General features: G+C 45.7%; 2 protein-coding genes and 1 pseudogene across 3 annotated transcripts; 2 read left to right on the top strand and 1 right to left on the bottom strand.

Moving 5' to 3' along the window:
• Positions 1 to 15834: 15834 nt before the first annotated feature.
• On the top strand, positions 15835 to 17817 carry LOC149339523 (uncharacterized). Of its 2 annotated transcripts, XM_089550499.1 has the most exons (3): positions 15835 to 16036; positions 16703 to 16858; positions 17504 to 17817. In XM_089550499.1, exons 1-3 carry the CDS (start codon positions 15835 to 15837, stop codon positions 17683 to 17685), a joined length of 540 nt encoding a protein of 179 aa, XP_089406625.1. In that variant the 3' UTR covers positions 17686 to 17817. The 2 variants fall into 2 exon arrangements, 1 of the variants encoding a protein (XP_089406625.1); XR_016283810.1 differs by lacking the exons at positions 16703 to 16858; positions 17504 to 17817 and adding an exon at positions 16097 to 16197 and having other exon boundaries at positions 15898 to 16036.
• Positions 17732 to 18593, top strand: LOC149339524 (uncharacterized). Its single transcript, XM_089550498.1, has one exon. The coding sequence runs from the start codon at positions 17865 to 17867 to the stop codon at positions 18591 to 18593; it is 729 nt and encodes a 242-aa protein (XP_089406624.1). The 5' UTR covers positions 17732 to 17864.
• A 614-nt stretch (positions 18594 to 19207) lies between these two features.
• On the bottom strand, positions 19208 to 22342 carry LOC149339525 (uncharacterized; annotated as a pseudogene).
• Positions 22343 to 72089: the final 49747 nt, after the last annotated feature.

Consider the following 72089-nt stretch of genomic DNA (forward strand, 5'->3'; position numbering starts at 1 on the left):
GGCTTGGAAGAGACGGCTGTCTTTCGACCAATATAATGAAGGCCTTTCTCTCGAGGTTCTTATCAAGATTCAAACGCATAGTCGTGAGCGGTACAACAAAACATCAGCAGGTGCGGAGCGCTTTGTCTTAGCTCTGACCGGGTGTTCTCGTTGATGGCTGAAATCGCCGAAGCAAGGGGTGCACTGTGCTTTAGTAGGCGGACGGCCGCATGCAAATCAACCATGTGTTAGGCGTTACAAGGCGCCACATCGAACGCCGCGTTGGAGCCGCCATTGCAGAATTGCGTGCTAGTAGAGGGAAACCTCTGCTACTCTAGGTACAACTCTCACCTTCTCATGGCTTTGTGCGCTAGACCTTGAAACCCTACCAAGGTCAAACCAAGCGCACCTCTGAGACTAACAATGTGCGACTATATACGTCTTGCTGCGTATATTAATGGTATGCCTGCATGGTATAGCCTTAGTAAAAAGGCGAGATGTATAGCCTTTGCTAATGTCCAGCAACCACATGACCGATAAGCAGTGGTCACTTCACGCTTGGCCTTTACCTCTCTGCTATGAAATTTAACCTTGACTTGAGAGGTTGACCTCTAGAGATGGTATTCTCATCGCCTGAGGTTACGTCATGCATCGACGTAGCAATGAGGTCATATTATTCTTCGCTATAAACACCACCGGCTTTGTATTCGCTCGTCTGCTAGGTTCAGCCGGGTTGTCCATACCTCGGCGAAGTTTTTCTTTTCAGTGAACTTCTTGCCATTCATCGGTTATGACGTGCGAGGCGTGCGTGCTTGAGTTGGTTGCTTGTTCTTAGCACTCTGACTGACGATACCACTGCCTAAACTAGGTCTACAAATGTGCTTTTCCTGATCCCTCGTCAAAGAAGAAGCACTAGTGGTCTGTCTACAATTGACAGAAATGGTTTCAGCGCTGGCAGTTCTTTATTTTAGGGACGTTCCAGGCAGCAATAAAAAAAATAACTGTCCGTATTTTCCGCGGGTGAGGAAAATGTGACTACCGCAAACCGGAATAAAACAATGGGCACTTGCTCAGACAATGTGATGCGAACAGCGGAGCGCAAGCAGTTATAATTTTGCCTGAGTGCTTTGTGATGAAAGCACTTTCGAATGACGCTTGTCGTTGACACTGGCGTCGAATAGGTAGTTTGGCTTGCCGACCTCATATTACTGCATCATCTCTCGCTAGCCCTCTCTTGTCATGAGCCAGACGACATCGTCGCCTCCGGTGTCTTCGCGGTCCGAGCAACGACGACGAGCTCGCTGATGCGCGTCTTTGTCTTCGCTGGCGGCTCACATTGTTTCTGGTTTGAATCATTGGGCTCGCCCCGGGTGGCAGAAGCTAAGAGCCGGTAGCGATCTGGCACACTTCCAGTTCGCTTTTCCCAGGAACATGCCTAACACTTCCCCAATGTTGTCCCTGATAGCACGTTAAGGATCGCGTTAGTTCCAGATCTGCCCTTGTTTGCGCAAACATGTCGTTTCCAAACGGTATATTTAAGCTACGTTATCGTTGCATTGTAAATGCACCCCCGGCGTGTGTAATTAGATCAGCGGATAAGACGCAAACCACCCTAACCTGCAGTGAGACAAGCCATCGGAGAACAACTGCCGATCATCCGCAAACAAACGAATTGACAGAGCGTCCGAACGAAACATTCGCAGACATGCACTCCGTGTACATCGGCACCGAACACAAGACTTGGGACACCATTCTGCCCTACGTGATCTTCGCCTATAAGTGTTCCGTCCATGGGAAAAACAAGGTTTACCCCATTCCAGCTTGTATACGGCAGGAAGCCCGCCACAATACTCGTCGATATGCTCCCGAACGTTTCAGACGAATACATCCTCGACGTCGTCGCGTACCTTCATCGCGCCGAGGAAGCCCGAAGATTTGCGCGGCTTCACATTAAAGACCAGCAGCACACCGACGCCCGACGCTACAATCTGCGCCGACGAGACATGCATTACAAACCGTGTGATCGTGTTTGGATATGGACACCAATTCGCCGCCATGGATTGAGTAAACAGGTGCCATGGATTGAGTAAACTTTGGCTCGTACAGGGTTCTCGGTCGCATCGGTGACCTCGACCAAAAAGTCATCCCCGACAGCACGACAGCATCTCAGCGACGACGCAGACGCCCGGAAGTCGTACATGTCGTATTCCTTAAATCATATTATGAACCCTAAAGGATGCGAAGTTTGCATTCTCCATGTTTATTTTCATTTTTGAAGCATAGAGGCGACGCTTCTTTGGAAGGCGGGGGGGAGGGGGGGGGGTGATGCCACGTATCATTGTAGTGTCCATTCCAGCTCAAGGGCGCAGGAAAGGAGAGTTATCATTTTTGTTCGTGACGCGAGAAGCGACTGGACCAATCTCGATTGATCGCAGGCATGAAGAGCTGCATTTACGTTTTTCAAGAGTACTTTAGATAAATTTGACTGGTTATCTCGAAGTTTCCTTGCCGGCTTTAAATTGAGCGATGCCGGGAGCGGCGGGCATTCGTAGTTAGACGACTGATGAGCATATTTGTTGCTTACGCCGCCGTCGAGTGATTCCGTTCTTTTGCGGGTGCAAGACCGCCCAAATAAAGAGATTCGTTTGCAAGCCTTGTTACTGTCTTCCTGAGCGCTGGACTGCCGTCAATACAGCGCTACAATATACAGCTAGAAACTGTTGAATCGAGCGTTTTGCGAACCGTTCTACAACTCTCTGTTCGGAATTTCCTTGCTTAACATTTCCTCGCTTAACGAAGACGGTTCTCTGGTACCGGTAGAGCAGCGCTCCAATGTAATGAATTCATACTTCTCATACATTTTCACTCATGAACCTGCTCAAAGCACGCCGGTCTTACCTCGCTCACACCTCAGCCAGATGCCGCCCATTCATATTTCTGCAGAAGGAATCGAGAAACTTATTGACAGCCTTAAGTTCTCTACCAGCCCCGGCCCTGACAACCTCCCCGCGAAGATTCTGAAGTCCACTAAAATAATTTCTAGCCTGATCTTGCAAATCATATTCACCCAGTCATTAACCGACAGCTCGCTTCCGGAAGACTGGAAACTAAGCAAGGTAGTGCCAGTATTCAAATCAGGAAACCGCTCAAATCCGTCCAACTATCGCCCAATTTCATTAACGTGCATTGCATGTAAGCTCATGGAACACATTATATACTCTCAAGTCGCCAGCCACCTTCACAATAACTCATTTTTCTTTTCTAAGCAGCATGGCTTCCGCCCCGGTCTTTCATGCGAGACACAACTTTTTGAATTCACTACTGACCTTCATTTGCATTTGGAATCATTATTTCAAACCGATGTCATATTTTTAGACTTTTCAAAAGCGTTCGATCGCGTCCCGCACCGACGTCTTATATCAAAACTTTTTTGCCTCAATATTGATCCCCTCACACTATCATGGATTAACTGTTTCCTCACTAACCGGTTTCAATATACCGTCATCGGCGGTTATCATTCAGCAACTCATGAAGTGATTTCAGGCGTGCCGCAGGGTTCTGTGCTTGGGCCCCTGCTCTTTCTCATATTTATCAATGATCTCCCATCCGGCATATCTTCGTCCATTCGTCTTTTCGCTGACGACTGTGTGTTATATCGTCGCATTTCCTCTCACGACGACCAGGTTATCCTACAAAATGACCTACAAAAAATAGATAATTGGTGTTCCGAATGGTTGATGGAGCTGAACATCACTAGATGCAAATTTATGCAAATTTCACGCAAGCATTCCAATATTACGTATCCTTATTCTCTTCAATCAACTATCCTTTCGCAGGTTGAATCATATAAGCACTTAGGTGTCACAATCAGCAGCAAACTGACGTGGGAAAAACACATCACTCAACTCGTTGCTGATACATCAAAAACACTGGTTTTTTTTAGAAGGTCACTTTCACTGTCTCCGCAATCAATCCGTAAACTAGCATACGAGACTTTCATTCGCACTAAACTTGAGTACGCATCAGCAATTTGGTCTCCTCACCAGGCTTACTTAATTAACACCATTGAATCCATTCAGAATCGTGCGGCACGCTTCATTATTTCAGATTACGATTTTCACCACAGCATTACCGCTATCAAGTCATCCATCGCTATCAGCCCCCTAGCCCTTAGACGCAAAGTTTCTCGCTTATGTTTATTGCACAAATTATATCACAATTTTCCTAACCTACGCGAGTCCGTTCTAGTCCCTCCTGTGCGCACGTCATCCCGTTTATTCAACTCCATGAGCATCCAACGTTTACACGGATCAACTAATGCCTTTAACAAACCTTTTTTGCCAGCCGCTATTCAAGACTGGAATCGGCTTCCAGAATCGGTTGTCATTGAAAGCGAGCCAGAAAGGTTTAAAGAACGTCTGATGTGTTATCTTGCTGTATAAATGGTTTCATTTCCCTTTCGTGACTTTATTTCTCTTTATGCTTTTGTTGTGTGTGTGTTTTCTTGTTTGTTCTTTTTTTAATTCTTTTTTTCCCCACCAATGTGAGTCATGATGAATGTACTACTCCCCCCCCTTATGTAATACCCCCTCCCAGGGGCCTTTAAGGGTCTAATAAATGATGATGATGATGATGATGATGAATTTCCTGCCCAACTTCGTTGCTTGCGAAATTAAAATGCTGAAAAGTTCATTTATTCATATTTACAATATACCCCCCAGGACAGGCAAGAGAAGGCAGGCAAAGCATGCCTACTGACGCAGCCTACACCCCGGTTTACACATCAGGACCCTCGCGACAAAACGACAAATGAAATGCACAGTAAAAAATTATTTTAACGAAAACAACAGCAAATTTTAGGGTAGGAACCGCAACCTCATATATAAAAGATGAAGGCATTCCAAAAATGTAAAAAAAAAAATTGCCACTGCTATGGCCGAAGTGTCCTACCAAAAGAATACACACACAGCTGTAAATTAGCAAAACGAAAATCTTTTGCAAAACTGAAAACATACACTGGAGTAGAAATATACCGGCAATAGAAAAAAAGTTCACAACTTTCATAAAAAAGAAGCAATGCCAACATAACTGAAATAATAAAAAAATTAAGAAGCATGAAAGAGCAGCATCACTTTCAGTTTAAAGAACTTGTAGCTCCTTGAGCTATTTGTTGGTTACGCCTCGCCGCGGAGGCTCAGTGGTTACGGCGCACGGCTGCTGACCCAAAAGACGCGGGTTCGATCCCGGCTGCGGCGGCACAATTTCGATGAAGGAGAAATCCTAGAGGCCCGTGCGCTCTGCGATGTCAGTGCACGTTAAAGAACCCCAGGTGGTCATAATTTCCGGAGCCCTTCAACACGACGTCCCTCATACGCCGAGTTTCTTTGGGGCGTTAAACCCCAGTATACCAATACAAACTATGTGCTGGATATTAATATCGACAAGTTATGCAGTTAAGCAGAATATAAAAAATAATGAATTGCGCCCCACCGTAACCGGCCACATGCGTTTGCTCGCGATGTCTCAGAGTGCCTCGGCAATTTTTTAAGTTTAACAGCACGCTTTACTCTTGAAGCCCTGCGCTAAAATGACACAGAACCAATCAAAGAGAAGACGACATGGGCGCTGACTAACAACTGAAGGCTTAATGGAAAAATAAGAGAATAAATAGGTTGAAAACAGGCGAAAAACGAAACAAAACACAGAAAAACATCAAGGGTTACACTGCAAAGCAAACGCACTTGTCAAGGAACGCTATCTCATGTCCCCGTAGAGCAACAGACGGTTCTGCCACGCGCGTGTGCGATTTCATAGCGATACAATATGCCCCGAAAATTTCTCTGCCTATCTGGTTACTACTATTCTGTGCTATCAACATATTAGACATGTCTGGCATTCAAGGATAATAATGCTTTTGCATTCGCGGCAGTTAAGCATGAGATTAGAAGAAGGCGTTTTTTTTCTTGTCCCCGCGTTGTGACTGTCTCGATGCTGTGAATGACGCTGCCTACTAAGGTTTCAACTGCGTTCATTGACTGTAGCGCTTGAGTAGGCTCAGGGAGTCAGTATTGATCATATTTTTTTCGATATGCTCCTTTACTATTTTGTCCAGAGCAATAAACACTGCATAACATTCGGCTGTAAAAATTGATTAATAACTTGGAAATCTTACTATTTTTTCCAATTTGCCTGGTACTACTGCACTTCCAACCTGTGTTGTTGTTTTAGAGCCATCCGTGTAAAATTCCATGTAGGTTGCATATTTCTCTTTCAAAGCCAGGTGTTCTTTTAGTAGGTGTTCATGTGGTGTTTGTTTTTTATGAAACTGTCAGTGTGAAGTCGCACGCAGCGGGAAAGCAGTACCACGGCGGGAGTGGATTGTGTCTCAGGGCAATTTCAGGTACAGCATCTAGTATTCCTTGTTCATCACGTGCATCTTCAAGGCGTAATAACAAAGGTCTGATTGATTGTCGTTTATTACTGAACAGTGTTCTGGGTGTACACTAAGTAAATATGTGGTAACAAAGGTGTTTTGTTAAGGATCTGATTTTCAGTAGCTTTGCACAGCTAAGCATTGCTCTTCTGTTTGCGAGGCACGCTTTATTTGTTTCTACATATATACTCCTTATGGGAGATGTTCTGTATGCACCAGTTGATAGACGCAGACCCGGGTTTTGAACAGGATCTAGTGTTTGGAGGTATGATGGCCTTGCAGACCCATACACAATACATCCATAGTCCAAAGTGGACCGTACTAAGAAGCGGTAGATCTGTAAAAGGCATAACCTATCGGACCCCCAGTGTTTCCGTGAGAATACCTTCAATATATTAAGAGATCGGGAAGCTTTCTTTTTGAGGATGTTTATGTGGGATAAGAATGTGAGCTTTGAGGGTAGGATCGATCGGCCCACCTCTTTTCAGTGAGAAAAGGACGGAAACTGTTTTTGTGGAGAGAACTTAAATACATTTTGGTTTGCCCAAGTTGCAATTCTGTTCGGTGTAAGCTGTTTCCGTCTTTCACATGTTGATAAGGTGGAAGATGTGCATGGATTTTGAAGGTGGTCAACATATATGGAGTACGTGATGGACTTTGGAATTATTTGCGATATTGAATTTATTGTTTCAATAAATAGTGTGGTACTCAGAATACACCCCTTCAGTACGCCATTTTCTTGAAGGAAATTTTTCGAAAGCGTGCAACCTAGACGTACATGAAATGAATGGTCAGAAAGAAAGTCTTTCAAACAGTTTGCATCCTGCCACAGATACCTAGATCTGCGAGGTCACGAAGAATCCCAAACCTCTAGCTGGTATCATAGGCCTTTTGCAAGTCAAAAATACTCCCATACAGTTCTGTTTGTGTATGAATGCTTTACGGACTGTGTTTTCAAGACGTACGAGGTGGCCATTTGTAAAACATGCTTTTTTAAATCCACATTGAAGGATGAACATTAACCTAATCTTAAGCACACTTTCAAAGCATTTAGCAAGACAACTCGTAAGTAGTATTAGCCTGTAACTGCCAGTCGAGGATGGCGGTTTTCCTGATTTCAGAAATGGCACAATCACGGCCTTTTTATATGCCTCTGGCATTTTTCCACAAAGCCATATTTTACTGAAGAATTTAAGAAGAGCTTCTACAGCATCTTCAGAGAGGTGAGCAAGCATTTCATAATGGATTTCACCTGGGCCTGGTGCCATCTTTTTGCCGGCCGACAGCACTCTACGAATTTCCTGCAGTGTAATTAAATTAATATAATGTTCATTTGTACTGCAACTTGTCAGCAGTCTTTGTTTTTCAGCTGTGTTCTTATATTTCAAAAATGACTGTCTGTGATGTGAGGAACTGGAAATAGTAGAGAAATCTTCTATTATGTCTGCCTGTTCCTCAATACCGGTTTGGCTACTAGGGGTAGCAGAGAAAGGAATTGTGAATGGGGAGAAGCTGCCATTGGGATTACCTACTTGATCCTACATTGTTTTGATATAGTTGAACTATTTATGGACGACACATAGGTTTTCCAGGAAGTTTTTTCTGCATTTCGACGCATGTGCCATGTTTCTGCCCCCGCTTTTTAAAATCTATGATATTTGCGCATGTAGAATACCTTCGAAAAATTCTCCAGGCTTTGTTTTCTTTCCTTTTTGCTTCTCTGCAATTTTGGTTATACAATTCCTGGTGATTTTAGAATAGCTAGACGTGCAGCCGTAATGATACATGTTGTAAAAATTTCATTTAGTTCGGTAATACTATGATTATCCGAAAATATTTTCTCCAGACTGGCCTTTCCGCGAAACAGTGGCCAGTCCGCTAAGTGCAGCTTCCGACAGCGTGCTTTAGTTGGAATGATGGATGCTGGTAATGAAATGTTAATCACAGCAGAAAGGTGATCACTTCCGTACAGGTTGTCAAGAACATCCCACTTAAGATCGGTAAAAACGGATGGAAAGGTGAAAAAAAAATTTATGGAGCTCATTTTTCCTGATGATGGACAGCAATATGTGGGTTTGCCTCTATTGAGCAGGCAAACGTTGTTGCATAGCAAAAAACGTTGTTTCACGACCTCTAGTGCCAGTCTGTTTGCTTCCCCAAAACAAAGAGTGGGCATTAAAATCGCCTATTGCCAGATGTGCCTCTAGTAGTTGATTAAGAAGTGTTTTTTAGGTTATGGAGTGTTACTGTGAGGTGTGGTTGAATATATACTGTGCATATTGTAATTGTTTTAAAAGTAAGCACAGTGACTGCGACTGGTTCGTATTTTGTTTGGAGCTCAATTTCGTGGGTTGCGACACCGTTCTGGACTACGATAGCAACACCATCAGAGAGCCTAATTGCCTGCTCAAGGTCACAGCGGAAGGCTTTATATTTATTAAATATATTTTTGTGTAAATGTCCCAAGTGGGATTCCTGCAGACAAAGTGCTAAGGGAGATATTGAATTTAGGAGGTCTCTTGCGTCACAATAGTTTTTTAGTATTCCACGGCAGTTCCCGTGGATAAGAAACGCCATGATTATTTTAAAGTGATGTACTCAGAACATTAGGTCCCTCTTTGTTCGGGGCCCGTTAATGGAATTTTATCTTTTTTTTCGTTCCAGCGAGCTCCGCCTCCGCTGTGGCGGAGGCGAGGTCTGTCTTGTGTCCATCGCGTTACTGGAGGCGTTGTAATTACGCAGACCGCCCGCGGGCAGGGCAGTAGCGGGCTTCTCCATAATGAAGGGAAACCTTGCGGGCTGGCGACTTGGTGGCCGGCGGGCCCTTTTTCGGCGGTGGCATAGCAGCTCTCGCTGCAACTGCCGGAGGCGCGAATGCCTTGCTTAAGCCTCACTAGGTGTGAGCTGGGCAGGTGCCGAGGACCACATCGGCGAATTTCGTGTGAGGCGTGAAAAAAAGAAAGTGCCCTGTGCAGTTGCCTACGTCTTTCTTGCTTCTTTGAAAGTTATATTTTCTTTTGTCCTTATGGTTATTATTTGCTTTTCTTTCTTCCAGCCGGGACAAGACCTTGACTAAGCGGTGTGGCAGTTTGCATAGCTTGGCGCGCCCTCGCAGTGGTCGGATTTGTTGTTATTTGAGGCACGTTTGGCACAGGTGTCACGGTTGCGGCAGCTTTGGGAGCCATGGCCAAACTTCTGGCATTTGAAGCAGCGTTTAGGGTTAGGTATATAAGGGCGCACAGAGATTTTTGCGTACCATACCTCGATTGACTCGGGCAGGGTGCTGGTGGCAAAGGTCAAGACTGAGTATTTCGTCGGAACCTCTTTGTTTTACTTTCGGACTTTGATTCTGTGTACATTTGTCACGTTCTGATCGGAAAATCCTTCAAGCATTTCCTAATCTGTTCTCTCGAGAAAGTCGTTGTCAGAGATGACACCACGTACTGTGTTCAAAGACCAGTGTGGTCTTACGGAAAGAGCGATATCACAAAAGGTTTCGATGTATGCAAGCTTTGTGATCTGAATTATATCCATAAATTCTAGCAGGAGGTCGCCGCTGGCCAATTTGGTCACTTTGTACTTATAGCCCAAGGAATCTGTCAGAACTTTTAGCGCTACAAAGGGGGATATCGTTCTAGCCGGCTTTTATTTTTGCTAACTATGAACAATACGGCACTTTGGGAAGTTACTTTCTTTTTATTGATGAATTTGGAGGCCACATCAGTCCGCCCTCTTTTTAGAGGGCGATCACTACAATGGAATGAGTTAGCCATAAAAACATAAGTTATTCGGCCATGGTGCCAGCCACCCACCATGGAGCCCAAAAAGTGGACGAGACAGGAACTTACAAAACAAGTCCTGCCCACGCCAGCTGTACACCACTGCTATAACCAAATATGGGCAAGTAAGGGTAGTTACACCACACAAGGTTAACGCTACACGCTTATGAAAAGTGAAAAAATGTAAGAAGAGAGCCGGAGAAAGGAAAGTTCTCAGAGAGAAGATAGGAAAGTGAAAGATAGATGGGACGATAGGAAAAGGCGAGTGCCGATGTCCCCCGGTGGGGTCAGGCCGGAGGTGCCGTCTACGGGAAGGTGGTGTTAAAGTGGTGCATAGCCTCAACCGAAGGGCCTTAGAGGTCCAAACGCTCAGCATTGGCTCAGCCACCAGGATTTTCTTTTCTCCGGACACGGCCATGCCACGATGCCAGTTTATTTTCAGTGCTAGATGAGAAAACAGTTTGCGAGTAGTCGTTGGGGGCCTGTGCAATTTGCTTGTTTCTCGTTATTGATCTACCATGTGACCTAAGTTCTCTAACATCACCACTGTTTGATGATTTCATATGTTCTACCACAAATTACACGGCTACAGAATGCGTAGTATGGGCAGCACGTCGGCCGCTTTCCAGTTTGTTGCGGTCCCCAGACATTCTGGGGATAACAAGGAGGTGCGCCAGACCGGTTTGATGCGCTCTCTTGTGCACACCACAGCGGTCCGAGCAAGCGTAATCTGTACACCAGACTGGACTCAGACAATCACATGAGCTCTTCCTAAAGCAAGACCCCCTGAATTGTACTTTGCCCATTAAAGCATATTACCAGAGTGTAGCCAGTTGCACTTATGCAGTGCTCAATCTGTGACCATTGTACGCTCCCCGCTGCTCGTTTTTTCTTGGAAGTATGTTTTAGTTGCAACACTGACTGCAGCCGTCGTATTCCAGTTTTAGCGTCCGCTTGATATGCGGACATTGTGTGATTCGTTGGAGAATGCCCGGGGTACTCACCTGCGATATTTTGTGTTCAAGCTTTTCCATGGAGTCGTGTTGGGCTCCCGGCAATGCTCGAGAAAATCTCGCGTGTATGAAAATGTTTCGCTGAACGCACTTTTGCCAAGCTGCCCTTGCGCAACTGAACTGATTTCATCATTATAGAGGCACACAGCAAAGGGAGCTCCTCGAAAGAGGAACTCCAGGAAGCATCGAAAATTATAAGATCGTGCCTCTCGCTCAAAGCATGCCACATACTGCCGCACAGGCTGGAAAGGGATGTAAAGACCAAATTTTGCGTAAAAAACACCACGTCAGCTTTCAAAGAAGCTAAGGTGCTTTTCTTCTGCGCAACAGTTTCTGCGTGTAATGCACTACTCTGTCTAAAAACGCTCCTTTATAAATGTCTAACCTGACATGCTACCATAGAGAGGTCGGAACTTGTAGGCTGCATTTACTAGTCCACACTTTTTTTTTCTTTGTGTGGTAACGTGTTAGTGAAAAAAATTCTTGAATCTGCTCAAAACAAAAATACTTTAATCAAGCAGTACGCGTAATGTTTTCTTTAATCAAGGCAAAACATTTGTGCTTGTACATTTTAAACCTTCTTAACGCGATCAGCATCTCACAGTCCAATATAAATGAAATAAAACATGCATATCACTCGGATACCACTACTCGAATAGCACTACTTTCTCTCAGATTTTTTTTCTATTCTTCGTTGTTTTTGTATTCTTAATTTCAGCTGTTTAAATTTTATGCTTTTCTATTTGCGCTCTAGTGTTGTAGTTGTTGTTTTACTGTACTTCAAGAAATGGTGTCTCCATTTCTTGTTTCTCGCTTTTCTGCACCTTTACTTTTAAGGAAAGTGTTTTCAAAGTGTTTCGTGTGTCCCCCTTATGTAATACCCTCACCGGTGTACTTTTACGATATTTCAATAAATAAATACAGAAATAAATAATCGATATTTGCGCAGTCCATGACTGACCTGAGAAGTCAGCGCTCAAAAGGTGCATTTTTAATGTAATGACTCGGTTGCTTGAAGGTAGGTTTGGTAGAGCTACTTTTCTGCGAATTAGGGCGGGCCAGGCACTAACGCGACCCTCGAATTTTATTAACGTAAAACATTTCGAGCCAAGTGGAATTGAGCCTCTTCGCTTCCGGCTCTTAGCTCCCGCCACGCGGGCCGAGCTAAAGGATTTCAGCGAGAAACGATGTGAGCCGCCAATGAAGACGAAGACGATCATTGGCGTGCTCGTCCCACCGGACGGCAAAGACAACAGAGGTGACGACGTCATCAGGCTCGTTAGAAGATTGGCCGAAGAAGATATGATGCCGCAAATCGAGGTCCCCAAGCGAAGCAACTAGCTGTTCGACGCCAGTTGGGGAACGAGAAGTATCATTTGAAAATGCTTTCATCTCAAAGCAGCCGGGAAAAATTATGATGTTTGCACCCGCTGTACGCATCACATTTTCTCATCATCGGTCCAATTTTTAACTTCGGATCGGTATTGTCGCATTGTCTTCACGCGCGGAAAATGCAAAGAATGGTTCTTTTTTCGAATATGATTCTCGAATATGAACTACTGCCGGCGCTAAAGTGTTTCCTCTACATTAAGAAAAAATGATGATTACTGGTTCTTCCTTGACGCGGAATAAGGCTAAGCACATTTGTTCATTGAGTTTAGGCAGCGTAAATCACACATCTTTCAGCAAGCAACATCGGGCGGGCAGACTTCACCGCGACAAGCGATGCAAGATAAGGACTTAGAAAGAAAAAATTGTCCGAGGTTTAACATGGCAGCACCTAGTAGACATGCGAAAGCAAAGCCAGAGGAATTTATAGCGAAGATTCATTGACGTCATCGCCCCGTCATTGCATGGTGGCACATCAGGCGATGTCAGTGGTCAGTGTCAAAAGTCAATCTGATAGGTGAAGAGAACACTTGTCCTTGGGCACGTGGTTGTTCGTCATTAGCTATGATCTTACAATGCAGGCATTTCATGGCTATACGCAGCAAGACGCATAGTGAAAGATTTTTTATCTTAATCAGAATTCAAGTGGCAACCCGCAAAGCCAGGAGAGCATATTCGTTTATGGCACTTCGGGTACCCTAAAAAGAAAAAAAGAGGCACTTTTGCTTTCCTCTTCGTAAAATCTTCTCCCATGCGGCCTGGAATTGAGCCAACGATAAAGTACTTAATAAAATATGAAATACTGAGCAAAAAAAGTGATTAAAAATCTACAGGTGATACAATTTTATAAGCGCATGTATGCAACTGTGCTCATTTGGCTTTCGCAATTTCGGCAACTGATAGAGAACATCTCAAAATTAGAGATGCTAACGAGGTTAGCTTGCGTCATATCACATTCCTTCCGAGTTTGCTACGCCAGTTATTTCAAACTTTATTTTGATTCCAGGACATTTACAGGCCACTTCCTCAATTGTGTAGCACGATACCACTTTGTGTCATTAAGCAGTTTAGCCCTTGAGCTCTTGTGGGAGCCAAGACTGAGCCCGACTGCGCCTCACGTCGAGCTGAGCGGGCCTGGCCGAGGCTGAGTAGAGGGACACTGCAGGGGGCAGTGCCTGACCCTTGCTTGAGGCGGTGGGCCTGAGCTGCGTCGGGCCAGGGGTTCGTATCTCGGGCTAAGGCAGGGCTTGATTTTGACAATTCGGGCAGATCTGGTGCGGGAGGACATTTTTTTGTATTCATAGCTGACCGGAGAGGGCTTTATATTCATGTCTCCAAGCAGTTAACTCGTGTCAGTATCACACATTCAAGCATAAAGCATAGCTGATGGTTTATGCATAAACCATAAACCATAGCATTCAAGCATAGATGATCATGAAGTTGGGTCCAAGCAGGCACGAAATGCAATTGAAGCCCTGATTAGTGCTCTTTATTGTCTTGTTTATTCCAGTAGCCGTGGCTTCCCACATTCTATCAAAAATGCGCTCTAGCGCCGTGAACAGAATTGCCTTCATGGGTGGCTATCTTTGATTCTCTTCTCTGGGGCGCCACCAAGAATGCTCCGACCAAAACGGATTCCAGGAGGTAGACTCGCATAAGCACCGGTAATAACGGCCGTTGGGAAAAAATATGCAACAGAAGGGAAAGGATTAAACTTTTAAATGGATGATTGTTGCGTGCAGATCGCGATAGCCCACAGCTGGGGCGAGAAAACTATACTGGCTAACGTCAAGTTGATATTTCTGTACATTGACCAGAACCACCTTCTGAAATTTTTGTTCCACTTCAGGGTGACAATATTCTTTCTTTGCAACTGGCTCACAATCCCTCTGCTCTATTTCTGGATCTCATACTCTGATCGGGCTAATACATTCCGTGAAAAAATTAATTCTTTCTATGAAGATTCAGTTAGCACCCACGTAGCAAGTAAAAAAGTACTCCCAGCACATGTCACTGGCGGCATTTTGTTTTTAGTATGTCCTGCCTTCGCTTGACCTAGATGTTCTGCTGTTCGTTCTACTCTCCCTTTCCCGCAGCATAAAACAATTTTCTTGCATACCGTCGAGTTAAAACTGTGAGTAATGCATCCTTAAGAACCCACAGATCGACAGTGAAGGCTTGCTACCTGCGGAGGGACGAATCAATGTTATCTGCTTCCGGGTGTAAACTTTTGCAATATTCTGGTAACCGTCGTTAGCGATCTTTCCGGAGTTGCTCCTTATTGAGGAAATTCTTTCTCTTATGAAAATATTTCGCATGATGATTTGATTTTTAAAACAGTGTAGTGAGGTTGTACTGTCAACTAGAATTCGTACCTATAAAAGCTGCCCCGAAGACGATCAGACTTAATAGGTTGGCCATGTTTCTGGAGCGCTGCAAGCAGTCGACAGGAAACGTTTCAGTATGTTCAGGTCTCTTGGAATGCCAACTGTCATTCAAAATGCAACGTCGGCTGGACAAGGCAAAAAGAAACATATAATCTTCAGTTTTATATTCAGTAACCGCGAAACGTTTAAATTTCTAAAACGATGAAATGATCATCAACACGGCTCAGCGTTAAAAGGGATGAAATAATGCTAGGAGAATGAAGGAACCAATTAAATGCTTCACTCATAAAAGAACTTCCGTGGTATAATCCACACATCAGATTCAAAACTGAATGTATATTTTTCCGTAGTGTTGATGCCCTGCATGATTCACGAAGTGATAGTTGTACGCGGGCACTGGTAAATGAATAATGTATATAATAAGGGCGAAGCATAAGAAACGCCCAATGGCGTCCATGAAAGCAGCTTTTGGGTCAACTTAGACGCCAGAGAGCATTGCGTGCAGAACTCGTAACAAAAATGCCTCCAGGCAATTTGTACTCACCCGGCCCTTATCATGGCGTACCTGATAACCCACAATAAAAGCTCTTCTTTGTCGGCAATCTTTTCGGATTCGTCGTTAATACATCTGACCACGAAGAGAAAAATACAAAACGAGTGAAACGTAAAAGAGGGACACAGTTAACATCAATCATCGCGTGATTCCTCTTCTTAATCTCACTAGCTATTAGCCCCGAGAACGAACACTGGCGCCGCTGCGATCGCCGCAGTGTGACGTCACGGCAAGGACTCCGTCAGCCTGGTTGCTGGCGTGCTGACTGTTTTCGTTCGTTTTCGCGCGCTAATTCGCAGTCATGGTGACTTACTGCTTAGTGCCGCAGTGCAAATCACGTAAAGAAGCCGGTGTTAACTTTCACTTCTACCCGAAGTCGTCAAAAATGAAGAAGGCTTGGATGATTAAATTGAAAATGGGGAAGCAACCGTCAGCGTCGGCTGTTGTGTGCAGCAAGCATTTCAAAGAGGAAGACTTTGTCTACCCTGTTTACAAGATACTAGGTAAGTCCTCTACTAAGCTTTTCCGGGCTGGTTGTCAGCGAGTCTCTTTATAATTATCAGGTTACAAGTACAGGAAGCTGGCGTCGGAAGCTATCCCATCCGTCAATCTTCCCGTGCGTCCAAGTGATGCAAACCGATCGCACCTGGGATTGACGAGGCGGCAGCGTAAGTCAGTCACATCTTCTTCTAACTGTCCTTCGCTCTATTTTTCGTCATTGAATGTTCAGGCGTTTATTTAAACCACGCGAAGTGACAGAACTTGGCTTCTGCGGTAGCCAAACGACTGAGATGGTTCAGCCGTGGCGATTCTTCTAGTCGCGTGTCATACTACTCACGAGCGAGCTGTTCTCGTGCTCAATCATAGAGAAAGATTTGATATAACATGCAAAGCGCCGTTACCTGTCTGTAAAATACGCCAGTTCTACCAGGCACCGCGTAGATAGATATTTCTCGGGATGCGGCGCGCGAGCTTTGGGGCGAGCCCCGTGGGGCCCTGCCTTGGCTGCGCGCCCGACTTGTGCTGCGCTTTAAGAGTACCCCCGAGATGTGCACCTGGTCAGCGCTATTTTCTTCTGAGAGAATGCCCGGAATGTGCTAACTAGATCTTCATTGTTGCAGTGGTGTTTATTTACGCGATTTCCCGTATCACTTTGATTAAAATTCCAGGTGACAGAGGTGCTCCCGCAAGATCGTTTCAGCTCTGCACACGCACTGACACATTGGCAACACACGAAAACGGGACCAGCAGTGAAAGTTCGACCGCCGTTACAATGGAATCTGTTGCACGATCAGACGAGGAGGTGGTACAAATGGAGTGTGACGGTAAGTTTACAATCCATCACACCCATGTGAAGATTCATGTTGCTATGGCTGAGCTTGCTGTAGGGCATATAGAAAATGCAGGAACCTCCTTTTGCTAAAAAAAGAACTGCATTGTGCTTAGCGCTATCCATGAAACAGTACTGCACGAAAATGCCTAGGCGCAAACCATTATAAATGGTCAGCTTTCGCTCCTCACCATTGGTGTTGATCAAAGCAACGCGATGCTGCCCCAAAGTAATCTTACGCCACTGACAGCTGGGATGAGTGACCGCTTGGTACAACATATAAAGTAACAGGTATTATTACCTCAGTAACTACACAAGAAAAATCTTCTCCCCACTCGCATCACCCCACCTAGCAGAAAATGACATCTGATCGAAGCTACCTCAGTTATTACTGAGAACTGCCTTCTGGCCCGAGAAAAAAAGGCACCGAAAGATGTAGCTTGTTTAAAACAAGAGCACTTTCTTTGTCCTCATCACGTTACACTCAATAAGTTCTTTGGAGTATTCAGTATTCTGCAAAAAAAAAATAGTTTTCAATACGTGTGGAAATTTAGTAACATCCCTGTACATCTGTACATGCACAGAGTATATTAGATGACACAAATTAAGTCTGCTGTGTATTTTTCTTTCAATTCTTTAGCAATTCCGACACAGAGTCTGGACCATCACGCAGCAAGTTCAGAAGGTACTGAATACTTTCGTTTTTCACATGCGGCTGGTTTTTTACATTGCTTGTATTTTTTCTTCCAGAGGTTACCGTGGAGGTGCAGAAGCTTTGCAAAGATGCTGGAATCCAAGTTAACACAACAAATGGCAGTTTAAAACGTGAACAGCTCATTACTATTTCGAAAATTTCAGATGAAAATGGCTTGCTTGTGCTCACAGGGATAGGATGCTTTGAGTTGTTTTACAACATCACGGAATTGTTCACAGAAGCACGTGTCTTGCAGACAAACCGCAGCTTCTGTATAAGTAATGATGATGCTGTCCTATTAACATTCATGAAGTTGTATCATGATCTGACTTTTTCACTGCTGGCTGTGCTGTTTCAAGTTCACCGCACAACTGCGTCTAACTTGTTCAGAGAGTCCATTGTGATCCTGGCCAGCATTTTAAAGCACGCAGTATTTTGGCCAGAAAAGGCCTGCGTGGTCAGCTGCCTCACAACTTATTTCAAGGAGTACAAGGACACTAGAATGGTGCTCGACTGTACAGAAATAGAAATTGAGCGGCCAAAAGACCTCACCTCTCGCCTGCTAACATACAGCCATTACAAACGTACCTACACTGCAAAGGTGCTGGTGAGCGGGACTCCAGGGGGTCTAATTAGCTATATAAGCCCAGCATATGGTGGGAAAGCATCGGATACATATATCACAAAACACTGCAAAGTGCTTGACAAGTGTATGCCACATGTTGACAGCGTCATGGTGGATAAAGGATTTCTCATCAGTGAACTCTGCAGAGAAAAAAATGTCAAGATGATCAGACCTCCCTTTCTTAGGGAAAAACAGCTGACAACAGAGGAGGCAAGAAAAAATCAGTCCATCGCAAGTGCTCGTGTACATGTAGAAAGAGCCATTCAAAGATTGAAACTCTTTCGTATTTTGAGAAATCAGTTCGATCTTGATCTTCTGCCATACATAGACAACATTCTCGTCGTAATTTCTGGCACAGTGAACCTATCGAAGCCTTTGTTTAAGGACAACAAGTTCCTCTTGAGGTCGTAGATGACTGAGCTTGAGTGCATGGAGTAAGCAGATGAATGTTGTATGTTTCATGTGTGTTGTAAAAGATGTATTACTATCACATCATCTTCATTTGTAACATTCAGAACAGTATGTAATCAGTAAAACCTTCAACCTCCCCCCTACCCCCCCCCCCCCCCCCCGAGTTTATTACTTCCTCAAAAAAACAGTTATATCACAGATCCACGGTTGATAGAGGGCAGGAAGATGGGACTCTTGACAACACATAACAAAGTGAACAGGAATTGAGGGGGAGCTTCAGTCCGCTAACCAATGATTTCACAAGAGGGCTTGGTTTCGGCAAGTCCCCTTATCGAAACATTGGCTAGCTGACTGATGCTTCCCCTCGACTCTTGTTCACTTTGTTTTGTGTTATATCACAGATGTATCACAATGTGTGTATAACACATGTACAATAAAAAGTGCAGAATAGCAATAAACAGCTGGAAGGCATATTACAGGTACAAAATGCTTGATTTCTACATTTATCAATTGCACATAACACTTTCTGCTAAAAAATATAAAAATAATCATCCCCAAAAGATCTTTTATAAATGCTTAGAGTAGGTGCTACATTGTAGCTACAAGCTTTGTTTTCAAGTGGCAGAATGGGAAGCCTCATCACACAGAATATGTGGGAGCACATACTCTTCGAAAAAATATGAGGACCGCTCAACCACATCCCTGAAATATTCCTCATCGAATGACACAGGTATGCACGTGTTTTCCTCATTCAAAAAGACAAATAGCTCCCTTGCTTCAGTCCTGCCAAGCCCATTTGCACTTGTATTTGGCAAAAGTACGTGCTTGCACGCTTCAACCTTTGTCATTTTTCTCGGTGTTCTCCACCACAAACCTTTCCAATGACTCTGGGCACTTCACTTCAAGCACACGCTTGGGGCAGCACTGACATTGTACTATTCCATCTGGACTTGCACCAATGTAAGGTCGTCCATCCTTGACAAAAAGTCCACACTCCCTTACAATTAATTCCGTGTGTTGCGACTGCTCCTGTTGGGCATAGCACTTTTTGGCGCTTTCTTCCATCATGCTTCCTCTGCGCATTGCTGCTTTGCAGACGTTGGTTTGCCGCATGACCTTTTTTTAGTAAAGGTCTCAGGTCATGTGGGCCCATCTTCGTCCGCAGTGTCTTCACCCTTGTGAAGACACTGTAGGCGATGGAGGCAGTAATCATGCCAGCCCTGTGGTGCCACCAGAGGCCAGATTTCGCTTGGTTTCGTGTTGACTCTTCAATCGCAGCAATATCTTCGCGGCTTCTTGCATTGCTTAAGTGTTCGAGCAGCTTTCTTAGGCCACAGTTCCCAAGGAACCTTCTTAGCTCGTGAATGGTACCCATGAGAGCGATTTCCCTAGCTTCACGCTCACAGGGGTGGGGTTGTGCATCACAGTCTGCTACAGCTGCAGAGAAAGCAGACCACACAAAATTAGAGGTCTACATCACCAGAGGTTTACTGACTCTAAAAGGCCGGACAAGAACGGCTCCAACAGAACAACATAATACAATGAGATCCATATGGACATCCTGGAAAATTGCTGGTATTTTGTGCCTAGTACCCATACCCTAATACATGGCCTTATAGTAAGGCAGACAACTATTGCTGGAAGCTCATAAGTATATAGGTATCCGTTCTGAGAGTGACAGATACCAAAGGCTAAAGCCCTGGACAACCTCACAGTTATATGTATTTAAGGGTGGCCAAGTATCTTCATAGACCACCTACTGAAACTTCAGTGACTCAATATCGCATCATGCTGGATAGCTTGGTTGTTTCCGAAATGTGTCGTCATATCTCAATCAGTACTGCAGTGTCACTACTGCATGCTCCTTGTTGAAAACATTACATGAGCTGTAGCGAACTGCAATGTAGGTAGTCGTACAAAAGAGTACCTTTCTTCCATGCAAAGGTCCCAATTCCATTCATTAGGTGAAGTTCATATTTACTTTAATCGTGTAGGAGACATTCTAGCACTGACAGTGTTGCCCATCAGCAAATATACCATGCAGTGACCTGATCAAGTAGCCTTCTTTTTCACAGCTGTTGCACAACTAACACCAATAAATTTTGATGTAGCAGAGTAACATGGGATTCACCACCATGTACATGAATGAATGCCAGCATAACGGTATTATGTACTGCAACTTTTCACTGCACGGATTCATTTCATAATAATAGGCTCGGCTGCTATGTATACTGCACTGATATGGCCAGCCAATATCTAAAATAAGCTTGTATCAATACCTGTTTCAATGGCGCTCTCCGAATGCATTTTTGCTGCAGACTGATTGCCCAAATTCTTTAGGAGCCTTTCAAGGATGTTACCGCTAGGTTCAGCAGGCTCTTTGATATTTGCCTGGGAAACAAGAAGAAATTGATGTAAAGGTCCAGGGTGAAAAATGTGCACTTGATGAAAACACACAACTTGGCGCCATTAGCCAGCTACATCTCACCATTTCTATTTCACCTCTTTGAGAGTTACCTTGAAGTGATACATAAGGAAGCAACGTTTCAGTAAATACGAGAGTACTAACTTATATTTAGAGTCAAATGCCGTGTATTTGAAGCAGTCTTATAAAACGGAGGTATGACAGCTGATATTCCCGAAACTTATCACATGGTACTTCTGACACTGGTTTTTACTATTGATAAAAAGAAAATAACGTGTGCTTGTCATCGTTTTGGGAACTGAACACAGGAATTAGAGCGCTATGAGGGCTTTTAGTGCAAAAGCATTAAGCAAACTGCTGAAAATTTCACTACTCTAACATAATGCACCAGTCAGCTGCGGCCTTCCTCTCAGGGCCACAGTCTTGCCTTCCATTCTTTGTTTTTTTACTCCAAGTTATGTTGTAAAAGCAGAATTATTCACACACCTTTCTTGCGCATGGAAGGTCAACTATAGCCCTTGGTTCATACTTCTGCTTTATTCGGTCCTTCTGCATCTTGCCCCATTTCTGTGGCTGCTCAGTCAGTGACAGTTTGTCGAATGTTCTTGCTGCATTAATATGTAGCAGACAAGCCACAATATAATTTCATTTCTAGTTCCTGTAAAATAAAATCCAGAACAGCACTTGAAGACATTCGAGTTACTTCAGTCTGAACACCTATTGTGTCAATTAAAAAAGGTGTTTAAATGCGAATGTGATAGGATCATTAACTGAGTTTATCAGCAACTTGAAGGGAAGAAACTCGTAAAGAATGTTTTGAGCATTTTCAACAGCCAAGGTGTATGAATAAAAAAAAATTACTCAGCGCAGGATGCTGTCATCTTTAGCTATTGTCACCCAGATATTAAATTTACTGCACTCCCTGCATCTACAACTTGAGCCGACAGTCAACCGGAAGGAGATCATACCCTGCCTTGCAGGAGCAGCTGGCTCGATAAACCTCGGAGTTGCACAAGGTGATCTTAATTTCGTGTGGGGCACTGTTGAGTGCGGTCGTTTGTAAAACAAACGCCAGCAAACTGACACGACCATTTTCAGCTGCTTCAACGGAGCACTCAACTACATGGCCTGCATAGAACACGTCCTCTGCTTCGATGAGGCAGCGACTGGTCTCGCACGCCTTGTCCACATAGCAGTTGATGCTGCTCAGTGGCAAGGCGACTGGAAAGAGCAACGTTTGCAAGTTAGTATATTATCCCCGAGGCAGCGTTGCGGTTACGTCGCAGCACGCAGAGGCGAAACGAATGCCGGAGAAGCTGATCATTCTACGGCAGCACCGATAAAATTTCCGGCCATCTGCTGGTGAAACACGATCATGCATGTACGTTGCAGTCAGTAAACTAGGCATAATTGTACAGCGTACATGCTTGTGATCACACTAAAAAATGCGCGCCAAGCAAGGCTAATCTTCCAGCTTTAACCAATAGCCTGCTTTCAAAACAAATCCGCGTATCAAGTGCCACCGCGCCAAACACGCTTGTTGTGATCGCTCTCAACAACAATCACGACGCTACAGCAACATCAAAGAATGTTATGTTGCGCCGTAAACCGCCCAACCGCATATCTGCCATATATCCATAACTGGAATAAACAAAAATGCGCATAGAAGAAAACAGGCATTGCTGAAGGCATAGTCATTTCCGAAGCAAGACGGCATAGCAGGAGCCCGTCGCGGCGACCGCTCGAGCGCACGTGTACTCGCCTCGATGTACTCCGTTTTTTAAGCTTTGAACGCGGCAGTGATCGTGATTCAGCGTAGTTTTGCTTACCTAAGATTCTATCACCGCTGTCTCCGTTGTCCATCAGGTCTTCAGTGACGAACAACAAAACGTAGAAGCGAATGCGAACGTACTCCTCGAGCAGTAGTATAGCTGGAGCAGTCGACACAGGCGCACGGGCGTCCTCGCCGTGACGTCACGTTCTGCTGGCCGTGAGAGGGCGCCACTCAAACTTCTCGGGGCTAATAACAGATTAAAGCTGCATGGCTTTGGAGCCTCGCATTTCAAACCGAACGCGTTAATTAGAATTGATAGGTTTGCAAAGATATGTGCCTTTTTAGTAGGGCGTTCATAGCATTCTGATTATTTATCGTTGTACCAAAAGCATATGCGCGACCTAAGCGTGAGAAAATGGAGAAAATAGCTTCCACTAGCGCATTGATACGGCAGGGAACATAAGTCACCTATGTCTACTATAACAAAGCCCTTAAGCTTTTCATAAACATGATAGTTTCAACAGGGCGTTCGCCGAGCAGTTTAATTCAGAAGAAACATACTGTAATGGATGAAATCTGTTGTTTAGCGGTGAAGTGGTATACACACCGTTGCACTGAAGCTAAGGTGACTGCAGGGATGGCTGGGAGGATGTGAACTTGGATGCGAAGCCCCGCTTTTTATTTGCTCGTCGCTAAAGGTGAACGTACGAATCAGCCAAACAAATAGAATACAAAAACATCCATGGGATTTGAATCATAAACTAATCGGGATGATAAAAATAGCTCATCTGCCTTTAGCGACTGGACATGCATATTTGAAACGCTGTGACAGGGTTTAAGTTTATTGAGCTGTATAGAAAGTCTCATTTGTTTGCTGGGATTAAAAAAAAACAAACTTTTTTCAACATGACAGCGTGCATTCTTTCACGTGGAACGAGAACAAGCGTTGTAATTGAAAACTTTCTCTTTTTGCGCCGCGTGAGACATTTCTGATCAATGCAGGGATGGAGCACTGCCTGGACTGGCTCAAAAATTAGAAAAAGATTTCCCTGGATTTATCTGGTCAAATTACCGTTACGCGAGTTATCTATCGTTAAATTTGGATATCCCCTTGATCACATCCCTGCACTTTATTGCTTATTATACATCGCACTCTGCGTAAAGCCATCATGATGCCCTTATCTCTATGGTCGTCCCTTTGTCGTCGTGACGGACCACCATGGGCTTTGCTGGTTATCCTCCCTGAAAGACCCCTCCGGCCGCCTCGCAAGATGGGCTATTCGTACGCAGGAATACGACGCCCGCGTAGTTTATCGCACCAGACTCAAGCACCGAGATGCGGACGCCCTTTCTCGCTGCCCACTTCCGGTTGAGCTCGCCGGCCTCTCAACACTCGACGACTCCCCTCGGTTGCTTCACATCAACGACATGCCTTCAGCGCAGCGCATGGACCCTTGGATTGCGTCTCTGCTTGATTTCCTCTCTAACACTACGGCGGCTTCTCCATCACGCGCTCTCCGTCGCCAAGCTCCTCACTTCGCCATTCGTGACAATATCCTTTACCGCTGCAACTACAGCGCAGATGGTCGCAAGTGGTTATTGGTTGTTCCTCGCCACCTCCGCTCGCAAGTCTGTGACTATTTCCACGCTGACCCACAATGCGGACACGCAGGAGTCTTCAAAACATACAATCGGATCCGGCTGCGTTACTACTGGCGCGGAATGTATAACTTCATCCTTAAGCACATGCGCTCATGCCTGCCCTGCCAACGTCGCAAGCCCCCTGCCCACCCTTCTGCAGGCGAGTTGCAGCCGCTACCTTGTCCACCGCGCCCATTCGACCGCGTAGGCATTGATTTGTATGGACCTCTTCCCTACACTGCAGCCGGTAACCGTTGGGCTATCGTGGCAGTTGACCACTTGACGAGGTATGCAGAAACCGCCGCCCTTCCATCCGCCTCAACGTCTGACGTCGCCTTCTTCATTTTGCGATGGTTCATTCTTCGCCACGGCGCACCGCGCGAACTGCTGAGTGACAGAGGCCGGGTTTTCTTATCGGAAGTTGGGCAAGCCTTGCTCCGCAAGTACAACATCATTCACCGAACCAGCTCTGCCTATCACCCGCAAACTAACGGTCTTACAGAAAGATTTAACCGTACCCTCGGCGATATGCTCTCTATATACGTCTCATCAGACCATTCCAATTGGGATCTCGTCCTTCCGTATGTGACGTGCGCCTACAACACCGCAACGCAGTCGACTACCGGCTTCTCCCCGTTCTATCTTCTTTACGGCCGTCATCCTTCTGCTCCACTCTATACCATTCTCCCATACCAGCCTAACGCATCTCAGTGTACTCCAATTTCGCAAGCTGCACGACACGCAGAAGAGTGTCGCCAAATCGCGCGTTCTCTCACAACTGAGGCCCAATACCGTCGGAAATCCCGCCACGACAGCCATTACACGTCCCCGCACTTTTCTTCTGGTAGCCTCGTGTGGCTCTCGGTTCCATCCAGCACTCTCGGCCTCTCCTCGAAACTTCTTGCGAAGTTTCATGGCCCCTACCGAGTTGTGGAGCGCACCTCGCCTGTTAATTACGTGGTGGAACCGCTGATGCCGTCTCCTGATCTTCGCCGGCGCGGACGCGAGACTGTTCACGTGCAGCGCCTAAAGCCGTATTATGACCCGGCCATCTCACCTACGCCGTAAGTCGCCAGGATGGCTCCTCTCCTTCCCGGGGGAGGGGGGGGGGGGGCAGTTGTATCCACGAAGAAGTTCTTGTACAGGCGAAGACGACGACGAACTTCTGACCGTTGTGTTGAGCGCCATTGCCATCGCTTTGGGTGTGTGCTCTCGGTGCTCGACCTGTGTGTCTACGAGGCCGGTGTCTCTGTGTCTACCGCCGGCGCCCAGCTCCTCTAACCATCCCAGTGCCCATCTTACATTATATTGCCACGCGCCTAACGCGCCACGCGGCCTCCGCGCTGAATCGAAGACGACGACGAAGCGGCGGTGGACTCTCGCGGCGCGCTTGTTCTGTTTGGTGTCGTGGAAGCTGGCTCTAGAATTAAAAGAAGGCTCCCGCTCCCAGTCTTGGGTTCTTGCCGACGCCTACCTTCGCGGCTCCTCTGGTCGTGACAATATATATATACATATATATGCTCGGACAGCGAAGACAACCTAGGCGACGATGTCGTCTATCTCATCACAAGAGAGGGCTATGAAGAGATCAAGCAGTAATGCGAGCTCGGAAGCAAAACTACGAATCCGACGCCAGTGGGAACGAGAAGTATCATTTGCAAGTTCATTCACCAATAAGCACGTATGCAAGATTGTGACAGCTCGCGCGCGCACTTCGCATCAAATTCTCTGATCGAGTGCACATTGTTTTATTGCGGTCTACTATAGTCACATTTTGCTCCCCCGCGCAACATACAGACAATAAATTCTTTTTGGACTGCAGCCTGGAACGTCTCGAAACTAAACAACTGCCGGCGCTAAAATTTCTTCTGTGCATTTTTAATAAACCATTAGTACGACTACTTCTTTGCGCGGAATCAGGAAAACCACATTTGTAGACCTAGTTCAGGGAGCGGCATCGTCAGTCACAGTGCTATGAGCAAGCAATGTACGCGCACGCCTCACCGCGATAAGCGATGAAAGGCAAGAAGTTTACTGAAAGGAAAAAAATCACTGATGTCCAACATGGCTGAACCTAGCAGACGAGTGAATACAAAGCCAGCGGTAACTATAGCGAAGAATGGTGTGACCAGAATGCTGCGTCATTGCATGACGTTGCGTCACGCAATCAGAATCACAGCTCTAGTGGTCAAGCTCAAAAGTCAAGATTAAATTTCATAGCAGAAAGTCAAGGTCAAGGGTCAAGTAACCACTTATTATCCGTCACATAGTTGCTGGCTATTAGCTAAGAGTATACCATACAGGCATACCATTACTATGCGCAGCAAGACGTATATAGTCGCACATTGTTAGCCTCCGGGGTGTGGTTGGTTTGAACTTGGTACGGCGTCAAAGCCTAGCACACAAAGCCAGGAGAAGCTCAGAGTTGTACCTAGCGTAGCAAAGCTTTCACTCTAAAAGCGCAAAGTTCTGCAAGGGCAGCTTCAATGCGGCGTTCGAAGTGGCGCATTGTAAAGCCTCATTCATGGTCGGTTTGCACGAGTCCGTTCGCCTTCTACAGCACAATGCACCGCATGCTTCGGCGATTTCAGCCATCAAAGAGAACACGGGGTCAGATATAAGTGAAAACGCCCCGCACCAGTTGTTTTTTGTTACCGCTCATGGTAGGGCGTTAGAATCTTGACAAAAACATCGAAAGAAAAGCCTTCATTACATTGGTCGGAGGGCAGCCGTCTGTTCCGAGCGAATTCATAACTCTCTCCTTTCGATTCCCGAAAAGACATTTCTGAGCGATGAGAATCGCCAATTAAAGGGACCGTAGTGTTTATAGCACTTCGTGATTTCCGACACACAACATGGAATAAGGAGACAATTTTGCTTCCATTTTGTGTGAGACTGGAGCCTGTGTGATCAGGAATTGAACCCACTGCACCATGCGCATTAGGACAGGAAACACTCAGCAAAAATGTACACTAAAAACCTACAGGTAACACAAAGTTTAGGGCGCAAGAATGCAACTGTACTCATATGTTTCCCGGAACAGGGGCTTCTGAGAGAGATCACTGTTTCACAAGCAGACGGGGTTAGCCCGCGTCACATCACCTTCTTTCTGTGTTCACCAAAACGGTTATTTTAAGTACTGTGGTACCACCGCCTATGCAGGCCACTTCCTTACTTGTGTAACGGAGACCAATTTTGATTCAGAGCTGCTGAGCGACCCGAGACCGAGCCCGGCTGGGCCTCGCGTCGAGCTAAGCGGTACGGGCCTAGGCGTAGAGGGACACTGCTCCGGGGCCGTGCCCGGCCCGGTCTTGAAGACGTGGGACTTAGCTGGGTGGGCCTAAGTTTCGAATCTCGAGCTGAGTCCGGGCTCGGTGTTCAGATTTCGGGCAATGAAGGATCTAGTTCGGGATCACAGTTTTTTTGGGCCGTAGTCGAAGGTTGCGGGATTCATATTTATAATTGCAAGAACTTAACTGATCTCAGACCCGCACATTCAAGAGAAAATCATAGTTGCTGTAGGGAGGTGCATATCACTTGCTCGACTATGCACGAAATGCGTATTCAGCCTTGACCTGTCCACTTTATTTTCTTGTTTCTGCCAATGGCAGTGGCTGTCCACTTTCCATCAAGACATACTTCAGGCGCCGTCAACAGGACTTCCCTCATTCATGGCTGACTTCAATTCTCTCCTCGGGGGCGTCGCCAGCAATGTCCCGGCCAAAAAGTCTGTAGTCTATACCCGCAGCTCCGCTTAGAACAGCCGCTGCGAAATAATGGTAGAGAAATGAACGTTTTTAAATCACAGCTGAATCATTGAAACGTGCTTGTGGAGATATCCGACACTTGGGTCGAGAAAACGATACACAACGCGTGCTAAGTACACAACTGAAAAAAAAAAGCATCGAAGTTGCAGGGCATATTTTAAGACGTGCAGTGTTCAGTAATGGCTAACGTCAAGAACAGGTCTCTCTAACTTTGTGAGAACAATCTTCCTGAATTTTTGTTGAATTTCAGTTTGTGAATATGCTTTCTTTGCAACCGCATCACAATCCTTCTTCTGTATTCGTACATTTTATATGGTTACAGAGCTACTCAAACACTTAAAAAATACCTCGTATCGAAACTCAGTTAAAGCCGACGTAGTAAGTAAAAACTTCTCAGCAAATCTCACTGGCCATATTTTATTTTCAGCATCTCCTGCCTAGGCAGGCACTTGATGCGCAGCGGTTCATCCTGGCCTCCCATACCCGCCACAGAATACGATTTTTTTCATACGAGCATAACAAAACGGGAGGGTAATGCGGACATAAGAACACTGAAATCGGCAAAGAAGGCTTGCTAGCTCCAATATTCTGGTATCTGTCCTTCGTGATCTATGCCGAGTTGCACCTCATGGTGGCCATTCTTCCTTCTATGGCAATATTTCGCACGATCATATGAGTTTTTAAAACACTGTGTGTGCCTTTCTGCGCGCAACTAAGTTCGTACCGATAAAAGCAGCCCCGAAGACGATGAGAGTTGACAGGTTTCCCATGTTTCTCGAGAGCTGTAACAAGTCAACGGAAAGCATTTCAGTAATTTTTCCTGTGTTGAAAAGAAAAATGTCGTTCGAATAGAGACGTCTGCAGGAAAAGGCAGAACGAAAAATATCAGCCGCAATTTTTCTATTCAGTACCCGCGAAGAGTTTAAGTTTTCCCAAGCATGACATAGTCATCAGCACGTTTAACGCTAAAAGTGATGAAATAAGGCTGAGAAAATAAACAAACCTATTTCTTTTTTTCTCTCTGGAAAGACCCATAAACCCAACTGCCCGTTTCGTGCAATAGTTTCAGAGGCAGGGACATGGCAGGACCATGTCGCAAGATACTTGCAACAGAAACTCAACGTTTTAACGATCGATGACCCTTTTAGAATAAAAAATTCTGACGAAAATCACCTTCCTGAAATGATGGGATCACGATGAAAAAACTGCAGAGATTTTCAGTCGACATAAAAGATTTGTATTACAAGATTCCCCAGGCAGAAATGTTGTCAGCTGTGAATAAGCACATCGAAAAGCATGGTGTTATAGCCTTCCAAAACGAGTGCGGAATTTCCGACGATGCTTTCCTAAAATTGTTATAATTTTATCTTAGTGCGCCTTTTGTAGAATGGAATGGGGATATGTATACCCAGAAAGACGGGATATGTTTTGGTGCGTGCCTAGCTCCGATTCTTAGCGATATGTTTTTGGCCTTGCGTGACAAAACACCGCAAGATCGTTTAGAAGGGTTCGGTGGGTGCCGCAGGTTTAGATTTGCTGACGATTACTTTGTATTGGTACAGAACGACAACCTCAGTTTTGAGCAGCAGTTCCTAAAGATTCATTCAGTGTTCACAGAGTGTCTTGAACCACAGGTTTTAACACATGAAACCCCACTTAACGATTCTATCAGGTTCTTAGATCTCGCCCTCCATTTCACTCCGTCCCAAGTTTGTTGGTCGTACGAGCCTCGAGCAAAAAATCCCATCTTGCTATAAGCATCAGCTCATTAGAAATTTGTAAAAAGGGCCATTATTCATTCTGTTTTTAATAATGTTCTAAAGAAGTGTTGCCAGCATAGTATGGGACAAAGCTTTGCGACACAAGTTGATCGCCTTACGATGGCTGGTTATCTGTCCGATGTCCTAGTGTCAGTGGCAGAAAAGCAGCTGAAAAACCTGAGACCGCGCCACACTAGCGAACCGGTTAGTCAAAGGGAAAGAAGAAAGAAAGGTTGTTGTTTTGCCTTATCTCCATCAGGTGTCGCACAACCTCCGGCAAGTTGGAAGTAGGGCAGGCGTTGACGTAATATTTTCAGCGCCGGAAAAACTTTTCAGGTTGTGCGAAAAAAGTTTACTGCACGACCAACGAAACGCGCAGGTGTAGATTTAAACAACGGGGAGCGTTTTGTCCCGTGTCAAGAAGATGTGATGTATTTACTGCCCATGTCCTGTGGGAAAAAACACAGCGGGCAGACTGGCCGCTGTCTCAACAAAAAGGCGAAAAGAGCACAGTCACAATGTCGCACGTTTTGCTACCTCAGGTCACGTAGCCAAACATTGCAGAAACTCCAGCGCAGAAGATGACAGCGACGATAAATGTGAACCTATGTACAGGCAATTCAGTGGCATAGGGAAGCACCGAGACGTATTAGCAAGAGAAATAATACAAGCCTGTATTATTATAAGATTGCAGGACGAGTGAATATGCGCACCATCAGTGGCGTTGTCCCAGAAAGAGATCAAATATCTAGAATGTGAAATCTGACACGTGCCGGTTAACCGCTGTTCTTGTACTCTTGCGCGTGCCTGGAGCTATTCTTGTATGTTTTTCCTGTTCTGATCACCAGGTGGTATAAAAACTCTACTGGATTCGAATAAAATTTAGTTGACAGTACAGCGCTGTGATGTCCCCCTCTGGTTCTGAGCCGTCGTTGCGCTGTAATAATGAATGAATGAACGAAATAAATGCTTTACTTATAGAAAAAGCATCTATGGTATAATCCACTCATCACATTCAAAACTGAATCTATATTTCGTCGTTGAGCTGATACCCTTAATGACTCTCGAATTGATAGCTGTAGGCAGCCGCTGGTAAGTGGAGAAGTATATACTAAGGGCAAAGCGAAGAAACAACCAATGAAGACCAAGAAACAGCTTTTGTATAAACTTAAACGCCAGAAAGCGTTGCGTGGAGAACTCGTAACAAAAATACCGCCAGGAGATGTGAACTCACCCGACCCTCGTTATGGCGTACCTCAAAACCCCTACTAAAAGCTCTGGTTTGTCGGCTATCTTTTCGCATTCGTCGTTATTTTATCTGGCCACAAAGAAAAAAACATCAATGTTCACATGATTGCTGCCCTTAATCCCAATAGCTTTATATTTGAGGAGATAAGCATGGAGGGTTTGGAACCTCGCGTCTAATGTCCAGGGCGTTAATTAGATTTGATAGGTTCTCGAAGATACGAGTATGTGTATTTTAAGTAATGCGTTAATAGCGTTCTGATTATTCATGGCGGTACCAAAAGCTTAAGCAAGGCAGACCGTTAGGACACGGAACTATGGCTATAAATGGCGCTTTGGTACGGCAGAGTACAGGGGTCTTCTTGGACAAATATAATGAAACCCTTTAGATTCTTGGAACGTGAAAGACTTAACAAGGCATGGAGACAGCTGTTTAATCCAGCGGAAACATATTACAATAAATGAAGACTCTAGTTTTGCGATGAAGTGTAATACATACCGGTGCACTGAAGCTTAGGCGACTGCAGGGCGATCCGAGAGGATGTGATCTTGCCTGTGAAGCGCCGCTTTTTATACACTTCATACTGAAGGCGAATGTACGATTCAGACAAATAAAAGCAATGCAAAAACATCCATGAGGTTTTAATCATCGGCAAATTGGAATATAAAAAGAAATCGTCTGCCTTTTACTCACTGGCAATGCACTTTTGAAACGCTGTGACAGGTTTTAAATTGATTCCACCGTTTGAAAAGTCTCCTTTCCTAGCTGTAATTAAAAACGTGTTTCAACATAATTGCGTTTCCTACTTTACCGCATGGCGAAATCAACCATTTTAATTGAAAACTGGTATTCTGCGCCGCTTGACACACGTCAAGTCATTGATGTGATGGAGTCCGGCCCGGGTTGGATCAAAAACCAAAGAAACTGTTCCCTGAATTTATCTCGTGAAATTACTGATAGGCTTCTTATCCATTGTTAAATATGAATATCAACTCGATCACATTCCTGAATGCTTGGTTAATATACATCGCACTCTGTTTAAAGCCACCATGAAGAAAATAATGACAACGTCCAGCTCAACGAAATTTTCAAAACGGTCCGTTATCATTTCATTCTAGAGCTTTTTTTTTAAATATGTCCTGCGGTAAACTATATTTCTCATTTTTTCTGCTAATTTCTTAAACTGAAACACTACTTCTCTAGACGTCGAATTTCAAATGCGGCTGACCCTCGTAGGATTTAAGGCTTCCAATGATTTGATGGTAAAAAGGAAGAACCTGAACAGAATGATTCGAAGGCTCCGACCTTCGGGCTCTGCTATGAAATTTCAGCGTGAGAGGAGAAGCAGATGAGGAAGCTTTACGAACATCAAGACGCGTGTTTTATAGCACAGGCTGTATCAACGAACACACCAAAATCCACACACACACGGAACGAAATTGTCGCAAAAATCCCCAGCCACCAGTGACCAAAATGCCCACTCTAGTCATCCATACATCTCCCCATTGCGTTCTGCATCGGTGTGCTCCAGAAAAGTTGTTTGGCAAGGAACATGGTCGTCACGTTGCAGTGGTTTCTTCAGTCCCATGTGCTATGTCGTATAAAATTCCGTGGATCAGCGGATCCAGTTCAAAGCAGAAAATGCCTTTCCAGCTTTGGCAAAAAGCGCGAACAGCTTCGACAGATTTGTGCGCAGCTGCTCGCGCCTTCTCGCACCCGCTTCACTTAAAGCACATTATCTACTACATTCCAATATCGTTGTCTTGCCAGCCACTCCCTCTGCGGGAGCTAATGACGTCCTAGTTGAAATCAAGAGGAAGAAATGGGCTTGTCCAGAATACGTGGAATGTATGTAATGTGAGGGTGGGATAACCGCTGGTCCTTAAAGCTAACGGATGGAGAGACATGGGAGACGCCTCTGCCCTGGAGTGGACGTAGTCAGGCTATTGATGATGGCGCTTTACTATTAAGAGTGAAATAAGATGAGGGTGGCAATTCGGTGCCTGCACACTCGGTTCCTGTTAATGCAGTATGAATGAAGAGCAGAGCTGCAGTCGCTGCAGTAGACATTCAACATTACTATGATGCCAGTTAGTGTTTTTCCCCTTTTTGCCCTGCATTTTTTTAGCGTAACAAAACATGGCCAATGCAAATGCACCATGCGATATTAATTAGTACCAAAGAATCCACGAAGTCTTGTGGAGGTTTCTTAAGAACGACCGAGGCCAGCATCAGTACTTTGGCTGCTCTGACACCGAAGCGAGGCGTAAGAGTGGAGGGCTCGAAAGTTGTGCTGCTGCAGACTGTTTTGTCGAGAACGAAGTCAAGCATTGATTAACAAGTCTCTATTACGTACCTCCAGTTGTATGATGTAAGTGGGCTAAAAGAACCATGAACGTGTGAACTACTTGGCGGCATTGAAGTGGTGCCGGTAAGTATTCAGGTGTGAAAGTGAGCTTTTTATTTTTGAAAGCGCGAGCCGTTCTTGTGTACTGCGCGGAAGAACTTTATGATTTTCTTTCACATATCGGACGTGTCGCCGATTCCTGTGCGCTAAGCACGTTTTCTGTGCATAGCTCACGTTAGGTTGTCTGGACAAGTATTTCCTCTGAGTCCGAATTCTGGACACGTGAGCAACATGCGACTCCTTCGGATGACGTGTCTAATTTTGTTTGTTGAATTGCTCCAGAGTTGCTCCATAGAAAATACTGCACTTGCCTTCTCTTGGAATCCAATCCGTTACTCTTAACACCCAGCTGTTATCTTGTCTTCGCATTACTTGCGCTGCCCACTTCCATTTATTTCTGATTTCGACTGGGATGTCATTAATCTTCGTTTCTTTTCTCATCCACTCCACCCTCTTCCGGTCTCCTAATGCATATCGTGTTATAAACTCTTAGAAAGTCTCATATCGAGAATAGCCAGACGAACCAGCTTTGTTCTTAACCTTAGAGCAGTCTGCCGCAGCTTAACTTTCGGACCCTCCACTCTTACGCCTTGCTGCGGTGTCAGAGCAGCTAAAATATTGCGGGGGGGCTCGGTCGTTGTTAAGGAACCCCAACAAGACTTAATCGATTCTTTGGTAGTAATTAATGTCGCATAGTGCTTTTGCATTGGCCACGTGTAGTCATGCTAAAAATATGCAAGGTAAAAAGGGCAAAAACACTAACTGGCTTCACAGTAATGTTGAATGTCTACTGCAGCGACTGCAGCTATGGTTTTCATTCATAATGGTTTAACACGAACCGAGTATGCATGCACCGAAATGCGACCCTAATCTTGTTTCACTCTTAATGGTAAAGCGTCATCATCATCAGCCTGACTACGTCCACTGCAGGGCAGAGGCCTCTCCCACGTCTCTCCACTGCGTTACTTTTATGGACCAGCGCTTATCCTGCCTTCGCATTACAGACATTGCACGTGTTCTGAACAAGCCCATCTCTTCCTTTTGATTTCGACTAGGATGTCATTAACTCGAGCAGTGGCAGTGGCTGGCAAGGCAACAAGATCGTAATATAGTAGATAATGTGCTTTAAGTGAAGCGGGCGAGAACAGGCACGACCAGCTGCGCACAAATCTGTAGAAGCCGTTCGCGCTTTTGGCCAAAGCTGGAAAGGCGCATTTTCTGCCTTGCACTGCATGCACGGTCCCCTGGAATTTTATAGGACATGGCACATGAGACTCAAGCAACCACTGCAACGCGATGCCAGGCTCCTTGACAAAAGACTTTTCTGGAGCACATCGATGCGGAACGCATTAGGGAGATGTACCGATGACTAGAGTGGGCATTTTGGCCACTTGTGGCTTTTGATTTTTTCCGACAATTGCGTTATGCGTGTGTGTTTATTTTGCTGTGCTCGTGCTATAAATAACGCGTTATCTGTTCGTAATGCTTCTCCGTCTGCCTTTCCTGCCACGCGAAAGTTTTACAGCAGAGCCCGAAGGTGGAAGCCTTTAATACATCATGAAATCACGCTGTTCAGGTTCTTCCTCTTTACCATCAAATCATTGGAAACCCTTAATTCCGGCGAGGCTCTGCCGCAATTGTAATTATACGTATAAAGAGGTAGTGTTTCAATTTAAGAATTCAGCAGAAAAATAACAGATATAAATAAACATAAGAAATATTCAAAATTCTCAAACGTTCTACAATGAAAAAACAACATATTGTTATCACAACTCTGCTGAGCTGAGCGTTGTCATTATTTTCTTCATAGTGGCTTACGGAGAATGCGATGTATAATAAGGAGGTGTGCAGGATTATGATGAATGTGATATTCATATTTAACAACAGATAGCAAGCGTATCAGTCGTTTCATCAGATAAATTCAGGGAAAAGTTTGTTTGGTTTCTGAGCCAGCCCGGACAGGACTCCATCGCTGTATTGATTTGACATGTGTCAAGCGGCGCGGAAAAAGAAAGTTTTCGATTAAAATCCTTAAATTCGCCCCACGCTAAAGTGGGACACGGTATTATGTAGCAAGCCATTTTTTAATTACAGCTAGCAAAGGGGATTTTTCAAACGGCGGAATCAATTTAAAGCCTGTCACAGCGTTTCAAAAATGAATGACCAGTTGCTAAAAGGCAGACTATTTGTTTTTATCATCCCAATTTGTTGATGAATGAAAGCTCATGGATGTGTTTGCATTGTTTTTCTTTGGTAGAGCCGTACATTCGCCTTCAGCGAGAAACGTATAAAAAGCGGCGCTTCACATGCAAGTTCACATCCTCCCGGACCGCCCTGCAGTCGCCTCAGCTTCAGTGCAACGGTACGTATTCCACTTCATCGTATAGGTAGAGTCTTCATTTATTATAGTATGTCTCCGCTCGATTAAACCTCTCCCTGCATGCTTTGTGAAAACTTTCATGTTCTCGAGAAGCTAAAGGGTTCGTTATATTCGACTAAGATGACCCCTGTTCCCTGCCGTATCAAAGCGGCAGTGCAAGCTAGATTTTCCGTCTCCTCACGCCCTGCCTTGCTTAAGCTTTTGGTAACGCGATAAAGAATCAGAATGCCATTAACGCATTTCTTAAAATGCACATCTTTTTGAGAACCTATCAAATCTATGGAACACGCGGAACATTAGACGCGAGGCTCCATAGTCACGCTGCTTTTAGCTTCTCTCCTCAAATATAAAGCTATTGGGACTAAGGGCAGCAATCATGTGAACATTGATGTTCATTCTCTGCCTCCTTTAGCTTTTACGCGTTTTATAACTTTTCTGTTAGTGGTCAGATATGACAACGACGAATCCGAAAAGATAGCCGCCAAACAAGACCTGTTAGTGGGGGTTATAAGGTACGTCATAATAAGGGTCGGGTGAGTTCACATCTTCTGGTGGTATTTTTGTTACGAGTCCTCCACGCAACGCTTCTGGCGTTTAAGTTGATACAAAAGTGTTCCTTGGTCGTCATTGGGTGTTTGTTCACTTTGCCCTTATGATATACTTCTCCACTTACCAGTGGCCGCGTACAGCTATAACTTCGTTAGTCATGCAAGGTATCAAGACAACGAAACAATATACATTCAGCTTAGAATGTGATGAGTGGATTCTCCCACAGAAGCTTCTTCTCCGAGTAATGCATTTATTTGGTTTCTTTATTCTCTCAGCCTTATTTCTTCCCTTTCAACGCTGAAGCCTGTTGATGACTATTGCATGCTGCGAGAAATTTAAACTCTTAGCGGGTAGTGAATAGAAAAATGCGGCTTATATTTTTCGTTCTGCCTTCTTGTGCAGACGTCGCTCTTTGAACCACATTTAAATTCACAACAGAGGACAACTTACTTAAATGTGTAATATTGACTTCTTACAGCTTTCGAGAAACATGGGAAACCTGTCAACTCTCGTCGTCTGCGGGGCTGCTTTCATAGGTATGAACTTTTAGTTGCGAGCACAAACGCACACACACTGTTTTAAATAATCACATGATCACACGACATTTTGCCATACAACGAAGAATTTTCTCCATGAGGCAGAACTCGGCAGAGATAGCCTACTACGGATACCAGAATGTTGCAGCTGTGCATAACCGGAAGCAGCTAAGATAGCGTCGTCCCTCCGCAGCCAGAAAGCCTTCTTTGCCGATTTGTGATTTCTTAAGTCGTTATGAAGTAGTTGTGTCGGTATGAAAAATATCGTTTTCTTTTGCGCGAAAGGCAGAAGAGGACGAACCGCTGCACATCATGTTCTTGCAAAGGCAGGACATGCTGAAAATACAATGCGGCTAGTGAGATTGGCTGGGAAGTTTTTACTTGCTACGTGCACTTTAAAATAGTCCTAATACAAGGTATTTTTCAAGGAACTAATAGCTCCATCAGCATATAAGATCTACAAATAGAACGGAAGGATTGTGAGCCAATTGCAAAGAAAGAATATGCTCATCGGGTATTGGAACAAAAATTTAGGAAGATGGTCCTCATCAGGCTACAGAAATATGAACTTGACGTTAGCCATTACTGCACACTGCGCGTCTAAAAAATAGACAGCGCAACTTCAATGCTTCTTGTTTTTCAAATCTGTACTTACCAAGCGTTGTGTATCGTTTTATCGACCGAAGTTTCGGACAACGCCACATGCCCGTTTCAGTTATGAATTAAATCCTTTCATTTCTGTGGCATTTCTTTTCGCAGCTGCTGTCCTAAGCGGAGCTGCGGGTATAGACTACAGACTTTTTGGCCGGGACATTGCTGGCGACGCCCCCGAGGAGAGAATTGAAGAGAACCATGAATGAAGGAAATCTTGTTGACGGCGCCAGAAGTTTCGTTTGATGGAAAGTGAGACGCCACGGTCATTGGCAGAAACGAGAAAATAAAGTGGACAGTTCAAGACTCCATATCCATTTTGTGCCTGCTTGACGAAATGACATGCACATCCCAACAACAACTACGATTTTCATTGGAATATATAGGTTTGGGATCAGTTGACTTCTTGCAATCATAAATATAAATTCCGCACCCATCGGCTACGGCACAAAAAAAAAGCTCTGCTCCCGAACTTGTCCCGTCGTTGCCCGAATTTTGAAGATCGAGCCCGGCCTCAGCTCGAGATAAATATCATAAGCCCACCCAACTTTGTACCGCGTGTTCAAGCCCCTGTCCGTAGCCAGGGGCCCGGAACACTTAGCTCGACGAGAGGTCCAGCCGGGTTCGATCCCGGGTCCGACAGCAGATGAAAAGGTAAATTGCTTACTAACTCAAAGATGTCTGCCGTTACGCAATTAAGGAAGTAGCCTACAAAGGCGGTGGAACCACAACACTTAAAGGAACTGGTTTCGTGAACACAGAAGGAAATTGATATGACGCGGGCTAACGCCGTCTGCTTTCGAAACAGTGATCTTCTCTCTCAGAACCCCCAGTTTCGGGAAACATTGGAGTACAGTTGCATTGTTGCGCATTAAACTTCGTGTTACCTCTGGGATTTTTAATGCAGATTTTTACTGAGTATTTCGTTTCCTAATGTACATCATGCAGTGGGTTCAATTCCTGACCACACAGGCACCTGTCTTACAAAAAAGAAAAGCAAAATTGTGCCCTTGTTTCATGCTGTGTGTCCGAATTTTCGGAGTGCTATAAAAACTACGCTACCCTTTATTGGGGAATTTCATCGCTCAGGAATGTCTTTTCGGGAATCGAAAGCGGACAGTTATGAATTGGCTTGGAACGGACGGCTGCCCTTCGCCCAATATAATGAAGCTCTTTCTCTCGAAGTTCTTGCGTGTATTCGAACGCCGAGACGAGGGCGCTAGCACAAAACAGGAAGTGCAGAGCTGTTTTTCTTAGATCTGACCACTTGTTCTCGTTGATGGCTCAAATCGCAGAAGCATGCGGTGCAGTGTGCTTTAGTTGGCGGACGGACTCCTGCAAAGCAACCATGTGTGAGGCGTTACAACGCGTCTCTTCGAACGGCGCGTTGGAGCAGCCATTGCGGAATTTTTCGCTTTTAGAGATGATGCTCTGCTACTTTAGGTACTACTCTCAACTTCTCCTGGTTTTGCGCACTAGACCTTGAAGCCATACCAAGGTCAAACCAAGCACACCGCCGAGACTAACAATGTGCGACTATATAAATCTTGCTGCGCATAGTGATGGTATGCCTATATGGTATAGTCTTAGCTAATGACCAGCAAACACGTGACGTATCATTTCATTTCATTTATTTCATTTATTTTCTCCTTAAGGGCCCGAGGGCATTACATAAGGGGAGGCGAATTAACATGATGTAAAAAAATCTTGAACATGGAAAAATGTGAAGAGCAAAATACAAAATACAATGAAGGCAAGCAAAAACAAAAGCAAGAAAAAATACAGTAAAAAATGCAGACATACATCTAAGTCAAATAACAGCAACCAAGCAAGCGGAAGAGAAACAAAATTACGCTAAGGCGCAGAAATACAACTAAACTAAGTAACAAAAGAGGACAAAGGGGACAGTCTATTCAGGATGGCTGAAGTTTTAGCTTATTAGGGAATTGTTTTCTGTCTGTGCATTCGGCTATGTTTTCGGGTAAGGAATTCCATAAGACTATCGCATGAGGGAAAAATGAGCTACGCATTGCAAGGGTGCGGGTGGAAATTCGTGCTAGAGACTGGCTGTGGCTTAAACGGGAAGATCTTCGTAGTGGTGTTGTTAGTAGCTCATGTCTGGACCGTGGGTGATAATAGAATGCGTGAAGAAGGCACAAACGAGATATGATGCGGCGTGATGCGAGGGACGGCAAGTCGAGGTCTCTTTTCATTGAAGTGACGCTGGAATTTCTTGAGTAGTTCGAGGTGATAAATCGTGCTGCACGGTTTTGAATGGCTTCGAGGTTAGTGGCGAGGTATGATTGTGACGGGTTCCAGATGGCTGATGCGTATTGAAGCTTTGGTCTGACGAATGTGAGATATGCTAGCTTTTTAATGTCTGAGGATGAGTCGGAGAGACTACGCCGCATGTAGCCGAGAAAGCGTGAGGCTTCGGAGCAAATGGTTTCAATATGTGTTATCCATGATAGCGATGGTGTCATGTGCAGGCCAAGATATTTGTATGATGATGTGTAGGCAACGGGTGTAGAGTTGAGGTAGTAGGTAGTCTTAATCTGGTTGCGAAGGCTGGGTAGCCAGTTGTTATTTGGCCCTTGACCTTTCTGCTATAAAATTTAACCTTGACTTTTGAGCATGACCTCTAGAGCTGTGATTCTCATTGCCTGAGGTGACGTCAAGCAATGACGTAGCATTCTTTGCTATAAGTATGCTGGCTTTGTATTCGCTCGTCTGCTAGGTTCAGCCGGGTTGGATCTGGGCGATTTTTTTCTGTTCAGTGAACTTCTTGCCTTTCATCGCTTATCACAGCGAAGCGTGAGCGCCCCTTGCGTATTCATAGCACTGTGACTGACGATGCCGCTGCCTAAACTAGGTCTACTACTGTGCTTTCCCTGATTCCGCGTCAAAGAAGTGGTACTAATGATTTATTAATTATGCAAAGGTAATAGTTTAGCGCCGGCAGTTTTTTATTTTCAAGACGTTCAAGGCAGCAGTCCAAAAAAAAATCATTGCCATTATTTTCCGCGGGTGAGGAAAATGTGAATATAGCAGACCGCTATAAAACAAAGGACACACGGTCAAACAATGTGATGCGAACAGCGTGCGCGAGCCGTTATAATTTTCCCTTAGTGCCTTGCGATGCAAGCATTTTCAAAGGATAGTTCTCGTTGCCACTGATGTCGAATACGTAGTTTGGCTTGCCGACCTCGCATTACTGCATCATCTCACGCTAGCCCCCTCCTCTGACGAGCCAGAGGACGTCCTCGCCTCTGTCTTTGCAGTCCGGCGCGACGAGGATGCCAATGCGAGACTTGGTGGCCCACATCGTTTCTGGCTAAAATCATTTTGTTCGGGCCAGGTGGCGGGAGATACCAGCCGGGAACGCGGTGAGCAAGGACTCGTAGATCATAAGCAAAGTTTGCAAAGGTCGGTGACACTGATATTCTGTACAACTTACTTGTTTCATCTCATTTTCTTTTGACAGGGTGGTATTATGCGGGCTAGGAAGATTATTAAATGCACAAGTGCAAATCTTTACCTTGAATAAAAAAAACATCCAGGGAACCGCTTGATTAAATTATTTCTCTTTACAGCAAATTCCAAGATGTTTGTTAACGACACAATATTGCTAGAAGAAAAAAATTATCTTCGAGGTTCTCCATATATGCTCGCTTGTACACGCGAGAAGCAGCCTATGAGTTAAATTCAGAATTTTATTCTACCGAACCAAGTCAGGAAAAGAACGAGCTTATGCTTTCTATTAAACTGACGCTGAGGACAAATTGAGGTTTGCCTACGGCGGCAAGAAGGCGCTTCTTTGCTCAAACAGACCTTTTTAACCGAAATGACTACGCTTCATCGACATTCACTAGAAAATGAATGCATCCCGTTCATCCCGTTAATGACATCGAGCGGAGTATTTTGAAGTCTAGCTTTCTCCCATTTTATTCCGTTTATTTTTTCAAGGGCGCAGTAAACATAGCCACAAAGAGCCAATGAATGACTTTAGCTCAGAACAGGAATTGCATGCAGTTGTCCTCAATGTGCCTTTAACACAAGGATGGAAAACCAGGCTCTCTGTTGGTGTTACCAGCTCGAGTAACAGGCCTTGTGTAGTCTGATGTGCAGGAGTTGTCAAAATTAAACAGCCAAGGGGTTTCGGTGTTAGTCTGAATGGCAGGTTAGTAAAAGCAGCCATAAAGTCCCAAGTGTATCCACGGTATGACGTCCGCTAACACTCTCTTCAAGGATGAGAGAAGTCAACAGAGAAGTCAACGGTAGGACTTCCGCTAACACTCTCTTAAAGGATGAGAGAAGTCAACAATTTATTTATTTATTTTTTGGTGTTCATCAATTTTATAATATTACTGAATATGTTATCGCTTAAAGCTAATTGATTAGAAAAGCAGAAGAAAAAACAACCACATGCCGCCTGTGGGATCCGAACCCACGACCTCCGAATTACGCGTCCGGTGCTCTACCAGTGAGCTACGGCGACGGCTGTCAAACCTTCTGCTTTCGGGGGTATTTATGTTTATGTGTATGTTTGCTTGGGAGTCTTCACCAGCGCCACCCACGTTCTTAAGCGGCGGACCTAGCACCTCCTGAGTTGCCGCTGATGTGACGTAGAACGTCATCGAACGGCGAGGGTGGAAGCTGTGTGAGAACCCTCTTATGCATCCTAAGGCATCAAGGCTGCCAGAACCGAGGCCCTCGAGGCCCTCGGAGGTCGTGGGTTCGGATCCCACCGGCGGCATGTGGTTGTTTTTTCTCCTGCTTTTCTAATCAATTAGCTTTAAGCGATAACATATTCAGTAATATTATAAAATTGATCAACACCACAAAATAAATAAATAAATTAAAAATCCCCTGTGCCCCTTGGTTTCTGTGGCTGTTGGCTTCTCTCATATTTATAACGAGCCCCTCATTCCCCTTTCCTTGTCTGCTTACTCACTTAAAGGAGTATTTCGAGACAGAGTAGTCCACTACACACACTACATGCAGAAAATGTTTCCCAGGAAAGAGCACTTTAGCTTCACTGGAAACATTCGTGAAAGTGTTTTGAAGCACGATTTAATGTTTACTGACCTTTTTGGGCTCTGCCGCAGTATTTGATATGCTTTCAGCTAGTGGCACAATATCATAATTTTAGATGCTTCGTGGAGTTCCTGTTGCCAGGAGCTCTCTTTGCTGCCACTGCGCCTCCAGAATGATGATATCACTTCCATTGCGCAAGGCCAGCTTGTCCCGTGTGCATTAAGCCTAACTTATTTTTCTTCTGAGAGATATTTTCTCAAGCTTTTCACGGCAGGCAGTACGACGGCTGTGTAAAGGGTGAACACAAATTATCGCAAGTGTCTACGCCGAGGCACTTTCGGACGAGTTGAGGAATTTCCCCACATCAATTGGATCCGGAAATTAGAATACCACAGCTGCGCTGCCAGGCCCAGTTCACTGTGACTTGCATTAGGAGAAGGTCACGTTGGTATGTCAGACCAGTCTTGCTCGAACCGATGTGGTGCGCACAAGAGAACGCACCAAACCGATTTGGTGCACCTCAAAGTTAACCTTAGACCAGCCGTGGCGGCCGGCTTGCACTGCAAGCTGGCCGGCATAGAACCCGCATCGGTACACTGAAACCGTGCCATCAATGAGAGATTATATTACACCATAAAAAAAGTTAAAACCACTCAATATGTTCGTGATGCTCTAACAATGATGACGCACCAGCAACTTCAAAGCTAAAGCAGTCGTGTCGTGATGGCTGTCAGACACGCCACAGAAAAGAAGGCGTCACCTATAGCCATCTACACTTTATCATAGAACATAGCGACGGCTTTAGTTTTTGGGGAACCTAATCAAGTTAAAAAATTTTGTTCAGTTACTTCTGTCAACTTACATTGGATTTCATGTACGATTTCATGTACATTCGATTTGATGTACGTGCTAAACGAATGCTTAGCACGGGCTGCATTCAAGAAAAGCCTGGAAATCACCTGGAGCCAGACGTCTGTTCCTGTCTGCAGGCTGACCTTTAGAAGTTACCTTTGTACAAGAGCTGCCGAGCTTCGTTACCTCGACTTTCGTGACCGCTTTGTCAGAGATCTGTACGATTACTTCACCTAAGACCACATTCAAGTAGTTTCTCTCTCCTCCACCCCTCAAATATACCAGGGACAATATTACGATTTCATTCAGTCTATTCTTTCTTGGATTTCTTCATTTATAAAGGGCTGTTATGGCGCAGCCATAATTGCTCTAGGCTGTCAGCTGGCGGGCGTCCTCAGGGGCATAAAAACTAAATAAATGAAAAGGATGGTTGTATGGCACCGGTCTGGGTCACTTTCCAGCGGCCAGCAAAATTTGTATGCCATTTAAAGCATCCAATCTCGGTTAGTTCGGTATGAATGAAAACCAGATCGAGGCAGCTGTTTCTAATGAACAATTCTCGATAATACACTGCAGTCACTTTAGATCTGCCGTCAAATATTCCTGTGATCTCAAGAGCTCATTTTGTTCGATCCCGGCCGCGGCGACCGAATTTCGATGGAGGCGAAATTCTGGTGGCCCGTGTGCTGTGAGATGTCAGTCCACGTTAAAGAACCCCAGGTGGTAGAAATTTCCGGAGCCCTTCACTACGGCTTCTCTCATAGCCTGAGCTGCTTTGGGAGTTAAACCCTATGAAGAAAACCAGAAGCTTGAAAATAGTTAGTAATATGGGGTTTTATGGCGCATAAGCAACTATGGCTACCATGCGCCAGACACAAGGTTAGATGATATGTCAAGTGTACAGAGGTTACATTATAATAGATTTAAAACATTGGCTTTCTTTAGAAACTTACAAACAAGTGAAAACTCGACAAGTGTTTGCTCGCCTAAAAGCAATGCGGGATGAAGAAGCTTGAAAATACATCGTTAGGAACGGCTGGCTGCATGGGGGGACCTCAAACTTATTATAATTTTATTTTTTAATGAAAGTGGCCACTAACGAATAAAAGAAGCTAATATCCGCATCAGAGTTTGAAACTTTTTGTAAAACATGCTGTTTTTTTTTTTCATCAAGTACGCTCTTCTGCCGCGATTGGGCGAAACCTTTGCACAAATTTGAATATCTCCTTTCTCTGAAGAAGTTAGCACTGCTACTAACAACAGATTCAGAACGCCAGACTTGCCAGCTCGACTGCACTGGTATCGCAGGGACTACTTCGATTTACTTCAGCAGGCGGTACTCATTGGTAGAACTTCAGTTGCCTTGTCATTTCCACAATGCACGTTTCTTGCTGCTAATGGCATTCAATCTCATTAGAAGCAGCGTGAAAGGCACAAACAAACTGATACTACAGATATGTATGTGGAGAGGTTACCACTTGCTGCGACTATTATATAGTGTTACGCCACGTAGCGGCTTACTGAGGACTTGGAGGAAGAAGAGGGAGGCACGCGCTGACTGATCTGGGCTCTGAGCTGTTTGCGGCCAGTTGTGTTCCGTCCAGCCTTCACCTGTATAAAACCGATTTCATCCGCTACATTTAGTGGAGGTGCTGGGTAAACACGCCCTGGATTCACCAGTAACCCGTCGCAGCCGCCGTGTAGCAGGTTTGCCTCCTTTATCGCTTGAGGAGTTCATTGCAATGACTAACACGCAAGCGACACAGACCCAGGAACTGCGAGCTGAAGAGGAGACGACCTTGACCCATCAGCGAGGTCCGCGCCCATTCCACGGCGAGACCGAAGAGGACGTTGAAGAATGGCTCCGTCATTACAAAAGGTGCAGCAAGTACAACCGTTAGGACGCTACCGCCCACCTGTACAGCGTTGTTTTCTTCCTTGCTGGTACGGCTCTGACTTGGTTCGACAACCACGAGGAAAATCTTACGACCTGGAGACGGTTTGTCGGAGAAATCAAGAAGACCTTCGGGCATACTCTTGCGAGGAAGGAACGCGCTGAGCATCAACTTTCCCAGAGAGCTCAACTACCCGGTGAAACATGCTCGAAATACATCGAGGAAGTATTGAAACTTTGTCGCATGGGCAACCGGCAAATGCTAGAAGAAGACAAGGTAGGACACCTTCCCAAGGGGATTGTTGGGGACGTGTACAACTTCCTGATTTACCGAGACACCCTTGCTACGGTTGCGGATGTCATAAAGCAATGCCTTGCATTTGAGGCGCTTAAAGCACGCCGGATAGCACCCAAATTCGGCCGCCTCTCCAATGTGACAACCGTCGCCAGCATCGACATCCCATCGACATCCCCTTAGCCAGAAGACATCGGTTCTATAGTCAGGAGGATTGTACGCGAGGAGTTGGCTGCTGATGAACTTTACCAACAGGCTTCGAGGCCCATGCCATCATGGGAGCAGCGTACGCCATGGACTGCACCAAATAACAACGACCAGAGCCAACAATCCACGTCGCACCCGCACTTCAGCAGCTTCCATCCCGTCCTGATGAAGTACCTCGTGGTGCGTCTCGTCATGCGTCCGTCGCCTCTCCTCGGCCTTTAAGGGATCCTGCGGTGAGCTACCAAAGCCGCCGGGTACCGATATGCTACGGCTGCGGGTTCAGCGGACACATCTCCCGCTTTTGCCCGCGTCGCCAATTTTCTCGACCCCCTGTGACACGCGCACCACGCTTCAGGAATGACGCCCAGTGGGAGCAGCCACCCGCTACCTTCTATCAGCCTCCTTCTCCCCAACGCCGTGCACGCATTGACTCCCCTGTCTCCGATCGCAGCATCAATCCGCCGCCGCAGCGATGAGGCCGTTCACCATCCCCACGTCGCCGCTTCGTTTCTCCACCGCTGGGAAACTAGGCGGTGCGACCGATGGAGTTAAGGTCGCTCGACAGTCAACGTCGCGGATACCTCTGCCTATAATCATGCTAAAGAACAAAGTGTCAGTGTCTGTAGACAACGTTGAAACAGATGCTTTAGTTGACACTGGTGCCGCTGTGTCCGTTATGAGCTTTTCATTTAAGAATCGCCTTCGACAGAACGTTATGTTTGTGTGGGACAGAATCGGTACGGTTTGTGGAGTTGGGGGTGAAACTTTAGTTCCGGTTGGCCTGTGGTACGCTTCAGCTGTGCTTGGTGACGAGTGCTACCGAACAGAATTCGTTGTGTTGAGACGTGCCACGTATGACGTGATCTTGGGTGTTGACTTTTTGTGCGAGTGTGATGCAACACTAGTCTTCTGTGCCGGTGAAATTTCTTTGAAGCCAAACATTATCCCCGTATTAGTGAATAACATGTCCCAGTCTCATGAAGGAGTTCGCTCCCTGCAGGAAGATGTGCTGCTGCCGGCGTTGACGGCAAAATTTGTGCCTGTGAAATCATCCCAACATTTCGTGGGCACGAACTCATTAGTCGTCGAGCCGAATGTCTCGAAACTCACCTGGACTGTGAATGTGTCAGAGGAGCCTCTTTTTCTTCCTTCTGGTTTAGCACTCGCAAGATTTGAGAATCATGTGACCCAGGCCATTGCAACTATTTCTGATGTCAGCAGAGCAGCGCCCGGGAAGTCTGAATTTTCTGCTGAGCTGGAGCGCATGGTCAAAAAATCACTCCCGTCTAGCGAACGCCAAACGCTGCAAGAAATCTTGGTGCGTCATGCTCAAGTGTTCGACTTTGCCTCTAAGAGATCGGGTAGTCATTTCCCAGCCTCTCGAATACAGCATAAAATTAACACAGGAAACGCACCCCCTATTCGCCAGAAACCTTACAGAGTCTTCCCGGCAGAGCGCAAGATCATTCAAGAACAGGTGGACGAAATGCTGCAGAAAGGAGTCATCCGCGAATCTGTTAGTCCGTGGGCCGCCCCTGTGATCCTGGTGCGAAAAAAAGACAATTCTTGGCGATTCTGCGGTGACTACCGTCGTCTAAATGCGCTAACTAAGAAAGACGTATACCCGTTACCTCGCATTTACGACGCAGTCGTTTGTTTGTATTCGGCGTCATATTTCTCCTCTGTTTATTTGCGATCTGGTTATTGGAAAATTCCTCTGCATCCATCCGACCATCAGAAGAGAGCCTTCGTGACCCCAGATAGTTTGTACGAATTTAATGTAGTGCCATTTGGATTATGCAACGCCCCCGCAACGTTCCAGCGATTTATGGACACGATCCTTCGCGGCTTAAAATGGGAAATCTGCATGTGTTACCTGGATGATGTCATCATTTTCGGCAAAACCTTCCAAGAGCACAATGAAAGACTCCATGTTGTTCTCGAATGCATCGGATCGGCGGGACTCATTTTGAAATCAAAGAAGTGCCGTTTTGGGGACCGGCAAACTCTAGTTCTTAGCTTCCTCGTCAACCAGGATGGTGTCAGGCCGGATCCGCAGAAGGTGGCTGCAGTACGAGATTTCGAGGCTCCACGCACCCTGAAAAGCCTTCGGAGCTTCCTCGGACTCTCTTCATATTTTCATCGCTTCAATGCTGGCTTTGCGCAGATTGCCCACCCCCTCAGTTCTCTTCTGCACAAGGATTCACAGTTTGTGTGGACCCTCGAGTGCGACTCCTCCTTTCATCAGCTGAAATCTTCTCTCACGTCAGCACCCCTCCTGCGGCACTTCGATCCTTCTGCTCGGACGGAGATCCACACTGACGCCAGTGGCGTCGGTCTTGGGGCTGTGCTTGTCCAGCTGCACGGTGGGGCTGAGTACGTTACTGCCTATGGAAGCCGCACGTTAACAAAATGTGAGCGCAACTACACTGTCACCGAATTGGAGTGCCTCGCCGTTTTGTTCGCAATGCACAAGTTCCGACCGTGTCTGTATGGACGCCACTTCACCATTGTTACGGACCATCATTCTTTCTGCTGGCTCATCGGGCATCGCGATCAATCTGGTCGTCCGGCGCGCTGGGCATTTCGCCTACAAAGATATAACTTTGCTGTTTGCTACAAAAGTGGGCGCCGGCATTGTGATGCAGACTTCTTGTCACGCCACCCGTTGCCAACCTCAGTCAATGATCTAGACGGTTTCTACGAGTGTTTAGCCTCGTCCGAGCCGACGTTCCCCAGTATGGCGACCTTTAGCCGAGAGCAATGTAGGGACCTTTCACTGCAGCCCCTTATAGAAGCAGCAGAAGGAGTAGATTCAACCCCATTTATTATCAAAGATGCTATTTTGTTCAAGAACAGCTACTCTGTCGATGGTGCTGCCGTGCTTTTGGACGTCCCGAAAAGTCTCCGATCGCAAGCCTTGCACGCTATGCATGATGACGACACATCTGGTCATCTAGGCTTATCTCGTACCCTCCATCTAATTCGGCAGTGTTTTTATTGGCCGCAAGTTTACAAGACCACCAAGCAGTATGTTGCGATACGTGAAGAATGCCAACGCCTTAAGGCACGAACTACCACGACGGCCGGTCCATTGCAGCCCCTCAAACCACCCACTTCCCCATTTGAAAAGATTGTTATTGACCTGCTTGATCTTTTCCCAAAGTCTTTAGAGGGACGCCGCTGGGTGATTGTCTGCGTGGACTATCTTACCCGATACGCCGAAACCGCTGCTCTCGCTACCGCCAAGGCTGATGATGTTTAGTCGTTTCTTCTCCACTCTGTAATTTTTCGCCACGGCGCACCCCGTCTTATAAGTGATCGTGGACGCCAATTTACTGCTGATGTCGTGGAAGAAATGCTCCGGCTCTGTGGATCAGACTACCGGCACCCTGCACCGTACCACCCGCTGACCAACGGTCTTACTGAGCACATCAACCGCACCTTGACAACTATGTTGTCCCTGTACGTTTCGTCTGACCATCGCAACTGGGACACCGTGTTGCCATATGTGACGTACGCTTATAACACGGCAAATCATGAGGTCACCGGGTATTCTCCCTTCTATTTGCTATATGCCCGAACTCCCTGCGTTTTACTCGATACCATCTTCCCGTTTTCTCTCAACGACAATACGTCCGTTGCCCAGATACTCTGCCGTGCCGAAGAAGCCCGTCGTATAGCTCGTTTACGTACCCTGGCCTCTCAACGCCGCTCAAAAGAATACTACGACCTACATCATCATGCAGTCGCTTACTCTCCTGGAGACTTCGTCTGGCTTTGGACGCCAACCCGCAGGCGAGGATTGTATCAGAAGTTTCTGTATAAGTACGATGGCTCCTTCGTCGTGTTGGACCGATTGAATGACGTGGATTACGTCATCGCCAAGGTGACGACGGATAAACGCCGTTGAGACACAAGTCGTTCATGTGGCCCGCTTGAAGCGCTGCCAGCGTCGATCTGCTTGACTTTCTCGAGGACGAGAATCGTTTGCCCCCGGGGAAATTGTGACACAGCGTAGCGGCTTACTGAGGATTTGGAGGAAGAAGAGGGAGGCGCGCGCTGACTGACCTGGGCTCTGAGCTGTTTGCGGCCGGCTGTGTTCCGTCCAGCCTACACCTGTATAAAACCCATGCCATCCGCTACAATATTATATACACCAGTACGAACCGATGCTCACTTCTTTTTTCTGTTCATATCTAAATAACAACAATCCAGATTGCATACAATGTTATGCCTCACAAAAACTCACAGCCGCTGAATTGGCACTCAGAGCGTTGTTAGGTCGATTCTTTTGTATAATTTTCCTCTTTCAGCTCAGGCTGCGCGCCTACTCGTCGCCAGCAGCGACTACTTGTCAACGGCAACCCTTCATTAACAGTGGGATGCCGAGAAAAACATACTGAAACTTCACACTTTTTCGAGTTAAGGACAAAGAAACAATTTTAATTGGCTATTAGGCAAACTAATCCTGCAGAGCATTGTGTATAAAATGCAGCATCATGGATAACCAAGCTGTGCAGCTTATTTATTTATTTATTCAAAATACCCCCAAAGGCCCTCATTTGAGGGTATTACATGGGGGGGGGGGAGTAAGTACAAAGCATTGTTATAAGTTAAAAATATTGCACTAAAATAAAATAGAAATCACAAAATATTAATCATAAGTAGGCATTCACAAAAAGGGTCGCAACAATGCACATAACAGCAAAATTTGAGCATAAATAAGAGCACCGCTAGAAAAAGAAAAAGACGACACTGGAAAAGGTGCGCTGAAGTACAAAACAAAAAATATAAAATAAGAAGAAGACAAGGCGGAAGAAAAGAACGCTCAAAAAAATACCTTTTTAGTTGTTGAAACATGAGTGCATAAGATGTTGGAATTTATTTAGATCAGATTCTGTGGCAATTTCTGATGGCAAAGCGTTGTAGAAAGAGAATATCTTCTCAAGCCATATCAGCTTCTGCAAACTATATTCTGGCAGTAAGAAACTGAGAGGCGTTTCTTAAGTACATCTCGTGCTCGATATTACCTGATAGCTAATTATTCCTTGAAACTTGTAGACGACATTGAGTAGAATTGACTATCAGTTAATGTGCAGAACCTTGTGACTGACTAAAGGAGTTTTATCAAAAGGTAGAGCGGTAGCTTTGCGCTATATACCATGTAGAAGGCTGCAATTAAGCGCTTCCGTTTCTATTGGGTTTTACAGCCAGTAGAAGAATACATCGAGGGCAGTGACCGTACTTGTGTGTGCTCATTGCTACAATGTCAGAAAAAAATTCAGGGGGCACTTTGACTCTCTAAAGTGCGTAGAGGCGAAAGCGTTTTCCGCACCACTTTGCCTATGTGACACTGCTGACGTCACCACTGGATGGCGTCACAAATAATTGACGACGAAGTAATTACAATTACTAATTAGTGGATTATTACTGATTAATGACTGAATACTAATTAACTGCTAATTGATGACGCTTAAGCTTTGCCTTTAGGAGTGGAACGCGACAGCGTGTTGTAGCGCTGCCAGGCAGTCCACTGAACGCCACCATCCATTCGGTTCGATGCATTCCCCTTGGAACGCAACGATTTTTTAGGCAAGGAAATGGCGCAGTAATTCTCTGTCATCTCGATGGACACCCGAACCGCATCGTACAGGAAGGGAGGAACGCCACCACCCCTTCGGCGCGGTGCCTTGCCCTTTGAACGCAACGCTTTTTGAGGAAAGGAAACGGCGCACTAATTCTGTGTCATATCGGTGGGCACCCGAACCGCACCGTACAGGAAGGGGGGAAGTGGGAGTGAAGGAAGAAAGAGACTCTTGGGCCGTAATGAAGAAACTGAAAATTGTATTTGAGGAAAGGAAATTACGCAGTAACTGTCTCGCATATCTAGGTGGACACCCGTTAAAAATTCAGGGGCCACTTTGACCGTCTAAAGTGCGTAGAGGCGAAAGCGTTTTCCGCACCACTTTCGCTGCTTCTGTGGCACTGATGACGTCACATATAATTGAGTACTAATTGCCAAGTGATGACAAATAAGTAATTAATGGTTAATTACTTATTAATGCCTGAATATTAATTAAGTGCTAATTAATGACGCTTAAGCTTCGCCTTTAGGAGTGGAACGAGACAGCGTGTTGTAGCGCTGCCAGGGAGTCCACGAAACGCCACCACCCGTTCGGCGCGATGCCTTGCCCTTTGAACGCAACGCTTTTTGAGGAAAGGAAATGGCGCAGTAATTCTCTGTCATCTCGGTGGACACCTGAACTGCACCGTAGAGGAAGGGAGGAAGTGGGAGTGAAAGAAGACAAAGAGGGCCCCGTAATGAAGAAAATGAAAATTGTATTTGAGGAAAGGAAATTACACAGTAACTGTCTCACATATCTCGGTGGACGCCCGTCGGGGGGCACTTTTTTGACCTAAATTGCGGTCACTGATGTGTGGTTAAGATGTTAAGCTTCGTCTCTGAGTGGAACGCGACAGCGTCTTGCAACGATGCCAGGGAGTCCATAGAACGCCATCGCCCATTCGGTTCTATGCCTCGCTCGTCGGTAAATTGATTTTTGAGGAAAGGAAATGTATCTGTCTCTCATATCTCGGTGGACACCTAAACCTGGCCGGAAGGGAAGGGAGGAGAATGAGAGTGAGCGAAGACACCGTATTCACTAGACGCGTCTTTGTTCATGCCAAACCATCGAGCTGGCATGGCGGAGTGGACAGCATGCTCGTCTCGCACGCCGAAGACCGGGGTTCGATTCCCGAGCTCGAGCAATTTTCTACTCGGTTTTATTTATTTATATGGTCTGACTAGAAAAGTTAATTAGGCTAAATGGGTAATTAAGCAATTAACTAAGCTCAGTCCCACTTACTTGGAGCATCACTATATGATCCCTTCAATTGGTTGCATGGTTGCAGTACAATTGGCCCGTTTGAAATTGGCGCACTGTGATGTCACGACCGTTTCGACCAACTGAAAAGGGTGACATTTCTGTCGACAACTGCTGCTTACAACGATGAGACTTTAAAGGCTTTCGCCTTAAAACACGGACACATCTTTCGACACATCTGCCGAGACGGCTGCTAACGACAGTATGAGGCATTAAAGGCTTTCGCCTTAATATGGTTCATAAGCTACACAAGGCAACCATGTAGACCGAAGCAGACCGAAGCGTGGCCTTATGGTAGAGCATCCGCCTCGCAATCGGGAGGTGCTGGGTTCGACCCCCAGTGCCGCCGGGTACCCACCGGTTTCTTTAATGGGTACAAGATTTCCCCTGGCCTGGTGCTCGGCTCTTCTAGGGTGAAATGCTTGGGAAAAGGGTGTTAGACCAAACAGTTGCCTTGGCGGATGAGTGATAAGTTCCCCTGCCAAGCAACCGTATGTCCGCCTCGTGCGGCATAAGCCCAATTTGTGGCCCTTTTTTTTCTGTAAGGCGCAGGTTTTTAATTTCTAAAGTTGGCGCAGTGCCACTGAGCTCACGTTAGAGCGAACTCCGTTTGAACTTCATCGAACTCTCCAAACTCCGTTGAACCTTGTAAAGTCTGAACTGAATCACGAACCACCTTTGCAGGCTGATGGCGTTCGAAACTGGTTTTGCCCCCGAAAGGACACAGCGGGGTTTGCGGAGCCTCTTCCAAGCGCACACCCCTGAAGAAGCCGGGCGCCGGGCCGGGGGTGGCTTGTACCCATTTTTACCGGTGGATGTCCGGCGGTGGGTTTCGAACCAACCACCTCCCGCAGCCGGTTGGTCTCAAGCGACAACCATCACGAGAGTATTCAATGATGGCTGCGGCGCTTAGCAGGCGCATTATATCTTACTGATAAGGAAGGTAATAAGGAGGGTCCGTGTTTATGCAGCTGTGAGGTACTTGCGGCATAAGGCACTTAACTGCATATTAACTGCAGAGCTCATTTACTCCAGCCATCAATCGAAACACTACCGCCCCGGCACAGTGTGTAATCTCGCATTAAGAATTGTACGCATAGATAGGTGGCGCTCTCGCCATTCCTCCTTTGATAGAGTTCCCATTGACACGCAGCCGGTTTTTGAGGCGAGAGAGAGAGAGAGAGAGAGAGACTCTTTAATGAAATGCAGAGAATTTAGCCGGCGTTTAAAAATCGCTGGCATGCTACTCTGCGTAGGAAGGGGAATTTGGGAGAAAAAGACAGAAGGAGAGCAGCGTGGAAGAGGTAAAAAAAAAAACCCGAAGATAAAATGCGGCCATGAAATGGGTACTAAGGATGCAATGGCGAGTATTGATGTAACCTATGGAATGATGGAGCGCATAGTCCGACAAATGGGCTGACGAAGTTCACTGCATGAAGAATGCATGAAGGTAACGTGCAAGTGAATTTAGAGCTTATCAAGATGTCCAATGTCTTTTAAATATGTAAAAAGAAAGTTCATTGCAAGTCTCTGTTGCCTGAAGCAGGCTAAGGGACCTAAAACTTTGTCCATTGTTAGGGGCACTGGGCAGAGCTTCTGCATGCAATGTTCATAGTACGCACGCTCGTTAGCATACGCAGGGCACACAAGTAGGATATGTTCCACAGTTTCTATAGAGGCACAATTGTCACAATGCGGACTGTTCGTTTGTCCAAAACGGTATCGCAAGCCGTTTGTATATGCAGAATTCAGACGAAGTCGGTGATAAAGTGTTTCCAGTTGTCGAGGAATTCTGGGTCAGAGTCTTGATCTAAGATGTGGGTCGATTGAGTGAAGAAATTGGTACTGATGTGTCGGCAAACTCCAAAGCCGATACGTTTCTTCGTAAGCAAAACTTTTAGCCATTTGGGACGCATCCGATTTCGTGAAAAAAGTTCGAATGTATCTCCGATGTTGATGGCCCTCACGGGCCGCTTCATCTGCTTTTTCATTAGCCAGAATGCCACAGTGAGCAGGTACCCACTGAAATGTTATGCAGTGGCCTGCGGCAATAGCTAAATGATGTATATACCCGATGTCGAGGGAAACTGGCTGTTGATTCGTTTTCTTCAGCAGGTTGGCCAGGATCTGCAGAGATGCTTTTGAATCGGTGAAGATAACCCAACGGGCGGCGGTTCGGCGCAGGATGTAAGAAACAGCTTCCTTAATGCCGTGAAGCTCAGCTGTCGTAGAGGATGTCCTCCGCTGCAGCCGGTAAGAAAGGGCATGGTTTGTTGAGGGCACATAAAGGCCACAAGAAGAGGTTTCTTTAGTAGTTGAACCATCGGTGAAGATATGGATGTGCTGCGTATATTCCTCCGTTAAGTAGGCGAGAGTAGTTTGCAGAAGCGCTGTCTGTGGCATGCGGCTCTTTGCATTCACACCTGGAACAGACTTCTTCACCTTTAGAGGAGAGAGTGTCCATGGAGGAAAGGCCAGAGGTAGTAGCTTCTGTGGCTGATTAATAGTAGGAAGGGGCAGGAGATGTACTGCCTGGCCAAAGCTAGAGTTGCTGTGAGTTAGATGGACACGGTGTAGGAAGTGTTTCTTCCCTTGCAGGACATGGCGGAGATGGGTACGCATAGTTTCCTGGGCGGAAATCACCTCTAGTGGGAGACATCCTGCCTCCGCTACTGTTCCTGACGCAGAGGAACCTTTTGGGAGGCCAAGACATATTCGCAGGCAGTTGTTCCGTGCGGCATTGAGAGTCTTATTGCTAGATGTAGATAATCTTTGAAGCACTGGTAGACAGTAGCGCAAGGTTCCTTCAACGTAGGCTTTTTCAAGCAGAAGCATTGATCGGCAGTTGCTACCCCACCTTGTTCCCGCCATGAACCTGAACACTTGCGATGCTGCAGTAATCCTCTGGCGGAGTTTTTTGATCTGAGGTGACCATGACAGATTTTAGTCGATTACAACACCCAGGAATCGCTGAGATCGTACATATGGCAGCGATCGTCCGCCTAGGAGCAGCGGATATCGGGTCATCGTTTTTCTTGTAAACGTTATTGCAACACTCTTTTCTGGCGATAGACGGAGACCTCTGGAAGCCAGGTACATCGAAACGTGCAATAGCGCTCGCTGAAGACGTTGCTGGGTAATATAGCGCGAACGTGATGCGGTCCAGATGCAGATATCATCAGCATAAATTGTTATGCGGACCCCTCGCGGAAGGTTTCTTGTTATGTGAATAAGGACAATATTGAACAAGAGAGGGCTGAGCACCGCTCCCTGTGGTACGCCCCTCTCCACTGCTTGAAAGCGTGTTGGACCGTCTGGAGTGGACATAAAAATTTGCCGTTCTTTTAAATAATGCCCAATCCACTTGTATAGCCTTCCTCCAAGGCCAAGACTGCCAAAGGCTGCGAGAATTGCATGGTGAAAGACAGAGTCAAAGGCGGCCTTGATGTCTAGGAAAACGGCTGTCGGGATGTACCCAGCATGAAGGTACTGATCAAGTGATGAGACGAGGGCGATGATATTGTCAGTCGCCGACCTGTTTTGACGGAACCCATTCATTTCTTGGGGGAACTCATTTCGGCTTTCTAGGAACCAAATTATGCGCTTGGAGATCATGCGCTCCATGAGCTTACCTACGCAGCTCAGTAGGGCAATGGGCCGGAATGATGCGTAGCTTGTTGGCTGCTTACAGGGCTTCAAAACGGGCACAATGTTTGCCAGCTTCCATTCCGTGGGCACCTCACCAGCCATCCAGGAAGAATTGTAATACTCCAGGAGTCGAAGACGGGAGGTGTGGGGTAGCTTAGCAATGGCGTCATAGGTCACCTCATCATGACCCGGAGACGTGTGTCTGTTTGTCTCCGCGATAGCTGTGGATAGTTCTTCCATTGTGAAAGGCAGGTCTAACGCTGGCACTGCCGCCTTTGGGATGCCTTTTTGAGGCGAGTTGACACGCAACCTCAGAAGAACAAGAGAAAAAATTGGCAGAGGCTTAGCTTGGTTAAGCCCGGTAAGTTGTGGAAGCAATAGCCCAGGCTGCACCTGGTTTGGCTGGTGGTGTGTCTTGGTAGGGCTCTTAGTAAAGCTTATGTTTATCAAAGTTTTGCCCATTTGTTTTACATTGCATTATACTCACCACACGAGGGCCCCCACGTGCTGGGGGTTTTATGCGTGCCTCGGTCGCCAAAACGAGCGGGTGACGCTAACGGATGATTGTCTTCAAGCTCCGAGCTACGCGGCCAAAGCCGGCGGCCGAGGTTGCGGATAACCGCTGGATGGATGGGTGGATGGTTGGATGGATGGATGGATGGATGGATGGATGGATGGATGGATGGATGGATGGATGGATGGATGGATGGATGGATGGATGGATGGACGGACGGACGGACGGACGGACGGACGGACGGACGGACGGACGGACGGACGGACGGACGGACGGATGGACGGACGGATGGACGGATGGACGGATGGATGGATGGATGGATGGACGGATGGACGGACGGACGGACGGACGGATGGATGGATGGATCGGAGCGCCCCGTTTGAAACGGGGAGGTGACAATTGCTACCATGCACAGCTTTGCTTTGTATAATATTTTTAATTTTTTATGTTTAATTTTTTATTTCTTGTTTTATTTCTTGTTTTAGTTTTATTTTTTATTTCTTTTATTTTTTTTTCGGCAGCGGCGTGGAGCCGCTGGGACAGCAGCGACGAGCTGAGTTGGGCCCCAGTTTTCTCTCCGTCTGGCGTGACGTCCCAACAGAGGTCAAGCTAGAGGTTAAACGTGGATCCGCCGGGACGACGCTGAAGGCTCGAAGCCTAGCGCAGTATTGCTTTCGCAATAACAAAATGATCGAAAAGTGCAGATTCAATACATCAGTCCACGTGGCAGTCCAGAGGCCGTTTTGTTGGAGAAGGTCCGTCCTTTGCAGACATTCCTGTAATATTCAGTTGTGTTATGGCATTTCGCGCTATTTCAAATCTCAAAGTCTCTTGCTGCCTGACCTACGTTCGAGGAAACTGACTTGGCTTGAACTTCGCCGTTTCTTAATCAGATCTTTAGTCTCCTGAGATAGCTTCCAGGTGTCTTGTGAACCATCCTACCGCGTACTTCTAGGGCGCACTACGTAATGATATCAGTGAGACGATCGTTCAATGTTTCAACATTACGGTCGTCATCTTCAGTTAAAGCGGAAAATTTGTTCTGCGGCAAAATCCTGAATTCCTCCACTTTCCCCCTTAATGCAAACCCGTTAACAGACTTCCGCTTTACTAATTTCTCCGTTCCCTTCTGATACCTAAGCTAGTACGAGACCTTAGCATTCTGTGGTCGCTACAGCGGACCTTTCCGAGGACCTCCATGCCCTCTACGAGGCCAGGGTGAGCGCACACAGTATGAAGTCTATTTCATTTTTAGCCTCACCAGTGGGGCTCCTCTACGCCCACTACCTGTTGGCTCGCTTTCGGAAGAAGATATTCATGATCCGTAAATTATTTCTATCTGAGAACTTTTCTAATAACTCTCCATTGCTATTAATGGAACCTATGCCTTCGTCACATACCACTTGTTCTCCAGCTTGCTTCTTGCCTACCTTCGCATTGAAGTCGCCCATCAGTACAGTGTACTGTGATTTTACTTTGGTCATCGCCGATTCCATATCTTCATAGAAGGTTTGAACGATGTAGTCATCATGACTTGATGTAGGCGCGTAGGCATGCACCACCTTCAGCTAATACCTCTTATTAGCCCAATTACGCTAGATGCCAGCTGTCGTTGATACCATAAAACTCGTCTATGTTGCCAGATATAGCCTGATTGACGAGGAATCGCGTGCCTAGGTACTCACCTGTACAGCAGAAACGTGGAGGCTAACCAGGAGGGTTCAGCTTAAGTTAAGGACAACGCAGCGAGCTATGGAAAGAAAAATGATGCGTGTGAGGTTAATAGATTGGAAGCGAGCGGAGTGACTGGGTGAGGGAACAAGCGCGGGTTTACAACTTCCTATTCGAAATCAACAGAAGAAGTGGCTTGGATAGAGCATGTAATGCGAACGCAAGATAACCGATGGCCATTAAGGGTAACGCAGTGGATTCCAAGAGAAGGCAAACGTAGCAGGGGGCGGGAGAAAGTAAGGCTTGTTCGCAACTGGCAAACGACAGGGTTAATTGGAGAGACATGGGAGAGGCCTTTGTTCTGCACCGGGAGCTGTCAGGCTGATGACGATGATGATGAAGATGACACGAAATCGAATGTAAGGTGACAGCAGTAACTGCACAGGATTTTAACTGACTTGACGATGTGTATCAAAAACTAAAGCCGCCACTATGTTCTATGATAAAGTGTAGATAGCTTTAGGTGACGCCTTCTTTTCTGGGGCGTGTCTAACAGGCATCCCGACACGACTGCTTCAGCTCTGAAGTTGCTCGTGTGTCGTCATTGCTGGAGCGTAACGAATATGTTCAGTGGTTTTAACGGTTTCATGGTTAAATATGATCACTCATTAATCACACGGCTTCATTGTACCTATGTTGGTTGTATGCCGTCTCGGTTGCAGTGTAATGCGGCCCCCAGGCTAGTCTGATGCTAACTTTGAGGTGCACCGAATCGGTTTGTTGCGTTCTCTTGTGCGCACCACATCCGTCCGAGCAAGAGCAATCTGTACACTAGACTCGTCTTCCATAGTCACGTGACCTTGTCCGAGTGGAACTCACAGGGAGCTGGCCTTGCGCATTTAAGGTTGTTGCAGGAGTGCTGGCAATTGCACATAGGGAGTCCTTCATCTCTAACTGCTGAACATTCACGGTGTTGATAATTTCTTTTTAATATTTTTTATGTTCAGTTTCGAGGGCAGCGGGGGTATTGTAATTCATATGGGGAAATTGTGCACCCCGATAGACAGTGCCTCGCAGTCGGCACCTGCGATAATTTCGGTTGAACCTTTTCCCAGGTGTCGTATTGCCTTCACTGAAAACTTTTGGAAATATCTCGGAGGTGAAAAAACATGTTAGGCTTAACGCAGATATGCCAAGCTCGCCTTGTGCAATGGATCTGATACCATCATTCTATGGGCACAGTGACAGCAAAGACTTCCTCGCAAGACGAACTCCAAGAAGCATCCAAAATTATAAGATGGTTCGTCTAGCTCAAATCTAGCCACATACTGAGGCAGAGCCCAGAAATATTAGTGAATGTTACATTGCACTTCAAAACACTTTCACGAATGCTTTAGGGTAAGGTAACGTGCTGCTTTTTGGGCAACAATTTCGGCACGTAGGGCATGCAGTGCACTACTCTATCTCGAAATATTCCTCTAGAAAGTCTAATCTGAAGTCCTACCGTAGAGAAACTGGGGTATTCAAGGCTGCTTTTACTAGCCTGCGCTTGAGACAAATAAAACAAAAACAAAAATTCTTTACCATAAGAAAAGAACTCCATGGGTAGCTTCAGTTCCTTCACAGAGCCTTCCTGAACGACAGACCGGGGACCGTGGGGCTCTTCCGTCCTCTTCAACGTGGCAATGATTGGACTTGCAAGACGGCTCAAGGAGATCCAGGGCATCCAACACACGATGTACGCCGACGACATCACGATATGGGTCACCCAAGGATCACTCGGGGAGAAGCAAGAAAAACTACAGGAAGCGGCAACTTGCGTAGAAACTTACACCAGAGAGAGGGGCCTAAGACGCTCGACGGAGAAGTCGGAACTCCTCAGGGTCGGCAAGCATGCCACCCAAGCGACACTGGAGGTCGTTCTCGAGGGACAGAACATCCCGGAAAAGAACATGATAAGGATCCTGGGCATGTGGTTGCAAGGAAGCCGGAAATGCAGCCACACCATCAGCCTGCTAAGTAAGGCGGCAGAGCAGGTGGGCCGTATGATCAACAGAGTCTCCCAAAAGAGATATGTAATGAGAGAAGAGGACACTCTCAAGCTAGTTAGCAGCCTAATTGTCAGCCGAGTCACGTACTCCCTGCCGTACTACGCGACGACCAAGGCGGAAAGAGAGCAAGCCGACATCATTCTCAAGAAGGCGTACAGGACTGCTCTGCACCTACCCAAGTACACGTCGAAAGAAAGGTTGCTGCAGCTAGGCATCAGCAACACCTTCAGTGAGCTCGTCGAAGCTCTGCTGGGAACGCAAACCACGAGCCTCAGAGGCACCCCCACGGGACGAGCGCTCCTAAGAAGGTTGGGTCGGGACACGAGCGGACTGCTAGACAGATACGCGGACGTACCGGACCACCTTAGGAAAACCATTAACGTGGGACCACTGCCGAAAAACATGGACCCCAATCTTCTCGAAAACAGACGAAAAGCGAGGGCCGAGTACGTAGAGAGAACGCTAGCCCAGTTAGACAACACCGTATACACGGACGCTGCCGTATATCCACGCTTGAGAGAACGCGTAGACGCGACGGTAGTGGTAAACAACGAAGGAAACATGATCACGTGTGCCACGGCAAAAATCGCCGGCACAGCGGAGGCCGAAGAGATTGCCGTTGCGCTGGCGGCAGCAGAGGGCTACAGAACGGGCCGATCTCTCAACACACTGACGGACTCGAAGGATACGTGCAGGAACTACACGAGGGGCAGCATCAGCAGAACAGCCCTTAAAATACTCAGCGGGGTAACCTCCGCCGAGGAGAAACCCAGGCATAACCTAATCTGAATCCCGGGCCACGCGGGCATAGTGGGGAACGAAAGGGCAGGCAGCCTAGCTCGAGGTAACGCATTCCGAGCAGGGCAGTCAAATGCTCCGGAGCTCCGCCTACAGGCTTGCGAGGGGGGATACGCAGAGACCTTGCACTTGCATAGGTGAGCAAGAATTAGATATCCACCACCACACAAAGCCCTAACAAAGGAGGAAGCGACCGGCTGGCGCAGATTACAGACCGACTTCTTTCCTAACCTGCACATACTTAATAAGATGTTTCCGACACAATACAGAGCCACCTGCCCTTGGTGCAATGCCACACCTACACTTTATCATATCACGTGGGAATGCGAACGCAACAAAGCATTCCACCAACATGAACACCCAAGTGCGGAGCAATGGGAGAGTCGGCTCACCAGCGGCGAGCTCGCGACCCAAAGGGCCTTAGTGCAGCACGCGACTGATGCAGCACGACTCAGTGGAGCCTTGGAATAGGGCCCACCCTTGCTGACGAGAAGCCTCAAGTCGCCAGCGCCAGAGAAGACGACGGAGACTTCACAACCGCGAATCCCTTGAAAGATTCAATAAAGTTTTCACTCACTCACTCACAGCAATTGTTGTGGGCTCCATAGCAGTCCTTAGCTTCTAAGGGTTGAGGGCGAGTGTTCCTATCACACCCAGAAAATGTTTAGCACTGGTCAGGCCTATGTAGCCACACTCAATAATCCACACCGAAACCCTCTTGGCTGTTTACTTTTGACCACTGCTACACATCAGACTGCACAAGACCTGTTACTCGAGCTGCGAGACACCAGCACAGAGACAGATTTTAAATCCTTCAGTTAAAGGGATATTGAGGCCAACTGCATGCAATTTTGTTCTCAAATAAAGTTATTCTATGCCTCTTTGCGGCTATGTTTACTTCGCCCTTGAAAGAATAAACGCAATAGTCCGAACGAAACCTATAATATAGCACTCGATGTTATTAACGAGATGAAGGGGTGGCGATCATTTTCTAGTGAATGGCGGTGAAGCGTAGCCACTGATATCGAACCCCCAAAATCGGCGTCGAAGTATCCATAAAAATTTCCTATATCGACCACTGACGGCGACACCTGCCTTTAATTTTTTGTTCCTACCGAGCTTATAAAAGGCTGCAGTTTCTGTTAAAACGGTCTGTTTGAGCAAAAAAGCGTCTCCTTGTCTACACAGGCAAGCCTCAATTCGTCCTGAGTGTCAATTTAATAAAATACATAAGCTGGTTCATTTTTCGTTTTCGTTCAGTAGAATAAAATTCTGAATTTCACTCATAGGCTGCTTCTTGCGTGTATAAGCGAGCATATCTAGATAACCTGAAAGCGAATTTTTGCCTCCGTGCGATATTGTGTGACTTAACAGAAATACTTGAATCTGCACTAAACAGAAATACTTTAATTAAGCGGTGAGCAGAATGTTTTTTATTGAAAATAAACTGTTCGCACTTATGCATTTCGTAAGCCTGTGAATCCGCACAATATCTCCCAGTCGATTGTAAATGAAATAAAACAAGTAAGTGGTATCTATTCTATGTGTCATCGACATTTTTGAACTTGGCCGCTGATCTAATTATACACGAAAGGAATGCATTTACAATGCAACGATTATGTAGCTTGAGTAAACAGTTTGGAAACCTGATGTTTATATATGTGATTTACATGGTAAGTATATCACACATGTGATATATATATATATATATATGTGTGTGTGTGTGTGTGTGTGTGTGTGTGTGTGTGTGTGTGTGTGTGTGTGTGTGTGTGTGTGTGTGTGTGTGTGTGTGTGTGTGTGTGTGTGTGTGTTTGGCATCGTCAGGCACAGTGCTATGAGAAAGCAATGTACGCGCACGCCTCACCGCGATAAGCGATGAAAGGCAAGAAGTTTACTGAAAGGAAAAAATTCGCTGACCTCCAGCACGGCTGAACCTGGCAGACGAGTTAACTGAAGCAAGTTAACTGAGCAAGAAGACGAGTTAACTGAGCAAGAAGTTAACTGATCTCAGACCCACACATTCAACAGAAAATCATAGTTGCTGTAGGGATGTGCATATCACTTGGTCGAGCATGCACGAAATGCGTAATCAGTCTTGACCTGTCCACTTTATTTTCTCGTTTCTGCCAATGGCCGTGGCTCTCCACTTTCCATCAAGGCATACTTCTGGCGCCGTCAACAGGACTTCCCTCATTCATGGCTGTCTTCAATTCTCTCCTCGGGGGCGTCGCCAGCAATGTCCCGGCCAAATAGTCTGTAGTCTATACCCGCAGCTCCGCTTAGAACAGCCGCTGCGAAATAATGGCACAGAAATGAACGTTTTTAAATCACAGCTGAATCATTGAAACGTGCTTGTGGAGATATCCCACACTTGGGTCGAGAAAACGATACACAACGCGTGCTAAGTACACAACTGAAAAAAAAAGCATCGAAGTTGTAGGGCATATTTTTAACACGTGCCGTGTGCAGTAATGGCTAACGTCAAGATCAGATCTCTCTAACTTGATGAGAACAATCTTCCTGAATTTTTGTTGAATTTCAGTTTGTGAATATGATTTCTTTGCAACCGCCTCACAATCCTTCTTCTGTATTCGTAGATGTTATATGGTTATAGAGCTACTCAAACACTTAAAAAATACATCGTATCGTAACTCAGTTAAAGCCGACGTAGTAAGTAAAAACTTCTCAGCAAATCTCATTGGCCATATTTTATTTTCAGCATCTCCTGCCTAGGCAGGGACTTGATGCGCAGCGGTTCACCCTGGCCTCCCATACCCGCAACAGAATACGGTTTTTTTTAATACGAGCATAACAAAACGGGGGGTAATGCGGACCTAAAAACGCTCAGATCGGCAAAGAAGGCTTGCTAACTCCAATATTCTGGTATCTGTCCTTCGCGATCTATGCCGAGTTGCGCCTCATGGTGGCCATTCTTCCTTCTGTGGCAATATTTCCCACGATCATATGAGTTTTTAAAACACTGTGTGTGCCTTTCTGCGCGCAGCTAAAAGTTCGTACCGATAAAAGCAGCCCCGAAGACGATGAGAGTTGACAGGTTTCCCATGTTTCTCGAGAGCTGTAAGAAGTCAACGGAAAGCATTTCAGTAATTTTTCCTCTGTTGAAAATAAAAATGTCGTTCAAATAGCGACGTCTGCAGGAGAAGGCAGAACGAAAAATATCAGCCGCAATTTTTCTATTCAGTACCCGCGAAGAGTATAAATTTTCCCAAGCATGAAATAGTCATCAAATCGCCTAACGTTAAAAGGGATGAAATAAGGCTGAGAGAATAAACAAACCTATTTTTCTTTTCTCTCTGGAAAGACCCATAAACCCAACTGGCCGTTTCGTGCAATAGTTTCAGAGGTAGGGACCTGGCAGGAGCATGTCGCAAGATACTTGCAACAGAAACTCAACGTTTTAACGATCGATGACCCTTTTAGAATAAAAAATTCTGACGAAAATCATTTTCCTGAAATGATGGGATCACGATAAAAAAACTGCAGAGACTTTCAGTCGACATAAAAGATTTGTATTAGAAGATTCCCCAGGCAGAAATTTTGTCAGCTGTGAATAAGCACATCGAAAAGCATGGTGTTATAGCCTTCCAAAACGAGAGCGGAATTTCCGCCGATGCCTTCCTAGAATTGTTATCATTTTATCTTAGTGCGCCTATTGTAGAATGGAATGGGGATATGTACACCCAGAAAGACGGGATATATATTGGTGCGTGCCTAGCCCCAATTTTTAGCGACATGTTTTTGGCCTTGCGTGACAAAACACTGCAAGATCGTCTACAAGGGTTCGGTGTGTGCCGCATTTTTAGATTTGTTTACGATTACTTTGTATTGGTGCAGAACGACAACCTCAGTTTTGAGCAGCAGTTCCTAAAGATTCATTCAGTGTTCACAGAGTGTCTAGAACCACTGGTTTTAGCACATAAAACCCCACTTGACGATTCTATCAGGTTCTTAGATCTCGCCCTTCATTTCACTCCGTCCCATGTGTGTTGGTCGTACGAGCCTCGAGCAAAAAAAGTTGTAAAAAGGGCCATTATTCATTCTGTTGTTAATAATGTTTTCAATAAGTGTTGCCAGCATATTATGGGACAATGCTTTGCGAAACAAGTTGATCGCCTTAGGATGGCTGGTTATCCGTCCGATGTCCTAGTGTCAGTGGCAGAAAAGCAGCTGAAAAACCTGAGACCTCGCCACACTAGCGAACCGGTTAGGCAAAGGGAAAGAAGAAAGGTTGTTTTTTTCCCTTATCTCCATCAGGTGTCGCACAACCTCCGGCAAGTTGGAAGTAGAGCAGGGGTTGACGTAGTATTTTCAGCGCCGGAAAAACTTTTCAGGTTGTGCGAAAAAAGTTTACTGCACGACCAACGAAACGCGCAGGTGTAGAGTTAAACACGGGGAGCGTTTTGTCCCGTGTCAAGAAGATGAGATGTATTCACTGCCCATGTCCTGGGGGAAAAAATTCATCGGGCAGACTGGCTGCTGTCTCATCAAAAGGCTAAAAAGCACAGTGACAATGTCGCACGTTTTGCTACCTCAGGTCACGTAGCCAAACATTGCAGGGACTCCAGGGCAGAAGATGACAGCGACGATAAATGTGAACCTATGTAGAGGCAATGCAGTGCCTTAGGGAAACACCGAGACGTATTAACAAGAGAAATAATACAAGCTTGTATCATTATAAGATTGCAGGACGAGTGCATAAGCGCACCATCAGTGGCGTTGTCCCAGAAAGAGATCTAATATCTAGAATGTGAAATCTGACACGTGCCGGTTAACCGCCGTTCTTATACCCTTGCGCGTGCCAGCAGCTATTCTTGTATGTTTTTGCCTGTTCTGATCACCAGGTGGTATAAAAACTCTACTGGATTCGAATAAAATTTAGTTGACAGTACAGCGCTGTGATGTCCCCCTCTGGTTCTGAGCCGTCGTTGCGCTGTAATAATGAATGAATGAACGAAATAAATGCTTTACTTATAGAAAAAGCATCTATGGTATAATCCACTCATCACATTCAAAACTGAATCTATATTTCGTCGTTGAGCTGATACCCTTAATGACTCTCGAATTGATAGCTGTAGGCAGCCACTGCTAAGTGGAGAAGTATATACTAAGGGCAAAGCGAACAAACAACCAATGAAGACCAAGAAACAGCTTTTGTATAAACTTAAACGCCAGAAAGCGTTGCGTGGAGAACTCGTAAAAAAAAAAAAACCCCAGGAGATGTGAACTCACCCGACCCTCGTTATGGCGTACCTCAAAACCCCTACTAAAAGCTCTGGTTTGTCGGCTATCTTTTCGCATTCGTCGTTATTTTATCTGGCCACAAAGAAAAAAACATCAATGTTCACATGATTGCTGCCCTTAATCCCAATAGCTTTATATTTGAGGAGATAAGCATGGAGGGTTTGGAACCTCGCGTCTAATGTCCAGGGCGTTAATTAGATTTGATAGGTTCTCGAAGATACGAGTATGTGTATTTTAAGTAATGCGTTAATAGCGTTCTGATTATTCATGGCGGTACCAAAAGCTTAAGCAAGGCAGACCGTTAGGACACAGAACTATGACTATAAATGGCGCTTTGGTACGGCAGAGTACAGGGGTCTTCTTGGACAAATATAATGAAACCCTTTAGATTCTAGGAACGTGAAAGACTTAACAAGGCATGGAGACAGCTGTTTAATCCAGCGAAAACATATTACAATAAATGAAGACTCTAGTTTTGCGATGAAGTGGAATACACACCGGTGCACTGAAGCTTAGGCGACTGCAGGGCGATGCGAGAGGATGTGATCTTGCCTGTGAACCGCCGCTTTTTATACACTTCTCGCTGAAGGCGAATGTACGAATCAGACAAACAAGAACAATGCAAACACATCGATGAGCTTTTAATCATCGGCAAATTCGAATATAAAAAGAAATCGTCTGCCTTTTATTCACTGGCAATGCACTTTTGGAACGCTGTGACAGGTTTTAAATTGATTCCGCCGTTTGAAAAGTCTCCTTTCCTAGCTGTAATTAAAAAAGAGTTTCAACATAATTGCGTTTTCTACGTTAGCGCATGGCGAAATCAACCAATTTAATTGAAAACTGTTATTCTGCGCCGCTTGACACACGTCAAGTCATTGATGTGATGGAGTCCGGCCCGGGTTGGATCAAAAACCAAAGAAGCTGTTCCCTGAATTTATCTCGTGAAATTACTGATAGGCTTCTTATCCATTGTTAAATCTGAATATCAACTCGATCATATTCCTGAATGCTTGGTTAATATACATCGCACTCTGTTTAAAGCCACCATGAAGAAAATAATGACAACGTCCAGCTCAACGAAATTTTCAAAACGGTCCGTTATCATTTCATTCTAGAGCTTTTTTTTTAAATATGTCCTGCGGTAAACTATATTTCTCATTTTTTCTGCTAATTTCTTAAACTGAAACACCACTTCTCTAGACGTCGAATTTCAAATGCGGCTGACCCTCGTAGGATTTAAGGCTTCCAATGATTTGATGGTAAAAAGGAAGAACCTGAACAGAATGATTCGAAGGCTCCGACCTTCGGGCTCTGCTATGAAATTTCAGCGTGAGAGGAGAAGCAGATGAGGAAGCTTTATGAACATCAAGACGCGTGTTTTATAGCACAGGCTGTATCAACGAACACACCAAAATCCACACACACGGAACGAAATTGTCGCAAAAATCCCCAGCCACCAGTGACCAAAATGCCCACTCTAGTCATCCATACATCTCCCCATTGCGTTCTGCATCGGTGTGCTCCAGAAAAGTTGTTTGGCAAGGAACATGGTCGTCACGTTGCAGTGGTTTCTTCAGTCCCATGTGCTATGTCGTATAAAATTCCGTGGATCAGCGGATCCAGTTCAAAGCAGAAAATGCGCCTTTCCAGCTTTGGCCAAAAGCGCGAACAGCTTCGACAGATTTGTGCGCAGCTGCTCGCGCCTTCTCGCACCCGCTTCACTTAAAGCACATTATATACTACATTCCAATATCGTTGTCTTGCCAGCCACTCCCTCTGCGGGAGCTAATGACGTCCTAGTTGAAATCAAGAGGAAGAAATGGGCTTGTCCAGAACACGTGCAATGTATGTAATGCGAGGGTGGGATAACCGCTGGTCCTTAAAGCTAACGGATGGAGAGACATGGGAGACGCCTCTGCCCTGGAGTGGACGTAGTCAGGCTATTGATGATGGCGCTTTACCATTGAGAGTGAAATAAGACGAGGGTGGCAATTCGGTGCCTGCACACTCGGTTCCTGTTAATGCAGTATGAATGAAGACCAGAGCTGCAGTCGCTGCAGTAGACATTCAACATTACTATGATGCCAGTTAGTGTTTTTCCCCTTTTTGCCCTGCATTTTTTAGCGTAACAAAACATGCCCAATGCAAATGCACCATGCGACATTAATTAGTACCAAAGAATCCACGAAGTCTTGTGGAGGTTTCTTAAGAACGACCGAGGCCAGCATCAATACTTTGGCTGCTCTGACACCGAAGCGAGGCGTAAGAGTGGAGGGCTCGAAAGTTGTGCTGCTGCAGACTGTTTTGTCGAGAATGAAGTCAAGCATTGATTAACAAGTCTCTATTACGTACCTCCAGTTGTATGATATAAATGGGCTACAAAGAACCATGAACGTGTTAACTACTTGGCGGCATTGAAGTGGTGCCGTTAAGTATTCGGGTGTGAAAGTGAGCTTTTTATTTTTGAAAGCGCGAGGCGTTCTTGTGTACTGCGCGGAATAACTTTATGATTTTCTTTCACATATCGGACGTGTCGCCGATTCCTGTGAGCTAAGCACGTTTTCTGTGCGTAGCTCACGTTAGGTTGTCTGGACAAGTATTTCCTCTGAGTCCGAATTCTCGACACGTGAGGAACATGCGACTTCTTCGGATGACGTGTCTAATTTTGTTTGTTGAATTGCTCCAGAGTTGCTCCATAGAAAATACTACACTTGCCTTCTCTTGGAATCCAATCCGTTACTCTTAACGCCCAGCTGTTATCTTGTCTTCGCATTACTTGCGCTGCCCTCTTCCATTTATTTCTGATTTCGACTGGGATGTCATTAATCTTCGTTTCTTTTCTCATCCACTCCACCCTCTTCCGGTCTCCTAATGCATATCGTGTTATAAACTCTTAGAAAGTCTCATATCGAGAATAGCCAGACGAACCAGCTTTGTTCTTAACCTTAGAGCAGTCTGCCGCAGCTTAACTTTTGGACCCTCCACTCTTACGCCTGGCTGCGGTGTCAGAGCAGCTAAAATATTGCGGGGGGGCTCTGTCGTTGTTAAGGAACCCCAACAAGACTTAATCGATTCTTTGGTAGTAATTAATGTCGCATAGTGCTTTTGCATTGGCCACGTGTAGTCATGCTAAAAATATGCAAGGTAAAAAGGGCAAAAACACTAACTGGCTTCACAGTAATGTTGAATGTCTACTGCAGCGACTGCAGCTATGGTTTTCATTCATAATGCTTTTACAGGAACCGAGTATGCATGCACCGAATTGCCACCCTAATCTTGTTTCACTCTTAATGGTAAAGCGTCATCATCATCAGCCTGACTACGTCCACTGCAGGGCAGAGGCCTCTCCCACGTCTCTCTACTGCGTTACTTTTAAGGACCAGCGGTTATCCTGCCTTCGCATTACAGACATTGCACGTGTTCTGGACAAGCCCATCTCTTCCTTTTAATTTCGACTAGGATGTCATTAACTCGAGCAGTGGCAGTGGCTGGCAAGGCAACAAGATCGGAATATAGTAGATAATGTGCTTTAAGTGAAGCGGGCGAGAAAAGGCACGACCAGCTGCGCACAAATCTGTAGAAGCCGTTCGCGCTTTTGTCCAAAGCTGGAAAGGTGCATTTTCTGCCTTGCATTGCATGCACGGTCCCCTGGAATTTTATAGGACATAGCACAAGAGACTCAAGCAACCACTGCAACACGATGCCAGGCTCCTTGACAAAAGACTTTTCTGGAGCACATCGATGCGGAACGCATTAGGGAGATGTACCGATGACTAGAGTGGGCATTTTGGCCACTTGTGGCTTTTGATTTTTTCCGACAATTGCGTTATGCCTGTGTGTTTATTTTGCTGTGCTCGTGCTATAAATAACGCGTTATCTGTTCGTAATGCTTCTCCGTCTGCCTTTCCTGCCACGCGAAAGTTTTACAGCAGAGCCCGAAGGTGGAAGCCTGTAATACATCATGAAATCACGCTGTTCAGGTTCTTCCTCTTCACCATCAAATCATTGGAAACCCTTAATTCCGGCGAGGCTCTGCCGCAATTGTAATTATACGTATAAAGAGGTAGTGTTTCAATTTAAGAATTAAGCAGAAAAATAACAGATATAAATAAACATAAGATATATTCAAAATTCTCAAACGTTCTACAATGAAAAAACAACATATTGTTATCACAACTCTGCTGAGCTGAGCGTTGTCATTGTTTTCTTCATAGTGGCTTCACGGAGAATGCGATGTATAATAAGGAGGTGTGCAGGATTATGATGAATGTGATATTCATATTTAACAATAGATAGCAAGCGTATCAGTCGTTTCATCAGATAAATTCAGGGAAAAGTTTGTTTGGTTTCTGAGCCACCCGGACAGGACTCCATCGCTGTATTGATTTGACATGTGTCAAGCGGCGCGGAAAACGAAAGTTTTCGATTAAAATCCTTAAATTCGCCCCACGCTAAAGTGGGACACGGTATTATGTAGCAAGCCATTTTTTAATTACAGCTAGCAAAGGGGATTTTTCAAACGGCGGAATCAATTTAAAGCCTGTCACAGCGTTTCAAAAATGAATGACCAGTTGCTAAAAGGCAGACTATTTGTTTTTATCATCCCAATTTGTTGATGAATGAAAGCTCATGGATGTGTTTGCATTGTTTTTCTTTGGTTGAGCCGTACATTCGCCTTCAGCGAGAAGCGTATAAAAAGCGGCGCTTCACATGCAAGTTCACATCCTCCCGGACCGCCCTGCAGTCGCCTCAGCTTCAGTGCAACGGTACGTATTCCACTTCATCGTATAGGTAGAGTCTTCATTTATTATAGTATGTCTCCGCTCGATTAAACCTCTCCCTGCATGCTTTGTGAAAACTTTCATGTTCTCGAGAAGCTAAAGGGTTCGTTATATTCGACTAAGATGACCCCCGTTCCCTGCCGTATCAAAGCGGCAGTGCAAGCTAGATTTTCCGTCTCCTCACGCCCTGCCTTGCTTAAGCTTTTGGTAACGCGATAAAGAATCAGAATGCCATTAACGCATTACTTAAAATGCACATCTTTTTGAGAACCTATCAAATCTATGGAACACGCGGAACATTAGACGCGAGGCTCCATAGTCACGCTGCTTTTAGCTTCTCTCCTCAAATATAAAGCTCTTGGGACTAAGGGCAGCAATCATGTGAACATTGATGTTCATTCTCCGCCTCCTTTCGCTTTTACGCGTTTTACAACTTTTCTGTTAGTGGTCACATATGATA

Source organism: Amblyomma mixtum, chromosome 6 (genome assembly GCF_055824585.1).
Source record: "Amblyomma mixtum isolate Tamu chromosome 6, ASM5582458v1, whole genome shotgun sequence".
Classification (NCBI taxonomy): domain Eukaryota; kingdom Metazoa; phylum Arthropoda; class Arachnida; order Ixodida; family Ixodidae; genus Amblyomma; species Amblyomma mixtum.

Coding starts and splice junctions, on each gene's coding strand:
- LOC149339523 (XM_089550499.1), top strand. CDS start 15,835: ATGGTGACTTACTGCTTAGTGCCGCAGTGCAAATCACGTAAAGAAGCC. Junction 16,037..16,702: donor CCCTGTTTACAAGATACTAG/GTAAGTCCTCTA, acceptor TTAAAATTCCAG/GTGACAGAGGTGCTCCCGCA. Junction 16,859..17,503: donor GGTACAAATGGAGTGTGACG/GTAAGTTTACAA, acceptor TCAATTCTTTAG/CAATTCCGACACAGAGTCTG.
- LOC149339524 (XM_089550498.1), top strand. CDS start 17,865: ATGAAGTTGTATCATGATCTGACTTTTTCACTGCTGGCTGTGCTGTTT.